We start from the raw sequence: 72,089 nt of genomic DNA on the forward strand, positions 1-72,089 counted from the left end.
TCTATCTGTGCCAATAATGTAAATTATGGTACCAAATGTGATGTCACTGCCCTTAAACATCTAGGCCATAAGATGCATATGACTCCGTGAGATTTCTACAGAAACACGGCCAATGAAGTGACTTGAAGTATCTGCAATGAATCCACTGAACCTGGATTAGCCATCCGCCAGGCTTGTGAGTTACGTGGAGATACATAGTATCTCCATCTTATTTGGGTATTCGACATGCACAAAACACTGTCCATAGGTTTAAATAACATGAGCGACAACTCGTCCTAGCATATGTAGCGCTTCCAATTTTCAATAAACAGCAAATTCGCAATTTTGTTCACAGTAATTTGATATATCACATACTTTGAAGATATAATTATGACCACAATCCCAGTAGTAAGATTCTTTGAATGTGCATTGCACCGTCCGTCTCACTTACGGTAATACTATTGTATTATTCAAACCAACAATATATGAATATTAAGTTTTTTTTTTTACATACAAAAATGTATATACGAAAAGACTAATTATTACATAATATACATTTTAAGCCAGCAATAATCTATACACTGAAATGCTAGGTTTATATGTTTGTCTCAAAAGAATAATTTATATATTTGTCTGTAATCATTTTTCACAATGAGATCTCAGAATCTAAAAGTGCTAGAAACGTGCCGTTTTCACTGGTCGCTTCCAAATTTTGTGTAGATTGTATAGTTATAATAGAATACATCAAAACATGGCCGTTATTTCTTAGTACATAAATTAGGGATGCACTGGAAGTCTAAAAATTTTAAAAAGGCATCATATCCTACGATTTATACATTCCAAAACCACATAGCTGTATACAGGTGTTGCATTTCTCATGCGTTTGTTTCATGGGCAAATGATAATGTTAGAAGCTAGTGCTAGAAACGTGCCGTTTTCGCAAGTCAATTCCAAATTTTTTGTACATTGTCCAGTTCCCACCGAGTATTTAAAAAACATGGCCGATATTTCTTTATTACATTTTTAGGAATATGCTCTAAGTGTTGATTTTTTTTTTTTGAAAGTTAAATATCATATCCTAAGTTATACATTCCAGCACCACATGTTTGTATGGTCGGTTGTATATATCTCAGGAGTTTTGTTTTACGTCTAAATCCTAATGAAAAACAAAGGACAACAATTTCTCTAGTATAAGTTGAACTTTATTGTTTACAGTATTTTCCAATGAAAACATATATTACTGATAATGATTAATTGTGTATATAATGTGTTTACTTCTTATATACTGCCAGCAGGAAACAAAGTAAACACTAATCATACATGAATTAGAAACTTCAACCGGAAGTATTCTTAAATCTTTCAAATGGTGCAAGATATTGAAAAAAATATAAAAACATCTATCATTTATGGTTCCACCGGCCGATTTTTATGAAGACGTCCTTCCCTTGTGCCTGTAAAGGGACATGTACAGATGTTGTGACGAATGACAAGAAGATTCACGCTCATATGTGAATGATGGGCTGTGAAGAAAGCGCAGGTTCAGCTAGTACTTTCCATAAAATGTTTAAGTTAATAACGAAGGTAATAAGCTGTATATCCATTCGGTGTAATTCCACACGCAATATTTTCACTGTGATATATTTCACTTAAGAAACAATGTACTGAAGTTTGACATAAGAATTGCTGTGCTCTGCGTTTTACATCCTTGAATCATTGGCATATATTATTTTAAGTTCACTATATCCATCTTATAAGAGGACCAGACAGATCAAGAATAGCTGCACAAAATTGCAAGAGAAATACAGGTGGCCCAAAAAGTAGGTATACACCCCTGCATTGATGAAATATAACTTTCCAGTTTTTGGGTTTATTGGCTTCGGCTCTTCCGAACTTAACATATAAATAAAAACACATTAAGAACGAATAATTAAGAATTGCCTTTGTTGCCATTGTACGTATTCGGAAATAAAATCAAATGAAAAATGAAAATGAAGTGAAATATTTATGGTTTGTGTCCTACGCCTATGTCAGCTAGGCTGAAGGAGAGTGAAAATCTACAAAGAAATGAAAAAGTGTGTCCCAGGATAAGAAAGAAAATCTACAAAAGAAAGTTTGTCCCAGGATAGAAAAGGGCATGTACAAACAAGAATTTACGAACGATTCCATAATTCTGCATGACTTTTTTCTTTAACCAAAAAAAAAAAAAAATCAGTATTGGAAATCCTCATATGGGAACTTGAAAAATGCATTGAAACTTGAATTTTAGATTTTTCACTTAATTCCGATGAGAAATAAACAAGTGCTACTGTTAAAACTCACAGAGAACATGCCAGATGACACCAAAATATCTTATTCATACACGTAAATATCTCACACAGCAGACAAAACAGTCATTTGATGCCTTTGATAAATCACAAAAAAGCTAAAGTGGAAACGGGTATGTGCATATATGGCATGGCATGCGTTAAGGTGTTAAATTTGTTTCTGGCAATGCTTTTCGACCATTGTTATGCGTTTTGTTTAAAACTTTTATCTGCTTCAAAATGGCAGATTTGAAGATGGCCGCCATCAAGGCAACTCTTACCATAGACCTAATATTTATCCACCTGCTTTTTATTTAATTATTATCATTAAAACAAAATTTACAAGGTGGGGTAAAGGACTAATACATATGCTGCAACAATATTTAATTTCCCTGTAACTTTTTGCCAATTGTGTGTAACTCAAAATTAACGTGACCATTGTTCTTCTGATTAAATTTGCGCCTTAAATCATGTATCATATGACCCTATTCCTATTTTAAAAACTTAAACTTAATTCAAAATGGCGGATTTCAAAATGGCCGCCATCAGGTATACCCTTACTATATGACTTCCCCCTAGTCCTAATATATACCCATATATTTGTTATTCACCTTTTGTCGTTACAAGAGGTCTTACAGAGCTTTTACCTCCAACTGTATGAAAACTATTCTGTACTTCCATGTGATGTTCTGGTAGCTGTATCTCCTAAACCCCTGGAGCTTCGCACCTACAACTTCACTGAAATACTGACCACATTTAGTACTACTTTCTCATTTGTGTCTCAGTCAGCAACTCGATTCACCCAAACGTAAGGTTTACTTGTCAGTTTAACTAAGTGGTGTAATGCGAGTATGAGGCTTGATACTATTATAACATTAGATTATGTACTTAACAAAAAGGAAAAAGAAAAAAAAAACTAGCAACATATGGCAAATCACGAGCATTCTCACCTTTTATTGTATTCAATTCCTGTTCTGCTCATGGGCGCGAAACCTTAGGAGTCGGGATCCCTCTCCCCTGAAATATGCTTCTTCATTAGTATTCATATTAAATTCTTTATTTATGTCTTCATATCGAATGAGATTATATTTCTACGATTATGAATCGAGGCTAAAGGAGAAGGCTATTATGATAATGAATGAAATGATGGAATGTAGAGAGTTGGAGAATCGGAAGGACCTCGAGGAAACTCAAACACACGCTGTTTGCTTAACACAAAATTCACTTGGTGCGAAGTGAGTTCGAACCAGGGATCACACACAACAGAGGTTAGTGCTCCGGCACCGAGCCACCACTGTCCCACGTCATTGAGGTTATTATCGATTGTATCCGTAAAATCCGAATAAGTCCAACAAAAGTTACACATAAAGCGACGCCACTGGCGCTTGCCGCTTTTGTATAACACGACTAATGTATAACGTTTCTGTGACACGTTGGCCTCACTTAATGTTAGTTTATTATAATTCCAATAATTTCAAATACATTAAGATTGATATGAGAAAATAATCATAAAAGATGAAAAACCACATTTCTACCGTTCGCGGTGTAATTACAAATGCGTCTCTTCCCCATCTCGTGAATCACAACCAGTGGCATTTTTAGGATAATGTTCCCTGGACTATGCACAACAGGGGGAGCAGGGAGGGCAATTTCCCAACTGAGTGTGAAAATTATATATTTTTATCAATTAATTAATTATATTTTTATCAATTGTCTATTAATATACTACGAAAAATCTTAAACTCGTATGTCGGCGAAGGATCTTACCTCCCCCCAGGCAAATCTTATACGATACTCCAGCAAACACACGTTGAATCTTTGCAATCTCATTTCAACTTAACTGGTTTCATTTTTTTAAAGAATGGAAATATTCAGTCTTGTCTGTGCACTGTGCACGTTTTTCTTTTTCTTTTTTTTTTTTTTTTTAAAGAAAGTGTTGAGGCAAGTTGAAATTGAAATACTGATTGCAATTTTAATGGAAAGAATTGAAGATTGATGATTCTTACGTGATATGATACACGCACAAATTTAGCAGGGAATTCAAACTTTTAGTATATTCATAGGAGAAAAATGAAAAAAAATCCTCTTTGCCTACCTAGTTTCTTGGCTATTTATCCCCCTTGTTCAATTTCTTTTATTCAAATATGTATTTTCTTTAAAACTAAACGATGTAGATATCTCTTTGCTATAATAACTAAAGTCTCATTATGTTGATAGCCATGAAACTTGGTGTGGAATACCAGTTTCGCTTATCAGATCCTCTTATTTTTTGTATTACTGACGACGGAAGATTAGAATCACAACGAACAATGGTAAAAAGTATGATAGGAGAAACGAAAGAAACTGACAAATAAGAAAAAGAAACAGAAAAGTAGAATGGATGAAAGAAAAGAAAAAAAAAGAAAGTAGCTCTAACATGGAAATAAATTTGACAAATACGGAATTATTTTTGAACAAATTGGATAAGAAAATGGAAAGTGTATGAAATTCTTAGAAATAGTAAGAAGGACTATTGTTGTACATGAAATGCGAAAAACTAACAAATTTATTTCGGGCAGGGAGCTTGAGCCCGATAGCCCGCTAAATACGCCACTGGTCACCAGTAACGTCCACTTACATGCTTTTAACGCAACACTCAAATACAACACTTTGGAACTCATTCTGTTCTGGTTTGTGCCAAGTCTTCGCAAAACTAGTGTCTTACCCGGGATGTACTTGAAACTGAACCACAAAGTGGGGATGATGTATATATTTCCTGAAAGCTTCGTTCATGGTAAGATCAAAACCGGTTATCAAAATTGGGGAGGTTTCATGCATTCCGCTTAGGGGCAGCACTTTACTCATTGCTATTAAAATCTTTAAGCGTGTCCATAAAGTCCGTTGCATTTTTTTAAATGGAAAGGGGGGTCAACTTGCATATCGTATGAAAATTGGTGTTAAATGACAGAAGATAAATCAAATCTCGACTCTCTAAGGTAAGCCTGTGCAAAATAGTTGTGGGTCAAAATATCAACACAATCTTCATTGCAAAGTCTTTGGTCACTCGTATAAGTCTGAAACGGTGGAATCGGTGTAAAAACAAAAACATGGATATGTCATTATTTCAAACGTATAATGAATTAAAGTAAAACAAAAATATTTCAGCGTCCCTCGCGGGGTCCCAGACGGGGTCCAACACAAAATGTTTTAATGGGAAAGGTGTTTAAGTTGAGCTTTTACATTATGTGCTTATTTGCCCCCTTGGCATTTGAGCTTTTGAGTTGGACCCAGTCTGTGATCCTGCTGGTGACTCTAGGATATTTATTTTCTTTACTCTTATATATTATAGATTTTTTCACATGTCTCACCGCTTCAGATTCATACGAGTGGCCAAAGTCTTTGCAGTGAAGAGTGTGTTAATATTTTGACCCACAACTATCTTGCACAGGCTTATCATAGAGAGTCGAGACTTGATTTATCTTCTTTCATCTTACAACAAAGTTTATACGATATGCAAGTTGACCCCTCTTTCCATTTAAAAATGTTGAGTTGGACTCCGTCTGGAACCCTGCAGGGGACCCTGGGACAATTTATTTTACTTTGATACGTTGTACTTTTAAGATTTTCTCAAGATTTTCGGGGCCGCAACCGACATTATTGACATGCTTAAAGATTTTAATAACAATGAGTAAAGTGCTACCACTCAAGGGAACGCATGAGACCTCCACAATTTTGGTAACCAATTTTGATCTTACCCTGACCCAAGCTTTCAGGAAATATATACATCACCCCATTTCGTAGGTTCAGGCACAAGTACATCCCTAGTTATTTTTCAATAATAATTTTAATTCATTTATTAATATTTGGTTCCCTTTGCAGTTCACAAATCGTGCGAAGACTTACTGAAACGAGGCCCCATGTGCTGGTTGGACTCCACCTTTTGACTTACGAAGTAGTCACTAGGGGTCGCTACATTAGAGCACTACAAACGTAATCAATATATAATTAGTGATAGGCTTTTGGATTATACTCTAATGAAGAACGTGATGTAACATATCGTGAATAAACACATATATCATAAATATTCCTAAATAATTTTATATTATGGAAAATCATGTGTGACTGGTAAAATTCTGCTGTCTTTCCTTATTGTGTCCTCTTTTAAAAGACGTATCCAATATTTTCAAGCATAGACTTGGAGTTATGACATATTCTTCAACGTCGGAACGGAATTAGGAATTTGGAATTCGATTTTTGAATGGGTACACAGTTGTACCCCAAATTACACAAAATAAATTAGTGTTTGAACATGCTTTGGAGATATTTTAGAAACTACTTTTGATAATATTATTGACAATTTTATGTAAAAACGGTTTGTCAAGTGTATCAAAGTGTATGCGGAGGGAAACGACATTTAAATACACACTGTAAAAAATAAAACACCATTTAAAGACATATTGTACAGATGTTCAGGGGAAATTGATTAAATTGGGCTTACAAAGTGTGCTTAGGGTGTATAATACCGTTCATTCTTAGAAACAAACTCCAGTATGACACATTTAAAACACTTTTTCTCGGCAAACATTTCGAAAACAAAGTGATGGCACATTTTGCAAATGCATCTTGGACATAATTTGTAAAACGCAATATCTAAAAGTGGTGAATCTGGAGCTGTTCAAAGACTGTCACTAATGTGTAAAGCGAGGGGTATTGTAAAGTTTTAATTATCATAGTGAAAGATCATTATACAGGGATTGTTGTAATATATGGTTGTTACGCCTCTCTATCTAGTTACAACCCAGATTTATACAATTTTCCCGGCGTTCCCTCACTTCACAAATACCGTCATTGTAGAAGTCTGAACATTGTACTTTAACCACTCTTTCACCTCCTGAATGACGTCACCTGTGTTGTAAGAATGGTTAGCACGCAACTAATTATTAGGGAAAGAAGAAATAATCAATGAGAGCGAGGTCTGGAGAATAAGACGAATGCTGCAATACCTGGAAACCGCACGATCTTGGTTTAAGGACAGTAACTTTAGATGAGTGAGATGGTGCATCTGAAAAGGTGTCAGCTAACGAGGAACACAGTGCGCAGTTACCTTAGACATGCGAATTTCGTCTTGAATAATTTTCCACACACTACCATGACTAATACCATTTTCATTCATTATGATTTTGATGGTTACAGATCTGTCTTCGAGGATTAAACACTCCACTTTCTTCACAGTGGACGCATCGTCAGTCAGGGAATGTGTTTCAGATCTTATGTCTTCTCTTAGGAACATATGATCAGTTTGGAATTTCATTTTCCACTTTACAATTATGTCATAAGATGGGCAATCAACGCTGTACTCTGCCTTTACCTCGTCATGATTTTTTCTGGCATTATTACCCTTCAAATGCAAGAAATTTTTCACACTAAGAGCCTCAATCTTATTCATGTTGCACTTTGGTCACTTTTGGTACACCCTGTAAAGATAACTTTCATTATTAATTTATTTATTTTACATCATGCACATAAGAATCAAATAAAACACAGCAAAATTTCATCAGTATAATTTAATTACTTCCTTGGGAAAATTAAAACTTTAAGATACCCCTCTTATTTAGTGTTGGATATTACTAATTTCGCTTCAAATTTCGTGATTTATTTAATGTTAGTCTTTTTAATTTCATGAATTAGTATATAAAAGAGGTGGTGTAACCGGCTGGAATAAATTATAAATCGAAAATAATGATCACTGTCTTTACGAAATATACAGTGTCCACAAAAAATCATTTTATAACCTGGTAGTGGTTATAGTGGGACTTGATAAAGAGGTGGAAATAGAGCAAAATAATGCGTATCATGCAGGGTCGCACCCAGAAATTTCCGAAATTTCTGTTTGAGGGATTCTAAATGCAGGAAAGGGAGAACTACGAGACACTACATCGATGTCTTGTTAACCCTGTGTTACTGTAAACTCGAAATGGCGATTAGTAGTTTCTAAGTACTGCCACTCATATTCCAATAAAAATAATTTGTAACTAGATTAATTTTACAATATTACAGATGAAGTATATGATCAATATCTTTAGGTTATGTCAATCATTTCATTGGTAAACAAGTATAGTTGTGTTTAAAAAATATACAAATTTATTTTGAATTGCGAATTTTTTTATCTGTGTGGACCCGCTAGACCCCTTGCGTTCGTGAGCCAATGATGTCATGTTCTTATGAGCAGTATTCGAATGAAAAAGGTTCACATATTCGATAAATAATAGACCATATAAAAAGCACGGTATATGGAAGCCAAAACTGCAAATTAATCAGTTTCAACTCTATTCAGGCTATATATAAAAGAAATGTAATTTAAAATGTATTCAGGAGTCTTTTAACACTGTTCGATACAAAAAAGGGCTTTAAGAGTCCCCATCATAGTGAAATTAAAATACCGCTAATTTTACACTAATTATGTAATATCTTCAAATGGATAAAGAGATAGAGTCAAGTCCTCAAAACTGAATCTCGTTATAAAAACTGCATTTATGGCCTAGATGTTTAAGGGCAGTGACATCACATTTGGTACCATAATTTACATTATTGGCACAGACACAGTGGTTATGGCGTGGATTAGGGGCACGATGAATGAAGTTAAATGCCACTTTTGACACTCTGAACCCTCGGACTTGAACATAATTCAACAACATTTCTGATCTGTTGTTTTGGAAACGAATCGATCAGGTTTCTGGGACCACCCTCTCTCGCGGAACTCAGTGATGCACTATTCCCCTTGTGACGTCTAGGGTGCTATTACACTACGCATCAGAGCTGTTTTGATAGCTCCTTTTAAGTACTCTTCTATGAAACTGAGTACTGCAGAGCACGGAAAATCATCGAGTATTGCACTCTAAACTATTATGCTTTTGTCTCAATCCTGTGGTAAAAATTAGCTGATGAAGGTAATCCAACTTCTTATTTTTCTCTTGTAGGCTTATATTGCATTTTGTGATGGTAGTTCCCTTAATTTTACAGCTAGTGATTAATCTGCTTAGTAATGGCAGAAATATGGTTATGCATGCATTTGGTTCTAGTATGTATAAGGATTACTAAGTGTGCTAAGAAGAATGCTCTCACATGAGAAATGAGTGACATTCGTCAAAACACACCTTCCAAAAAGCAATTACAAAGAAATGGTTAAAACATTCATTGACGTCGAGCGGCAGTTATAAGGTATATCTACAGAGTAACTATAAATATTTTTACAAGATTTCAAACGGAATGGCACTTATCCATTTTCCGTGATAGAGTCATAAGAAAGCAATGAAACTACGATATCAATATCATTTACTTGCTGTAAAGTCTGAAAATAGTAATGTGGTTTTTAGTGTTGCGTATTTGAATGTTTAGCGTCGCGACGTTACATATGTGCTACCATCTAGCATGAACGCTTGTAACCGCTCATGTCTTATAACCCTACAGAAAGAGAAAGAGAAAGAGAGTGTTGTTACATAATCTGAAATAGACCTAATAACAATTTCCATTTCTTTTTTCGCTTGTAAAAAGTTGTATTCAGTAGCAAGGGTTCTGACATAATATTGTGGCCCGGACATTTCTACTCCTATGTAGACATCTTGTACCAGGTGTGGATCCAGGAATTTCTGTATAGTACTGAACGGGAGTTATTCTGCACGTGAAAAGGCAGTTAGTAATTTAAAATACTTCCTCCTATATTTTCAGGGAAAAAAGGTAGAACTAGATTGTTTTTACAAAACAAAGAGCACAGATGAAATGTAAAATCACATTTTAATGCTACCTCAATCATTTCCCTGTTAAACAACCATAGTTTTATTGGAACATTCAAAAATGATGTTGAGTTTGAAAGTTTTCGGGGGGTCTGTGTCCTGTACCCTGTAGACACCCTCCGTGGGTGCACCTTTGACTTGCACATCAATTGCTTCAGGGCTAAAAAACAAATCTATTGAAACCATTCGCGACTACTACGCGCATTCTCATAACACACTTAACCATTTAATTTTTATGTAGAGCGGTAAATGTGTTAAGATGCATAGTTATGATTGTAGAAAAAAATAGATATATCATATCAAGTAATTACCCAAACTGGTACTGTGGCCTTACGTCAAAATCAATAAAAACTGTCATATTGAATTTAGAAGTTAGGTTATGAGATGACTGAATTTGGTAACAAAGTTGAATAATAGAAGTATGTTATCAATTTGCAACCAGCATGTACTCACCCAGATTTTGATCAGTGAAGATTTCAGAGGTTGATCCTTCTTGTCTGATGGTCAGTTCAAAACTCTCTCGAGTTCACTCCTCTTTTTGTCCACCTACCTTTTCTTCCTAGTTTTTGGTAGCGTCATTTCTTCCGCTTAATTACATTTTTAGAATTACCTCATAACTTGAAGTAAGAAGTGTTTGTTATTGCCTTGACACATTGCCACATAACATAAGTTATATTTCCTATTAAAAGAATGTTTTATCTAGACATAATTTTGAATTGTTACGAGACTTCCTTAATTTCTTTACACGTGTGAACGACTTTACAGCACCAGATTGGGAATTAAGTTTTATTTCCATTTAAAATATGAAAGTATATAAAATATTAATGTCGAAATTAATAAAATATTATTTGCTCTCTACCAAATCGCTTCAGTCATATCCTAATATACTCTTCGGGTTCTTGACGTTTCTATTTCCACTTTATTTATAATATACGCGTCAGAAAATTTAGGGTAACTAAATAAATTATTTGTCAAAGCTTTGACCACTTCTGCAAATTTAGTTCCAGTTTAGACTCTCAAGTTACTTTTCGGGGACCGGGCGTTTCTATTTACCGTGTATATACAACATGCACATCAATAGAAAGAGCAAAGAAAGAGATAGATTGGAATCAATCTTGCTCAATTTCAAATAGACACATCCAGTTTAGAGAAACAATTTGCTTTCCGAGGTTTGGACATTTTTAATGATATAGATCTACATATACTAAGTATACACCAATAGATTGAAGAAAAAGAAACAAATCGATTGATGAGAAATTTGAGTCACTGCGTTGAAGTCGCTTCCGGTTTGAAGTTAAAATTTACTTTCCGAGGGCTGGGCAGTTTTAGGGGCCCTACACACAGAATGTGTATTTCAATAGAGTCAGTATGACTAAACAAAGAGATTGATAATACCCGTAGGCACTTGTATAAGTCGCATTCGACCACACTTACATATTTCTTTCCGTACCGTGATTATTTCTAGAGATCCTGTACAAACAAAGTCAGCATCAGTCTATAAGTAATGAATAGAATAATACCACTATTGGCTAGTTCTGGTATACTGTCACAATTTAATTCTCGGTTTTCTGAAATGTCTAATTTCTCTACTCAAGCAACAATTATATACATCATTCTATAAACGGCAGTGGATCGCTGTGGCTCAGTGGGAGAGCGTTCATCTCAAGTGCGTAGAATCCCTGGTTTGATCCCAGCTCGCGCCAAGTGAACATTGTGGAGGAAAAAGACCGGGTGCATGGGTTTCCTCGGGATTCCCCCGTCTCGTCTAGCTTATTGGGCATAACCGTAGGACGTAAAACTCATTTTTTTTCTATAAAGGGCCTGATGAATTATCTCTCTAAATGGACAAGCATTGCACTATACAAAATACGAAATATAGACCTGAACAATGAACTTTTGAGCGTTGGAACAAAGTTCATTTGTAAATATTGTACCTGACTGAATATGATTATAGAATAACATATAGGAATTGCTATAGTGTGTAGAAATACTCAGGTCTCGGTAAATAAATTGTAGCCTCAAACCGGAAGTAGCCAAAGTTTGTGACAATCAATTTTTTTATTTTTTCTCTGTTTCGTTTGTTATGCTTATTATATATAGAACTACTGGAAATAACCAGGTCCCGGAAAGAAAATTATTCCCATGATATTACTAGTTTTAAATAAATTTCTAATTCTATAATGATTTTACGTTCCGATTTATATATTTTATTGAAAATCAAATCTTTCAATTTAACATCCCATTTTATGTACTTTATCCTAGAGGAAAATGAAGATTAAGGCAACTGAATGATAATGGAAGAACTGGTAGATTGAGAACATAGGACGAAATAGGAAACCCACTTATACGATGTTGTCTAGCAAAACCTTACTTGACGGGAATCGAACCAGGGACTTTACGCACTAGAAGTAAGCACTCTACCACTGGGCTACCGTGCCGCTGATTACAGATCAAACCTACGAAATGAAACGAAGATTTATTTCATTTGAATTGAAGGATCATAACATTATTGTTATTGTTTTTATTATTATTATTATTATTATTATTATTATTATTATTATTATTATTATTATTATTATTATTATTATTATTATTATTATTATTATTATTATTATTATAATTAGTGTGTTTCACTGTTAATAGAGGAAAACCAACAACATATAAAATTTGCTGGTTAACACCGAACTGTATATATTGTCTTTCTTACTTATGCACTAAATAAACGGATAATCTGTTCCACACGAACAATGAACTCAGGTAAGACAGTACAAATGATGACGGGAAATCTTTCGTGGATGAAATATAGATAGCCAAAGTTGCCCGTTTAGCTATTAGCGGACTGAATCTATCAGAGAACTCGGCAGATAAAATCATTCTAGCTATATGTTACAAAATAAAATTGCTTACATTCATGAGATATGGGTTATACCTAGGTAAATAACAACCTATAATCACCGAATTAGCCGTTAGTATATAAGCGTATTGCATCCATTAACGAACTCTGTTGAGATATTGCAACATCAGAATTTAAAATTTCGTGTCCGTTCAAATAGTGGAAACTAATGGATTGACATATTAATGACACAATCTTTTAAATGTTGCTGTGTAATCCTAATAACTATGAATTTTTAGGATCACACTGTGAGACGTATAAAATGTGTTGTTAATATGTTAGTCCGCCTTCTGTTCTTCCGTCTTGACGTTCGCTACTACGCATAACTTTGGAACGCATGCCATATTAAAAAAAATACTGTTTCTTGCAAGAAATGCAATGACAAGAGTGATTATTTCCATCGAGTTCATTAACGAAGTCAATGCGCTAATGCATTAATCGATATCAGCAATTTTAACGGTGATAATATGTAGTCCATTTCGCATACATGTAAACGTATTTGTTAAATTCTTTTAGTGATACTAGATAACTAGAGCGATCATCTCGGCCGATTTCCTTAATGGAGTCAATCCGTTTAGCATCCTCATAGGTAACAAAGGCTCTCAATTTCCCATTTAAAATCAGTCATATTCCCTCGTCTGTATGCAACCTGCACAATAGCAAAGAACTGTTGGTTGCGTATGGTAAAGGATATGTAGGTTTTCTTACTGTAGCTGTCTTGGCCGAGTTCGTTAATGGAGCCAGTGAGTTAACCTAACGGATGAAAGTGATTTAAAGGTGGAAATCTATATACCGAAATTACATTTCGTGTGATTCTCTTTAATATCTTCACCAGAGCTTCTTTGGTACACACAGTAGTTTCATAAGATGCCAACATTTTCGCTTCCCTAACGTTCTTATTTTTTTAAATCTCTCATTTAAATTACGTTAAATACAATTAATCGATTCTAGTTTCAGAAAGGCTGTTCTGAATGTATTTAAATATATTTTTAGTGCTTTCTTGTACTGAAGGATGTGGAATGGAAACAACATCACATTTTTACAAGTCTAAAATATAACACCTAATTTTCAAAGTAGGTTTATTATCGAAATATATACACACATCTCCTTAACTTCCCAAGACTACGCACGGAGGCAAAGGGAGACGGTGATAATCAAGTGAATAACAGTGGTATAATAACGAAAGTGTCCGAAAATGAGAGAACTCGAGGAAAACCCACACACGCTGTGGTTCTTCACCACAACTTTCACTTGGCCAGAGCTAGGATGGAACCAGAAACTCCAGACTGCATTAATAATTTCAGCAGATACCTTCACAATTGTGAGTGGAGATCACACTACTGATAAACGGTGTGATTTCCAATATATTCAAATGATGGCAATTCAGTACCTGACAACTTCTCATTCAGACACTCGGAAATGTGCTTGTAGCTAATTTGCGTACTTCATTCCTTTGATCGGCATTTTTCACAACTGAAAGTAGCCTTCACAATTGTGAGAGTATCTTCTGAAAGGGTTAAACACTCTACCATTGAACCATCACGGATATATATGTAAATTGAAGGAAATTATTGACGAAATTAAGCCCAAGAAACTCACTTGACAGATTTATTACTGAAAATGCCATAATACTGATCATTCAGTTAAGGTCGATCAGTAGAAATGCAACCTGACTATGGTAATCAACCAATCAGATTGCATGAAAGATAGTGATCAGCAAATCAAATTGTATCAGCAATAACTTTGCTAGTGATTAACGAATCAAATTATGTCACCTTGTGATTAAATTTTCACAGTGTTGTAGCATGTATTGCCTTTCGTCTATGAGTCATAAGATTCAATAAGGTTACCTACCAGATTTCTGAAAACTCAAGGTAAAATCAACCACCACCAATGATCTTAGACTATGAGCTATGACTAAAGTTCGAAGTATTGTTTCAAATTTCGCACCTCATACTAAAATTTTGTTTATCACAATTCCCAAGTTTAAAGAACGGTCCTATGTACCTCTCTCGATGTACCTAAGTCTTAGAATTAATCATATAATTACATGCTGTAGTTAGGTTTCAATTAGGACAATCGTTTATCTTAGCAGAACCAACTGTTGTCTAGAAACGTGTTATTTGATAACTTCCACGAATTTTGAAAAGGAAATGAATCCCTGTACACTACCTCATCAAGGTCAATCACATGGTACATCGTGTTGCTTACGTTTATATTTGGCCCATAACCGGGAAAAATCAAAACAAATGACGTAATTTCATTTTGACAATTCTGAAATTATCCTACAAAGTTTAAGTTTGCCAATGTCCTGGACACCTAATCCCATCATAGGTCAATAACTGATCACGTGACCATACTCATATTTGACAATGATTTACCCAAAGAATGAGATACCACCCAATTCTAAGAACTATTACAAATTATTGATTTAACATTAAGAAATGTATCCCTCCCAAAATTTAAGATTCGTACACAAATACACCTGTGTCTAATGCAAAAGTAATAAATCCTTTACTTATTCAATAATAAAGCCGTATCAAAAAAGATAAAATAGGTCAATAACCTTTAAAATTTGAATATTTGGCCCGCGGTGGCTCAGTGGTAGAGCGCTCACCTCTGGTGCTTGGGGTCCCGGGTTCGATCCCAGCCCCCGCCAAGTGAACTTTGTGGTGGACAAACACTGTGTGCGTGGGTTTTCTCGGGGTTCTCCCGTTTCCTCCCACTTTCTTCATTGCACCATTTCATTCATTACTCATCATCACCGTCTCCTTTAGCCTAACCGGCATAACCGTGGGACGTAAAACTTAAAGATTTCATTTCATTTCATTTGAGTATTTGGCCATAAGAGACATTTACCGAGTTTTGTATTTTGATAATTCCGAAATTTAAAAGGCATCATAAACATATAAAGGTAATAAACCTCTGTACATTCCAATATAATGTGCTAAATCCTTATCAAAGTGGGTCAATAACCTACGAAATTTAATTTTTGGTAGTTCTTTACCCATGAAAGGGAACGAGGTGTACCATCCAAGTTTATAGTGGTACATATTGAAGTCCTGTACTATGATACCAAATGCTTATATTAAATAATTTCTAAAACCGAGTGGATGAGCCAAGATACCCCTTCCAAATTTTTAAAGGTGCATCAATGTACCCTTGTCTTATGATAGGAAAATGACCCCTATACATGACCATATAGACTTATAAAGTAATAGGACCTCATCAAAGGGCCAAAAACCAAACACGTAGAACAACATATTGCTTATGTTTATATTTTGGCAATTTTTACCTATGAAAGGAAATAAGCTTGACCACCCAAATTTATCATAATACATATTAAGGTCCTATACTATTATACCAAATGTTTAAATTAGGCAATTTCAAAAATTGAAGGTCGGCCAGGGAACCCCTCCAAAAAATTTAAAGGAGTTCATCAATATACCCATGTCTTATGAAAGGGAATGGACCCCTGTATATGTCTATATCATCATAGAAGGTAATAGAACCTTATCAAAGGGGGTTAAGTTAGGTCAAAAACCCCGAAATTTAACTTTTGGCAATTTTTTATCCATGAAAGGGAACGAGATAAACCCCCAATACCAATCGAGGTGTACACTATGGTCCTAGGCTACCATACCAAGTTTTTAGATTTGGCAATTTCCAAAATTAAAGGGGGGTGGTCCAAGGTACTCCTGCCAAAATTTGTGGGGTGGGCCAAGGATCCCCTCCCAAACTCTAGACGTGTTGGTCCTAAGTACCCCTCGGTCATTGACCCCGGGCCAAGGTCATTGACTTTTGACCTATGACGTCACAAATGTTGGGGGTCAAAGTCCAAAGTTAGATCAGGTGTCCTCATTACTATTTCGTTCTTTATTGCTATCGCGACACCATTCTCGGCCTTAACGCCACTCGAATAGAATAATTTTCCCATAGTGTCTTAGCTTTTCCTGGCAATTCCACTTCACTTAAGCCCACTATATTCAGTTTGCATTTGTCAATTACAACTTTTAACTCTTTACCGCATGCCGTGCCATATACGGCACATAGGCCTACTCTTTTTTTTCATTTTAGCTTTTTCGTGATTTATCAAAGGCATCAAATAACTGCTTTATTTGCCGTGTGAGATACTGACGTGTATGAATAAGAGATTTTGGTGTCATCAGGCATGCTCTTTGTGAGTTGTAAGTGTGCCATGTATGACACTTACTTATTTCTCGTCGGAATTAAGTGAAAAATTTAAAATTCAAGTTTTAATTCATTTTTCAAGTTCCCATATGAGGATTTCCAATACCCACTATCTTCTTTTTTCGCTAAAAGAAAAAAAAATCATGCAGAATGGGTTTAAATTTCAAGATTCTCCACACGTCGTAAAGTCCGTACGTTCCGGGGTCATATGCTGAAATGAAATGTATAATAATAATAATAATAATAATAATAATAATAATAATAATAATAATAATAATAATAATAATAATAATTATTATTATTATTATTATTATTATTATTATTATTATTATTATTATTATTATTATTATTATTATTATTATTATTATTATTATTATTATTTCTTCCTCTGATAATTCTTCCCGGAGTAGTCCCCACCCGGAGATCCGAATAGAGGATTATTTCAGCTTCGGTCTTTTTTTTTTTTTACCTCAGGAAGAACCATCATTATATTTTATTTTGTTCTCCTCCTTCGTCTCTTTGGGGAAAAAGTTAATGTGGTAGTATTCCCATTTCCTTTCCGCATCCCCATGCCGTTGACCACCTGATAGTTCATCCGCCGTTTTACGATAGTTTTCGCTCCTAAGAGCAAGAATGTGCCCTGACCTCCGCCAGCTCAATCCGCCCTCCGAAAGGGCCGTCGTCACTTGGTAGAGGCTGACTCCTTATAACTTTTTTTTGTCAATAGCGACCCAATTTGGATCAAGGGCCGATTTCACTGTCTTACTAGGAAAGACCCTTTGAATTCTGTATAACAAAATTCATCAAATCCATATCCTCTCGTCCAGGGTACAAAACTTTTATTTGTGGCTGTGTAATTGTTAATTACTGACACCTAATATCTCAAAAAAATGGTAGAAATATATTATTATTATTATTATTATTATTACGAGAAAAGATAGAGTGCAGATAAGGTGTAAAACCACATCTTATGGGTACACCAATCATTTCTCTGTAAAAGAAAAAAAAAACGAACAGTTGTGTTAAGAAAGTGTACAAATGTTGGTCGAGCTACGAAAACATTTTTTTGGGGGCGGGGGTGATCCATACCCTATTCGCCACTCATATGTATGTGCCGCTGACTGAAGATAACTTGTAACGTGCGACTAAGGAAAAATAAAATCAATTACATCGACACTGTTATGATGTCCATTTTACATTCTATAATTTCTCTTTCTCAAATTGGTTATAAAATTCGACACTAGATTACACCACCTACGGAGCGTCGCGACGCATAAGGTTCAAGTACTCGAAGCTAAAATCAACAATATCATCTTAAGACTCTACAAGAAGTAAATTATGTTCGTATCCTAACTTCATTGTTTTATCATAAGCCTGTCAGAGGAAAATTTATGTGCCATTCCCTTTGAAAACTCGTAAAAAAATAAATAGGCACTCTATAGATATAAGAGATTAATCGTTCGACAAGGTATGAAATAATTCTCTTTTACTCTTTTTTTTTCTTTTTGGAGGGCGTGCTTTTGGAGAATGCAACTCATTTCACTGTGAGAGTGTTCTTCGTAGCACGCTCAATAATCGTTATACATATTAAAACCAAATGCATGCATAATCATAATTGTATCCATGTTCTGCTGGTTATCCAATAGTTATCACAGAGAAGCGCATTTACAAAATGCAAAGTAGCCGTACATGAATAATACGAAAGTGAGCTACCTTCTCCATCTTACACTGAAACATTTGGGAGCTGATCCCTGACACCACGATAAGGCAAAAGTATGGACCAATGTGGGTCCACAAATGCTTACTTTTGAAGTTAGAGGCTGCCGGAAAGATGAAAAAGTGAACTTTAATGGGCCATAGCCCCGAAACTATGGGACCTACCTTAGTCGCGTCAAGACTTTACTTAGCAACAATTATGTGCGCTATCCAAAAATACATGTTTCAGAATCTTAAGGTACTCACTCAACATTTTTCATAGAGAGAATCTGTCAGTTTGTAGATGTAAGCCTAATTCCGGTTTGTACTTACAGTATGTTACTAAAATGTTAATTCATGATTCATGAAGTCAGGGTGATTCACTTAACTATAACTATTTAAAAAAATCTCCAAAGTGTAATGTAGTTGAAATAACGTCATGAATGTGCCAAATTTTAACACCACTAAACTAACATGGATTCATTGTGTTGAATTAACACAATCATTTTTACTGTGGAGAAAGACACATTTGAAATGATAGAAATGAACCGCATATCCCACTTAGGGTCTTAATTTTCCTAAACTCTGACACATGTGTTGAATTATTGTTTTCTTTGGAGCCGTGACAGGAGAGAAGAAAGATGGTAATCATGAGAAAATCGAAATAGAAATTTTAACAGACTTAGACGTTTTAAGTACCTTTCATGTAATTATAGCTGTCTTTGTATCCGTCCGTCCATTCGAATGATGCAAATATGTTAGGTCTCCTAGAGACCACACCGTCCAACAAATCAATACCAAGTTTAAAAAGTAAGATTTTGTAGATGGAGGGTTCGAATTTGCTCACTACCGTCAAAATTAAGGTAGTTTACAGGAGGATGAAAATAATGCATGTAGATTTTCTCGAAAAATAATTTATTTATTTTGTCTATTAAATGTTGGGGTCATTTTTCTGCCACAGTTTAGAACTAGGTGGTCATGTCATCCAGTGACGGATATTTTTTTTCTACATCCCAGTCTTTTTTAAGACTGGGAAACTTGCTAAATCATACGTACTCATATAGGTACGATTCTGCAAATTCTCCCAGTTCGCCGTCCTATATTACAGTTTACAACCCAATATGCTTCTATACACTAGGTACATGTTCACCTGTCTTTAGGGTTTACGAAATATAAACTGTGGTTAACACTATCGTGCTGGTATCCTAAACGAGTCAACCAGCTATTCCTTATCCAGCAATCAGATTTTTCTTGTAGTACGTAGAAAGACATTGTCGTCAATTACATTCTCAAAAGTTCCAGCATACCTTCTTTCAACTAATACCGTAAAAATTTACTGTGTGTCCCTGTCAATACCCCCAACTACCCGTATGAGTTATTTGAACTCTAATATATTTTCGGTTTCCAAAACAGTCTCGTCAATTTCAACAGTGTCCTATGCCTCCAATATTTTAGGTATTTTCCACAAACCACATAGAAAGAAGCTGTCTGAATTCACTCAGCAGTTTGGATAGAGTACTTTGTCCAGTTCTATCTCACTTGTAATCACAGTGTCTAATGACTGCCTACTTACAAGATTAAAATAAAAGTTTCATTATCAGGGTGACCAAATACGGATTTTCTTCTTTAAAACAATCCACTTCAAACATTGATGCAAATATAATGTTTCAAACCCAGGGATCCAGACGTTCCGGTTCATCCGGGGCAATCTCGGATTCAATAATTTGTCCGCCAGGTTGTTGTTAACTCCAAATTTCCCATTTTTTTCCTAAATATAAGTTAATATCATTCATGAGATTTAAAAAAACTCTTTTATTAATCATCAATACTTAACTAATAAAAATAATCTACTTTCTATGACTCATTTTGGTGAGAGTTGATCTTTATTCAATACATTTGAATAACAAAAAGTGCATGACTATGAATATGCTGTAAATATTCAAAAAGTGTACCGTTTTTTTAGTCTTGAAATTTGGGGAGCCTATTCAAAACAATTAAAAAAAATATACTGAGAAATTTAAGTGTCTTGACAAAAATGAGCTGTGAGACTAGGAATTCATCGATGTTTTCTTTTAAAGCCTACATTGGGAATAATCGTCTCCTATCATAAGTACAAGGAAATGAAAAGATCGGGGGCCTCATTCCGCATTGGTTTTCTCAAAATTTGTGGATTACAATGCAGCGCACATAATGTAATAAGCAATTATAATCGCTGTGCGAATTATCACGAACTAAAACGGACATTTTACGTTTTGTCCAAGCAAACCACTACAAAATGAGGGCCTAGGCTTTGATAGAACTTTAAACGGCTTGCTGTTTCCATCAGATGCGAACGTTTGTAGGATATAAATTAACAAATATACTATTACGATTACGTGTGCTGACTTTTTTTTATCATTTTGATTTACAGATATACTTGACAGATATTAAGAAGAACGGTGTCCCCTTTAAATCCTATTTACCGTGTTTTTTAACAAGCTTAAGGATAGGTTAGTTTCCCGAAGCCCAAGTCTATCTCCGCCAATAAATGTTGGCCATTCAATCAGGAAGTTTGCTATTACATCTTCAGCAACCAATAAGGGTGTTTACACTTAAAGCATGTGGAGTCTCTTCCTAGTTCTTTCAAATGTGTTTGCATACATGCTTACTACCGCTCAACCCTGATAATTGCTATACCCCTTAAGATACAAAAAATACTTAAGGGCCAGGTAAGTTAAAAATAGGATACTACTCCGTAATCTGAGAATGTGAAATATGTTTCATAGGATAGACTTGGCGAAACATTTAATAAAAATGTGGGCTGCGGTGGCCCAGTGGTAGAGGTTCACCTCTGGTGCTTGGGATCCCGGGTTCCCAGCCCCCGCCAAGTGAACTTTGTGGTGGACAAACACCGTGTGCATGGGTTTCCTCGTGGTTCTCCCGTTTTCTCCAACCTTCTTCATTCCACTATTTCATTCATTTTTCATCATCGCTGTCTCCTTTAGCTTAACCGGCATAACCGTGGGACATAAAACTCAAAGATTTCATTTCATTTTATTAAAAAAATGGTGAAAAAATCGTATCACAGCTTGTAAGTAGGGTTAAATAGAGAAGTCAGCTGTGGTTGAACATTAAATCAAACAAGAACATATAATTCTGTTTGAGGAGATGGAAGTAGTAAAGGCAGAAGGAAAGATGAAAAAAATAATAATGGAAACAATGAAAATTAAAATAAACAACATTAATAATAATAATGAAAGGAGAGGATATATTTCTAGTGACATTTGGCCTCCAATCACGAAAATTGTAAAATAAGAAGAAACGCATTAAAATGAATGAACATAAAGGCAATATCGATATAACGGGATATAAATATAAAAGGTAGAGGAGAACTAATTGTATAATTTTAATTTAACATTTCCCTATTTGTTAAAAAATTCAGATGTCGCTTCATAAAATTTAACAACTACTTAGACCTAGATTCCACTGTTTCTTTTGATAACATTTTAGAAAATATCAGTCAGACAATAAAAAACCTCTAAGATTCTATCCAATTTTCCCTAAATTTATAATGAGAAAAGGGACCGTGATGGTTCGATGGTAGAGCGTTCATTTCTGGTGCTTGGAATCCCCGTTCAATCCCAGCTTTGCGCCAAATAGACTTTGTGCTGGAGAAACACTGTGTTCTTTGGTTGTTGCTTGAGGTTATCCCGTTTCCTACCACGTTCCTAATTCCACAATTTCACTCATTCTTACCACCACCGTCTCCTTTAGCCAATACCACACAATCGTGTTACGAAAACTGAAAGATTGCATTGTATTATATATAGTAAAATAAATAAATAAAATAGAAAAATTAAATAGTTCAAATTTATCAGAAAGACTCTTGAACCTATTGTGAAGTGAATATTATACGAAAATCTAATGTTCCCGGAATGTTCGATCTAAATATGCAGTGAACAACCTTGATTCTCTTACGTCGAAGGAAAGTAGTTTTTGGGTCTTCAATTATTTGTATGTTAATTTACTGTCATGGATTACTTGTTTATAAATTTGAATGACTATGTACATTATTATTATTATTATTATTATTATTATTATTATTATTATTATTATTATTATTAGTAGTAGTAGTAGTAGTAGTAGTAGTAGTAGTAGTAGTAGTAGTAGTAGTAGTAGTAGTAGAAGTAGTAGTAGTAGTAGTAATAGTAGTAGTAGTAGTAGTAGTAATAGTAGTAGTAGTGGTAGTAGTAGTAGTTGTTGTTGTAATTGTAGTAGCAGTAGTAGTAGTAGTAGTAGTAGTAGTAGTAGTAGTAGTAGTAGTAGTAGTAGAAGTAAATATAATACTAATAAATTCAAAACTTCTTCCGTGGATGTCGTTACAAGTATTATAACTGTTGTTTCTTTTCATCATCTTACATTTTAACCTTAATCTGTATATTAAAAGGTGAAAGGCATAGGTACCAAAACTCCCTCTAATTTAAACTGTTTTATGGAAAGTTATGGGCATCCACCTGGCGTACAATTAACAGAGTGGTGCATGGTTGTCATATTTGCTTCTACGCAACGTTAAAATTCACATTGCAGATCAGAATCTACAATATATACGTAAATGTGAACTGACCAAGAGAAATGAAACTATTTCCGTAGTTGGCCTTGGGAAGTCCAGCACTAGAGTACATAGTTGGAGCGGGAAATGAGTAATGACAGTTAAATTTCTTACAAAGTACAGTAATTGAAACGTTCTGGTCTTGCATTACGTGTTTGCTGCAGTGCACAGAGAAAAAACCAAGTCTAAAATGTTGATCATTGTCTTCAGCACGATGTGGCAATATGTTCTGTAATGACATATCAAACACGTCGTACGTATGTTTCGTATGTATTCAGGAAGCTACAACGCAAGTATACTCTTGTATCATCCAGAATACGTAAGGAACATATTCTATCAGTGACAAACTGTAAATGTTATAGAAGAAACGATATATAATAATAATAATAATAATAATAATAATAATAATAATAATAATAATAATAATAATAATAATAATAATAATAATAATAACTAACTAACTAACTAACTCTATGGCCTATGGAACCCGGAGGTTCAATGCCGCGTTCACAAAAGCTCTCCACTGACATCTATCCTTAGCTAACTGCATCCAGTTTCTACTCTGTATTCCAATCTCTGCGAGATCCATCTTAATATTGTCCTCCCATCTGCGCCTAGGTCTTCCTAATGGTCGTTTTCCGATTGGTCTTCCAGTCAAGACTTTGAAAGCGTCTCTACTTTCTTCCATTCTAGCTACATGACCCGCCCATCTAAGCCTCCTAGACTTGACGACCCTAACAATGTTGGGTAAACCGTGTAAATTATGTAGTTCCTCGTTATGAAGTTTCCGCCATTCCCCATTCCCGTTCCTCTTGGGTCCGAATATTCGTCTCAGGATCTTGTTCTCAAATACTTTCAGTCTATGTTCTTCCCTCAGAGTAAGTGACTATGTTTCGCAGCCATACAGAACAACAGGCATGATTATCGTTTTGTATATTTTAAATTTCAAATTCCTCGACAGAATTCGCGACGACAAGAGATTTTGAACCGAATAATAACCCCAATTCCCTGCTTTTAGTCGACATTTAATTTCTCCGTGAATATGATTTTCCTCTGTTAATATTGATCCTAGATATTTGAAAGTATCCACTTTATCAAAAGTATTATTTAGTATTTTAACGCATCCATAATTTGCTGTATTCCGGTCCCGACGCACTTCCATGTATTTTGTTTTCTCTGCAGTTACTTCTAAACCCATGTCCCTGCAAGCGTTTAATAAGATCTCTACATTTCTTTCTATTGTTCTCCTATCATCTCTTGTTAAATTTACATCATCAGCATATGCCATAACCTGGTGAATACTGTTCAACTGTAAGCCCTGGTTGCTATCTTTGATTTTCCTTATAGCGTATTCCAAGACGAAGTTAAATAATAATGGCGACAACGCATCTCCTTGTTTCAGGCCATTTTCGACGTGAAAGCTCGTGGACAAAAATTTTCCTACCCGGACTTTACTTTGGGATTCATTTAAACATATCTTAATTAATCTAATTAGCTTTCTCGGTATTCCAAGTTCTGCAAGAACGTTGTATAATGTTTCTCTCCTAACCGAGTCGTACACCTTTCTAAAATCAATAAATAGTTGATGTACCGGCGTATTGTATACCCACTTTTTTTCGAGTATTTGACGAATGGTAAATATTTGGTCGATAGTTGATCGATTTCGTCTAAATGCGCACTGATAATCTCCAATAATTTCATCTGCGTATGGGATCAGTCTTGCTAACAGAATATTTGAAAGGATTTTATAGGATGTTGACAGAAGAGAAATGCCTCGATAATTATTACAGTCAGTTTTGTCGCTTTTCTTGTGGATTGGAACAATGATTGATTCTTTCCACTCTTGTGGCAATTCTTCCTTGTTCCAGATAAGGAGAATGAGTTTGTGTATCTTGTTCCACAATTTTTCGCCTCCAGCTAAAATTAACTCAGCCGGAATTTCATCTACACCCGGAGATTTGTGTTTCTTTCATTTCTTTATAGCGATTTCTACTTCTATTCAGTTGGGTTCTGGAATATACGGTTCTGCAGTGTGTATCTCCTTTTCTCCACGAACACTAGTTTTTGGTGTCGTGTTAAGCAAATCGTCAAAGAAATCTTTCCATCTATTTAAGATGCTATCCGTGTCAGTGAGAACTGTACCGTCAAATTTCTTTAATATATAAGCACGAGGTTGATAGCCTTTCTTAAATTCGTTGATTCCCTTATACATGTCCCGTATGTTTTTATTTTTACTATTATCTTCAAGTTCCTTAATTTTTAGCTTTCAGAAAATCGCGTTTCTTTGTTCTAAAAGTTTTGGAAGTTTCCCGCCTGATATCTGCTAAATTTTGTGTAGTCATTTCATTCGGATTTTGTAGCCTGCGTAATTTCGCCTGTTTTCTCTTCTCTGCTAGTTTTATGCATTCCTGGTTGAACCACGGTTTGTTCCTACGTATTTCCGCGTGTCCCAATTTTTCTTTTGCTGAAATTTTAATGCTATATCTAATTTCAATCCAGGTATCCTCAACACTAGTGCATTCCGAATCTTCTAAAGCCGAAAATCTATTCGAAACTTCAATCTGGTATTCCTCTCTTACCTGGCTCTCTTCTAATTTCTTTAAATTGAATCTCTCCGTTTTCGGACAATAAATATTACCTTTATTCAACGATAACCTCTCTCGTATTAATGCTGCTACCAGGTAGTGGTCAGTGTCACAATCAGCCCCTCTAAACGACCGGACATCAATTATGCTAGATTGCCTTCTTCTATATACTAAAACGTGATCAATTTGATTATGTGTTTTCCCGTCTGGTGATGTCCAAGTATATTTATGAACGTCGCGATGTGGGAATTTTGTACTCTTCACGATTAGGTTTTTGGATGTTGCAAAGTTCACGAGTCTAACACCGTTGTCATTACTTTCCTTATGCATACTTTCGTTCCCTATAATCGGTTTGAAAATATCCTCTCGTCCTACCTTCGCATTCAAATCCCCTAATAGAATTTTCATATGGTATCGCGGGAGTTGGTCAAATATCCGTTCCACTTCTTCGTAAAAACTGTCTTTAATATCGTCATCCTTATCTTCCGTTGGGGCATGTACATTTAAAACAATAATATCACACCACCGTCCCTTAAGAGTAATAAAAGAAAGTCTATCAGTAACAAATTCAACCCGTTTAATTGCTGGTAATATACGTTTATGAAAGAAAAACCCTGTTCCTAACTGGTGATTTTTATTTCATTCCCCGTAAAAGAACGTAAAATTTCCTGAATTCTCAGATCCATTTCCTTCCCACCTAACTTCCTGAACTCCTACTAGGTACGTCTTGTATTTCTCTAACTCCCTCGTTACGGATTTTAACGCGCCTGCCCTATAAAGACTCCTAATATTCCATGTTCCAAATCTCATGTCCATTTTCTTTTACTGACGTCCTGCCAAGTTATAATAATAATAATAATAATAATAATAATAATAATAATAATAATAATAATAATAATAATAATAATAATAATAATAATAATAATAACAATAATAATAATAATAATAATAATAATAAGTATTCGTAAATATGGAAATGAAATATTGTTGACCAAGCACTCAAAAAATTATCTCTTTCATCCACTACTATTTAGCATTATGATTATCTTGTCACTTACCATTATTCGTATTCATGTTGTGTCTCGTATATTCATTATGCATATCAATCGACTGATGTAACCAAAAAAATCGATTGACACCAATCTTGACCTCTTCCGATGAGCCACTTTCGTGTTAAAATCACAATTTACTTTCCGGGACGACATTTTTCTTTACCCTGCATTTAGAATATGAGCATCAGTTGATTTAGGGTAACTAAAGAAATCATATGACACAAGTGAAAATTCCACTTTCACTAAATTCGCTTCCGTTGTAAACTATGAACTTACTTTCCGGGACCTGGATGTCTGCATTCACCTTGTATATATAACATGCACATCAATAGATTCAAGTTACCAAAAATAAATGGATTGACATCAATCTTGATCAATTCCAAATATCCACATTCGGTTTAGATTAGCAATTTACTTTCCGGGGTCTGGATATTTTTAGTGGCCCTTCACACATAATATGTACTTCAATCGAGTCAGTATGACCAAACAAAGCGATTGATAATATCTGTAGGCACTTGCAGCAGTTACTTACAAGTGCCTCCGTTCATACTTACATATTTTTTGGGGGGGTGCTGATTGTTTCTAGAGACCCTGCATAGACAAGATCAGCAACAATCTATACGAAACGAATAGGATAATACCACTCTTGGCAAGTTCTAGTATGCTGTCACAAGTTAATTCTCCGTTTTCAGAAATGTCTAATTTCTATACTCAATCAACAATTATATACATCATTTGATAAACGGCAGTGGCTCAATCTATCCCAGCTCAGGCGAAGTGAACTTTGTTGTGGACAAACGCCGTGTACATGGGTTTTCTCGGTGTCCCCCCCTTTCTCTCACTTTCTTCGTTCCACCACTTCATCCACTTCTCATGATCACCGTCTCCTCTAGCCCAGCAAGTAGGACGTAAAACTCAAAGATTTTTTTTCTATAAAGGGCCAGATCAAATATATCTCTAAATGGAAAAGTATTACACTTAAAAAATACCAAATATAGATTAGAATAATGAACTTTTTAGCGTCGGAACGAAGTTAATTTTATATTTTGAACCCAATTTAATATTTATTTACTTATTTGTTTATTTATTTGTTTATTTATTTAACAATCACCAGATACGGCTCAGAGGACATTTTACACTGGATATCTAACAACCACAACAATAACAATGGAAAGGGTTTGGGAAGGTATCGGCCAAGGCCTGTTTAGTAGGTACCATCCCGGCATTTGCCTGGTAGGACTGAGGAAAACCCTGGAAAACCCCTGTCAGAATGGTCGGCAGCGGGAATTGAACCCACTACCTCCCGAATGCGAAGCCAACGCTCTAACACTTCAGCTACTTCGCTCGGTAAAATAACATAATGATTACCAAATAACATACTCGAAATGCTACAGCTTCTAGAACTACTCAGGCCTCGGGAATTAAATTGTAACCATAAACCGGAAGTAGCCAAAGTTTGTGTCAACCATTTTTTTTAGTTGCTCTGAATGGATTGGTGTGCATCTTATATATAGAACTACTGGAAATAACCAGATCAAGGAAAGATAATTATTCCGATGATATTATTAGTTTTAAATGAATTTCTAATTCTACAATGATTTTCCGTTCCGATTTAAATCCTGCATGAAAAATCAAATCTTTCAATTTAACATCCCATGTTATGTCCTTTAGGCTAAGGGAGAATAAGGAGTAAGGCAACTGAATGATGATAGAAGAACAGGTAGAATAGGGAGGAAATACATGAGAATATAGAAGGAAATAGGGATATCCCGAGAAATCCCACAGAACGATGTTGCCTAGCACAAACTTAATTGCCGGGTATCGAACCACGTACTCCACGCACCAGAGGAAAGCGCTCTACCACTGAGCCACCGTGCCACTGATCATAGATCAAACTCGACAAATGAAACGAAGGTTTCTTTCATTTGAATAGAAGGAATATAACATTATTACTACTATTATCTCAAACACTATTATTAGTGCTAACGATTATTACTATTATTAGCGTATGTCACCGTTAATAGAGGAAAATCAACTACAGATAAAATTTGCTAGTTAACAATGAATTGTATACATATTATCTTCCTTACTTATGTAGTAAATAAACGAATAATATGCTTCACTAGAACAATGAACTCTGGCAAGACAGTACAGATCACGCGAAATCTTCCATGGATGAGATTACCAAGGTTACCCGCTTAGCTGTTAGCGGACTGAATCCATCAAGTAACTGAGCAGAGAAAATCGTTCTTACTATTCTTTACAGAAGAAAATCGCTTACATTCGTGAGATATGGGCTATAACTAGCCACCTTTTATATCCCAATTATTCCTTAGTATATAACCTTATTGACTGTATTAACGAACTGTTCTGAGATATTGCGACAACAGAATTTAAGAACTCGTATCCGTTCAAGAGTTATCGTGGAGATTAATAGATTGGCGTATTAACGACACAATATTTCCATTTCGCATAAATGTAAACGCATTTGTTAAATTTTTTAAATGGCAGTAGATAAGTAGAGCGATCATCTCGGCAAAATGCGTTAATGGATTCAATCAGTTAATATATTGATAGATATATGTGACATTAGCAAATGCTACCTATACGTTAGAGCGATTACCACAACCGAGTCCGTTAACAACTTAATGGGTAACGACTGCGTTATCATTGCATATCTACAGCCTTTATCAATACGTGTAAGAGAATTTTCGATTGTTTTCTATTTTGCAATAGAATGCTTAAACAATTATCCTGCCGAGTTCGTTAATGAAGTAAATCAATTTAACATCCTCACAGGTAACAATGACACTCTCCACTTCCCTTTTTAAATCTACAGCGTCAGCCTGCACAGTGACAATGAAATGTTGGTTGCCTATGATAAAGGATATATAGCTTTTTCTTGTTATGATTATCGAGTTCGTTAATGGAGTCTATCCATTAACATGTTCACAGGTAACGATGACTATACATATCCCATTTAAAATCAACAATATTCCCTAGGTTGCATGCAAAATGCACACTACCAAATAAATCTTGGTTGCCTACAATAAAGGATATGTAGGTTTTCTTACCGCAATTATCTTGCCCGAGATTGTTAATCGAGTGAATCCGTTGACATCTTGGCGAGTAAAAGTGCATTTAACAATGGCTATCTATATCAGAAACCTGCACGGCCCGGGCGCTCCGGTTTGGCCAGAAGGATTACCCGGTCTGGCCAGATTCAAATATATCATAGTAGACCAAGCCGAAACTGCCCGGGCACATTCTAGGTCGGACACAAATGCTATAGGACCGAACCGGGCACATGTACTTTCGGGCCGAGCCGCGAAGGCCGGACCCGGCCCGGACACTCTAAAAGAGGAAGCAGAATTTAATACTGTCAGCCTATGTTGTTTATAATGTGTTTGGGAAACTGACTCTATTCAAAACTGTAAAGTACTGTATTATTATTATTATTATTAGTATTAGTATTATTATTAGTAGTATTATTACTTCTACTATTACTACTACTATTACTATTAGTAGTCCCGTTTCCTTTCACTGTTTTCATTCCACCAATTCATCCAATCATCATCCATATTGCATGAGTCGTAGTTACATAAAGAACGTATGGTAAAGTCAAATTCTCGACCTACTAAGTAGAATTTTGTACGCTACCATTACACCACGGCGGACGAAACCTTGAACTTGCGTTTTCATAAGAACAGCGCAATTTATAGTAATGTTCAATTAGCAAGGCAGATGCCAAATTGTGTTACATGTTCCTATAATTGTTTATGCGACTAGTATGATACCACAAATATGATAACAAAATATAATGATCAAACAAATCACCAAGACGTCAGGGTCGATTAGGTGTTCCTGGAACGGTTGTAACACAATGACAAATATAACAAGAAAGTAGAAGAGCTCTATAGCGGAATGTGAGGAAGTAAATCAAACAAAATTAACACATAACATTGTTGAACGAAATATACCACAAAAGTCCCCTGAGAGATGCATGTATACATACCAGCTTAACGTCACATATAATAGAAGGGATAGTTGATAGTAACAGAATAAAAACTTCAAGTTCTCCTACGAAACTAATACTACAGACTGGACATCGCTTTACTGTATCGTTGTACTCATCGAATAGCACGGAAATAGAGTCAACAGTCTCAGGCTTTAGAGCATTTCTCCATTGCTGAACTACGTATATTGCCTGTGATCAGGGGTAAAGGTGCATCCGGAAAGGTGGGTAGCGGCATGACGCCACACCGTTCCCCCTGCCTATCTTTGCCCATTGTATTTTTTGTAGAAACTGGGGGACACCTCACATATTTTTTCGAAGTAGAGGGACGGCGTCCCAACAGATTTCTCCGCACTTTTACCCCCGCCTGTAGTACGTAAAGCTCTTTCAGTAGACGCACTAGAATCAGGAATGACCAGATACTGATGCACCAATTTGCATAATTTTGGTAATGTTTCCTGTTGTTGCTTCTACCGTTGTAGTATATTATCTTGGACATGATGGCATGTTGAGTTAGATATCTACTTCATCGTCAAATTGCACCAGAAATTGAAGATCAATCTTCCTATTCCATTAATTTATTTTTCGTGGTAAGTGGCTCTAAACCGTGTCTGATTGAGCTACTATCCTTAGCAAGGGAATCAAAGAAGACAACTGCAAAGATGACTCTGACGAAATGAAACGACGTACTTCTGAGTGGACAGATAATCCCCCATGTACAGACATTGCTAGGAGAAGATTATAGTTGAGTCTGAAGGTCTCCACTTTATGAACCATACCAGTGGCGCAGGGAAGGGGTAGGCCCAGGGGGAATGGGCCCCCCAAAAGTTGCATCAATGTACTTTGCTACTTTCATATTTGTAACTTTTCTCGCAAGAAACAACAATTCTCTTTCATGTACTCTATTTTAAAACAAAATATGTCACTAAATAGTTCCTAGATAGCTAAGTTCGCTAAGTCTTTTATATTCTTTAAAAATGTCTGCATTTTAGGGAGTATGGAAATCGGGTTTTCTAGGAATCCCTGAAATTCAAAGGAGAGAAAGGCAGGAGAATGGACGAAATATATTCTTATGGTGACCTTGAAGTTATTCGTCTACTGTTTCACATAGCAATTACCACAGTTTTCACAAAGCCTCTTCTTTGACACAAAGCCTTTGCAAACTGAGACAGGCAATCCTGAAAAGAATTAGTTTCTTTCTGGAAATAAAAGGAAAAATTCTTAAAAAAAAAAAAAAAAAAAACTTATGAGACGAAATGGACATGTTTGAACCAAGGAAACCATTGACAACGAGAAAAATAGCAAAACGCGACCTATCATCGTCTATTTTGAATCACTTACCACCGTTCTCAATAGAATTAACTACAAGAAACCTTGGTTTCATACCATTCAATTCTAGCCGAATTGGCATCAAAGAGAGCGGCGATCTATGAATTTGGGTAAATGTTCAGAAGCTAATTTAGTTTCCTGAACTAACAAGAAAGAAAAAGAAAGAAAGTAAGAAAGGAATTCCAAAAAAATAAAAATATGTTTTTATTGTTTTGGTTTCATTACGATGAAAAATAATTGAGGAAAAATTGTTAACAGGAAAGCGTCGAAAACAATAGTAAAGACCTGCAGCGTGTGACTATATCTCAGCAATCTCTGATGTTTGATCACTTAGAGCAGTTAAGAACAATTGTTGAATTAGACGTGTTTAGAGTGACGAAATAAGAACTTAGTTTGCAATTGCAAAATGTCAGAAAACGTTTTACAGAAGTTGTTAAAGTGGAAAAAACTTAGCTATGTTAATTTCGGTGAGAAAAATATACAAACAAAGAAAGCCCCCCCCCCAAAAAAAAAAAACAACGGAGATAAATCTAAACAAAGTATTAATTCAGAGAAAGACTCAAAAAATGCTGTATGAAAGTGGCTAGAACGGAAAAAAGACAATAGTGGTGTTAATTTTTCGAAGAAAAAGTCCAAAATCAGCAATCAAAAAACAGCGAAGAAATATCTGAAGAAACCGGCACCTCAAAGAAAGACTAAGTATTATTATTATTAATAATAATAATAATAATAATAATAATAATAATAATAATAATAATAATAATAATAATAATAATATAAGTATACATTATAACTAAACAAAAGAATACATACATACATACACACACACACACATACACACACACACACACACACACACACAGTAAGCCCCACAAACAAAAATTCCGGCTACGCTACTGATCCATACTAATGTTATTGCGAAACTGTTCCACCCGAACCTTAAAGCTGCGAAGTATCATTAGAATCAATTCCACTGTTACCTTTACAAAGTTTGTTTAGTCTTTCAAACCAAGGCAGTATCAAATGGATTATTACAGTTTTCTTTGCCTCCAGTAGTTTAGTGGCATCGTAGAAATCTTCTAAAATGCAGTGATTTCTTACATTAAGGATACATCAATGCAATCTAAGCACTGATCTTGTTTGTGCTCTTCTAGATTCCGCCGAATGTCTACGACCGGTGAATCCACAGATTTCAACATGATGAGTTTAATGTTCCATCCTACCGCAGTATCTTGGTTAACAGTGTGTGACAATCGGGTTATCAATCCAGATCTCTTGAGATATGTAACTACCTTACTAACGCAATCAAAAATGTCTTTTAGTGATGGCAGTTCATCTCGAAGGAAGTTATATTAAAATGCGTAGTAATAGTAGAAACAGTGTCAGTGATAGTATTTTCCACGGTAGTTTAGTAGTAGCAGTATTAGTACTAGTAGAAGTAATGTTAATATTAGTAGTAATAGTATTAGTAGTAGAAGCAATAATAATATTAATAGTAATATTAATTGTAGAAGTAGTAACAGTAGTAGTAGTATTCGTAGTGTTAGTAACAACAGTACTAATAGTAGCAGTAGTAGTACTACTACCGGCCTTCCTTAAATTTACAATAGGAGTAGACTTTAACTTAATACGTATGTAAAATGTGATCATGTAGATATTTTGGATTTCTGTGTTATGAACCATCGGATGTGAGGCTTGGAATTATTACAATTGTTGCAAAAAATACTCAAGTTGATATTTAGAACAACCCAGTTGAGAATGCTCCAAGAGCATTGGCATAACGAACTTAAAAACAAAGGAGAGATGGAGCGGGAAGGATAACTATCATTGTTCCTACATGTAAAAGTAAATATTTTTTATCTGCATCTTCTTTCTCGCAAAAATTAGCGAAATATAATCTCTCTATGACTCATGGTTCTCGAGAGATGGATGCTTAAATATCTAGAAATTCGAACTTTTTAGTCTTTATCTGGGGAACGTGGCCAGTTGTCCATTAGACAGGTAATCAGTGGCCACCGGTTACTACTTGGTACCAAGATGTTTACCAGCCTTTTAGGTATTGATCATCACCAATATGATCTCTGTATCATTTACGGTTCCCGAGATTTGGCTCTTTAAATCTCCCGAACGATCTTTGACCAATATCACGGGAACGGCAAATCATAGAGAGATTATATTGGTGTTAGATAATATCAAGTTATATGGTAAACATTTTGGTACCGATAATAATAGGTGGCCACTTGAAAAACCAGTGGACAGTTGGACAGTGGCCACCGGCTACTATTTGGTACCAAAATATCTACCATCCTTTTAGACATTGATCAACACCAATGTGATCTCTCCATAACTTACGGTTCCCGAGATATGGCTCCTTAAATCACTGGAAATCGGTCAATTTTTGGCCAATATCTGTAACGGTAAGAGTGATGAAAAAAAAGAATATTTTTTTTCTGATACTTTTTGATGCTCTATCGAATGCAGGGTTCAAATTTGAAAAAAAATCGGAAATAACAGACAGACATGTACAGCGGGGGACACTTCTAAATGGTACAGCCATATGGAGATTTACGGCTAAGGTGTACCATTTAGAAGTGTCCCCCGCTGTACATACACATACATAAATAATTCAGTAACGAACTTTTTAAGTTCGTTGCAAATATATTACATAAATATGAATAAACGTAAATTTTTCTCATCAGAAAGTGTCATGAGACTTTTTATTATCTATGCTCTAATGCCAGGTATTCTTAAAGACTTTCTGAAATCATTGGATTACATTTGTTTTCGCAGTAGTGAAGCTTACTTCTATATAAGCCAGAATGTCCTTCTCTTCATGAGTGATAATGCAGTTCTTTTACATTAGGATATGGTTGCTTACCACCCGTTCAATTTGTCTGCCTCTTTAAAATAGTAAATTAGGTAATCGATGTTCTCGAAATTTAGATCTTTATTAGCGAATACAATCTGAATTATGTACATTATGAGTCGTTAATAGCAACTAAGCTTTAGTGGGGTTTTACGTAACTTTGGCCATGTAAAATGCAAATCTGGGCTACTGATATAGTTCACCTTATGTACTCATTCAAAAAGAACAATCCAAGATAACATTGTGACATGTAGACACAAAGCTAGCCATGAATGCACCATTTGGAAGAGCGCATGATGACAAATGTTAGTAGAAGTTTACATACGAACCACGGCTCTTGACAACATAACATTTATGAATTGTTTTGGCTTTGTATGTATTTTTTCGGAATATAAGAGATGTAATTCTACATGAAAACATAATTCTAACATCTGCCACCTTTTTGCACATAAATTAAATATTCAAAGTTTAACTCTGGTGACACCTATCAACTATTTTGTAAGTCAAATGTACGAGTTGAAAAACGATACATATTTAACTGATCTTTTCATACTGATTTTGAGCAGAAAGGTGTTTCGATTTTTATGTAGTTTTATTACTACTAAATAAAAATAACCCGAGTATACTAGTGCTCGCAATGGATCCTATATTACCTACTGCGAAACTTGTGAAAACAAGCTACAAAATGCATTTGAATAATCAAAATAAACATGAAACACAAGAAGAAAGCCGTCAAGAAACACGGAATAAACCGAAGTCGCCACCATTTACTTATCACAACCACTATCGCAAAAAAAGCAAACTGGAATGTTAAATGAAGGAGATTGCGGTTGCATCTACAGGAAAGAAATGTAAGCAACTTCAACAACACTTTCTGGCGGAAACATACAGAAACATAAAAGAATGAGTATAATCATTGTTTAAAACATGTATTAAAACAAGTACTAGAAACGTACAGTTTTCACTGGTCGATTTCAAATTTTGTGTAGATTTTCAAATTCTCATACAAATTTTCAGAATCCGGGTCATTATCGTTCTACTTGACATTATAGGGACCATTTTGAGCCCGTAATATTAACATTGTTGGAGGCCGAAACTACGGTGTTAGGCAACCAGCAGAGAAGTTACGTATGGCAGGTTGACGGACGTTATAGGCGCTTTGATTAAATCTGAATGGCAAAACCTATTGCATGATGGCAACTGCAAAGGCCTCAAGAGACGCAATGAGGCATACTCGGACGGATATGGATTTAGTAGAAAACAAATATTCCCACTTCTCGTGTTACTTCTACAAATTTGCTACAAATTCACTCGATAATCTATACATAACAATTCACTTAGTTTGTGAATCTCCTATCCTTAACTTGTGTCAGTAACGAGACATGCACAGTGGGAAGGAGATGCATGGTCAACCCAGAACAATGAGACGAGTAGACAGCGCAGGATCAGCTAGTCTTTATATTAAAACGCAAGGTTTATGTGTTTGTAGACAATTTTTCGACAATCAGATCTCGAAAACCACAAGTGCTAGAAACGTGCCGTTTTCGCTGGTCGATTCCAAAGTTTCTGTAGATTGTCAAGTTAAAATAAAATATTTAAAAAAGGTGACCATTTATTTCTTTATTTCAGTTTTTAGGGGTACACTCAAAGTATTGAATTTTTAAATAAGTAAAGCATCATATCCTATGAGTTATACATCACAACATCGTTGTATACTGGGGTTGTGTATCTCTTAAGTGATTATTTTATGGCCAAATGATAATGAAAATCGAAGGATGAGCAGTTCTCCAGTCTAACAGTAAGATGAATATTTATTTTTTGGAGTGTTTTGCCCAATGCGCACCATATATCACTAACGTTATAACTAATTGTGTGTGTAATGTATTTGCTTATACATACTACATGCAAGAAGAAGGAAAACACTGATCATACATGAATTAGAAGCTCCAAACAGAAGAAGGCTCAAATCTTGCAAAAGGTTCGATATATTGAAAAAATAATCGAAAAAATCTTCCCTTTATGATACTTCTTGCCGGTTTTTATCAAGACGTCTTTCATTTGTGTCTGTAAAGGGACACGTACAGATGTTGAGAGGAATGATAGGAAGATTCATGCTCATATCTGAATGATGTGCTGCGTAAAGATAGCAGATTCAGCTAGTACTAATCAATTTTCTGGCCATAGGTGAGAGGGACTCCAAATTACATCAGAGTAAGTAGAAATGTCTTTGTTGTCATATGGTTATTTTCTTATAACACTCTTCCATAATGGCAATACCGCGCTTGGTTTGAGTCCACGTAATCCTGTGTTTGATACCCGGTAGGAGAGGGTTGAACGTATAACGGTGTTGAAATTTCACCTTAAACTGTAGGTATACGTCTCATAATTCATGAATGCTGGAAACAAGTAATAATGTCGTTATAATGTCACGTGTACATCATGTGAAGTAGTTTGGTATATATGGCGTGATGCTTTGTTAATTATACAACTATGAATTCAGTTTTGAATAGGACAGCGAGACCAACAATGAACTTTGATAGCATATGCCAACTACGAATATTGTAAATAATTATTCACAAAGTTATTTATAAATACTATGTAACAGATAATTTTGTAAATAATATTGCTTGAAAAAATCAACCCTTGTGTTGCTTTATTTATGTGCCTTGTGGTAAACTGTTACAATGAACAAGAAATAAACAAGAAGCTAGAGGAGATAGAGCAGAAATAGAATCTATATATTAAAATACTGGGTTTTACTAGTATACTAGCTGAACCTGTGCTCTTTACACAGCGCATCATTCACATATGAGCATAAATCTCTTTCTCATTCTTCACAACATAGTACATGTCCCTTTACAGACACAAGTGAAAGACGCCTTGATTAAAAAAAAAAGTCGGCAAGGGGTATCATAAAGGGGAGATTTTTTCGATTATTTTTTCTCAATATCTCGCACCTTTTGCAAGATTTGAGCCTACTTCCGGTTGGAGTTTCTAATTCATGTATGACCAGTGTTTTATTTCTTCTTGCATGCAGTATGTAAAGCAAATACATTACATATACAATTAATTATAATGTCAGTTAGATATGGTGTTCATTGGGCAAAACACTCAAAAAAATAAAGATTTATCTTAGACTCGAGAAATGGTTATCCTTCCTTTTTCACTACTATTTGGCCATGGAACAAACGCCTGAGACATATACAACCACAATATATAACATTGTGGTGTTGGAATGTATAACGCATAGGATATGATGTTTTAGTTTTTTTTTTTTTTTAATTTCAAGGCTTCCAGTGTACCCTTAAAAAATGTAATAAAGAAGTAATGGCCGTGTTTTTTTTTAAATATTCAATCAAAACTGGACAATCTACGCAAAATTTCCAATCGATCAGTGAAAACGTCATCTTTCTAGAGCCTGTAGTTTCCGAGATCTCATTGTCGAAAGGATTGGCCTGAAACATATAAACATAGTTTAATAGAACTCGGAAGATGGCAGCACAAATCACTTACATTTATTTCGGAGAAAACTTATAAAAATGCAAAGGCTTTGAACAAAATTTAAAAAGATAAACTTTGTGAAAAATCTCTCTTTAAGTAATTTATTTAAAGTACACATTTTAAAAAAATGTTTGTCTTTGTTATAAATGTGAAATCACAAATAAATGAAAGATATGAAAGCTAAAGTTATAAGCTGGAGCTCGGTCGCTCGTAATTCGCCAAGGATACCCACTCATAATTCCGAATCGTTCATCGATTTACAGGTCTGAGTTCGATTTCTAACGCTCTACGAGCATTTACTACTATTTTTGATCATTTAGGGAGGATTGTTCCGATACAGACAGTCGACATCCCTTGCAGTCCGTATTGCTGACTCAAGTGGGAGCCCGTGGCCATCATCATCATTTTGGTCTCCTCATCTCTTGTGGAGGGCCAGTGCTCGCACTGACCGACATCTCCGCGAGGACGTATTGGTGCCTCAAGTGAGAGCCACAGTGGGCTTCCTCGATCATCCTCTTCGCCGAAGTTTCTTGCGCCCATTTGGATGGCGTCAGGTGGCCATCTGGGACTACCACCGCAACCTCCTGGGCCGTCTCTGAACCCCACGTCAGTGGGCCAGGGGACTGACCGAAGGCATCCATCTGCTTCCCAAGGCAAAAATTCAGGTAGATCCCGATCACGCACACCGGACAAACATCACACTTCTTCAACTCAGCCACCGTCTAAGCGTCATCATACTGTTAGTGAATCCGAGCAGTCTGTTTCATCCATGAATCTCGACGACGCTAATGAATTTCCGACAATACTGGATTCTTCCAAACCTCGTCTTCATTCATTCCTGCTTACTAACTTTGATCCCAAATTTGAGAATACCAAGCTGGCTTTCCCACAACTCATAAAATATCTACCACGCGCCTTCGTCGCTCAAATTGTTCATACACGCAATGGGATAATCTTCAAGTCATACGATTCATCATTCTTAACCACGGTACGAAACAAATGCAGTTTCGAAATTTTTGGCAAACATGCTGAAATGAAGCGACTTGAATCAAAGGCGTTTAAACAGGCACCACCTCCACGAAGACCCCCGGCTCTTTCAGTTGTCATTAGGGGGGTGGATCCTTCCCTGACAGACTATGAGATTCAGGAAGAACTCACTCAAGAGGGGCACTCTATACTTAAGTGCATACGTATTAAAAACGACCATGGAGCCACATACATGGTACGAGTCCTTACTAATTCCGAAACCACCATCGACGACTTGCTAACTTATGGCGCTTTCATTTATAAAAGAAAGCATCGCGTCGAGCCATCAAAATCACCTCCACCTTTACCATTGCGATGCGAGCGCTGTCAAGCGTACAATTCCCACCCGACTTCAAAATGTACGCAACCTAGCAAATGTGGATACTGTAGCGGTGCCCACGATACTAAGGCATGCACCAACTTAGCTAAACCACCTAAATGCTCCACATGTCCAGAGCAGCATCCGACGTATAGTTATCGATGCAAAGCGAAACCTACAGCTGAGCCTCTCAGCCCGGAACTCACGGTTCCTTTGCGACCTGTTTTACCGCCAACTCAGCAAGCGTTACCACCACCAGCTATCGACGAACCTATTACTCTCCAACAATTACTATCTTTTTTCACTATCGCAATGCAAAACATTCATCCTTTTCTTCGACAACACATTCTCGGGGTGGTCAATCACTCTGCTCGCCTGATCTTTAAATGTTAGTTTCAAGCTACCTACTCTGGTCCACACGTGTATTTTCATGTCACTCCATTCGAAGAACATGCCTCCGCAGAAACTTCCAACCCTTCTACTGCACCTTAATCATGGGTATTTCGCTCTTATTTGTTAATATTCGATCCCTCGCTACTCATTATACTCTTTTCGAACAGCTTCTCTTAGAAGAATCTATTCAAGCCTTCCTCATTAACGAAACTCACCTCACACCAGCTATGTCTTTTAAAATACCTAGATATGCATTACTACGTTGTGATTCTACGGTAGCTGCACGCCGAGCAAATGGGGGAGTGGCTGTTGGCTTTCATTCTTCCATTAGTCATCGCCAACACCACTCTGCCTTATATAACATACCGGAGCACCTCATTATCACCCTCTATTTTCTCTCCCTTTATGTCACTATAGCCACCATATATGTGCGCCCTGGACACCCAATCCCCCTCTCCTTTTTTCAGTATATCTCTATTATACTGGCAGATCATTATGGCAGATATTAATATTCATAGAAGTTCAGATAACAAGAAACAACGTTTCCTTAACTTCATCACCAGTCATACCACAGGCCATATCTTTGACATACCAAAACCTACCTGACCTATCACTGAAACCATACCAGACGTAGTGATTTCATCTGTCAGCCTTTCCCAACGATGTACTCTCGAGGTACTAGATTCCATTGGTAGCGATCATCTACCCATCAAACTTCACATTGATCAACCACAGCCTCATAGTCCTTGAATCTTACCAGAATCTCGGCGTGTCCCACGTTTTGACCAAGCAAAATGGGAACATTATCGCTCAACAATCACTGCCGATTTAGCCAATCTTGAGCCGCCTACCACAGAAGATGCTCTGTATAATTGCATTTCTGATATCACCTACTCTATCCGTCATGCGTCCGAACTTCATATACCAACCACTGAAATCTCCCGGTTCCAACCACGCCTACCACCAAGTTATCTACCTCTTATACACCGCTCCCGCGCATCTTTCCGAGAGTTTCAGCGCACTGGGAACTTGGAAGCACTGCAGCAGCATCGCAAACTCCAGCGCACAGTCCGAAACTATGTTAAGGCATATAAACTCCGGACCTGGGTCAAGACTTGCAACACCTTGGCAGAAACTTCGCACCCAACTAAGTACTGGAAACGCTTTAATCTGCTGACGGGCAAGCTTACCAGGACGCCTTATCCATTGCTTATTAATGACTGTCCACTACAAACAGATGAAGATAAAGCCAACGCTTTTGCCGACCACCTGCAAACTACATTCACTCCTTTTTCACCAGACTTTCCCCGGAGGCATCCCACGGACATCTTGAACCTATCAGCACCTTACTTACAACCGAGTGAAACTCATAGTCTTCCCGACAATAATCCTCTCACCGCTCCTATCTCTACTGACGATATTTCGTCTGTCGTGAATCGCAAGCGTAATACAGCTCCTGGTTTGGATCGGATAACTTATCGCCACATCAAAGAAGCACCATACTGTCTTCTTCTTCTTCTTTCTTATGTCTATACATTTATACTTCGTACCGGCTACTTCCCCTCAGACTGGAAAACATCCTCTACTTTAATGTTTCTGAAACCTAACAAACATCCAGATTCTGTTGCATCTTACCGTCCAATACAGCTAACCTCCGTATTTAGCAAGATTCTCGAGCGCATCATCGTCGCCAGACTTCATCTCCATCTCTCTACCCATAATTTGCTTCCTGTGCATCAGGCTGGATTTAGACCTAATTTTAGCATCAACGATCAACTGCTCAGACTCTTAAATCTCATTACCAATCATTATAATACTGATCGTCCGTCTTGTCTCATCCTTTTCGATCTCGAAAAAGCTTTTGATAAAGTTTGGCATTTAGCTCTTCTGTTCAAACTACACCGCTTCCGACTTCCGCTTTCTTATCTCCGCTTCATCTTTCACTTTCTTTCTAACCGCCTCTCTTATGTAACCATCAATAGCTCCTTCTCTCATCCGATTTTTATTCACTCTGGTGTACCCCAAGGCTCTGCTCTCTCACCCCTACTATATCTTCTGTTTGTAGCTGACATGCCGGTACTTCCTCTCAATGTGCACACTTTCCAATATGCTGATGACACTGCTTTTCTCTGTACAGCCCGAACCATTCAACAGATTAACTCCTCTCTCAGCATAGCAATTGACTCCTTCTTTCGATGGTGCAATAAGTGGCGACTTCACATAAACTCCACTAAGACGCAGGCAATTGTCTTTATTCCACCTCGCAAGCGCTCTCGAGTACAGAAAAATCCGAATCTCCTTAACATCAGTGTCGACGGTACACGAATTCAACCCACTAAACAGGTCACTTACCTCGGTCTCACTATCGACCATCACTCGCAAGGCCTATAATCGTTTAAACCTTCTTAAACGTCTTATAGGTACCACATGGGGATTACAGCCTTCTACAGTACTCAATACCTACAAGGTATTTTTGCGCCCCGTCTTAACATATGGACATCCCGCCTGGGTTAGTGCATTATCTTACTTCTACAACAAATTAAAAGTGCTCGAACGACATGCTTTTCGTCTAGCATACCGAATCAAGCTTCCGAGTCCAACGCAGGAGTTGTATGACCGCATAACGTTTCCTACCCTCCTTCATCACATCGAAAAATTAAGGCTCAGGTTCATAACTACCCGCTTTCAGCAACGGCACCCTCTACTTGTGGACACGATGGATATCGATCGCAACTACGATCTGGGTTATAATTTCATCACCTGTCCTTTATCTCTGCTCTTCTCCCTTTATCTCAAAACTCTTCCACCTGATCACCCCGACCATTTTGTCGCATCTGCCTATTCTTCCGATCATCTTCCCCATCATGTTTCATCCACATTTACTGCACTGTGAATCCATTATACTAACAGGGCTTCACATGTCTTCATCACTGTCCAGAGTAGCCCCTGGACAAGCAGATAACCAGCATTCGTCTTTTTAACAAATTGTTTGTGTTTGTCCTGTGAAGTGCACCTCACCATCATCTTTTCCTGCCCTTATGATTATGATCACAAGATCATAATGTCTGATGGATACTATAATAAAATGAAATAAAGTTGAAATATAATAAAGTGTTACTTAAATACATGATGTTCCAGTTCTCCTACATCCCATAGACCAGCTCCAATCTCCTTACTACCCCAATACTTTCAGCACTCACCCCGGATAGAGGGCGTAACCCTCGCAAGGGAGCTAGCCTTCGGCTAGCAATTAAAAAAATAAAAATAATTCGCCAATTTTGAAATTAAAATAGATGAATAAAGCTTACACTACCAATCCCTAACCTTGTAACCTTAAAAAAAAAAAAAAAATAGTAATTCGTATCGTAGCATTTTAATAGATAGATAAGTTTGACTACAATTCTTTCGACAATGAGATCTCAAAAAATCACAAGTGCTAGGAACGTGCTGTTTCCGCTGGTTGATTCCAAATTTTGTATAGATTTCCAGTTCAAATCGAATATTAAAAAAAAAAAAAACATGGTTGTTTTTCCTTTATTACTTTTTAGGGGTACACTGGAAATGTTAAAATTAAAAAAAAAAAAAAAACAAAGCAGCATATCCTATGAGTTATATATTCCAACACATTATAGTTGCTTACAGGGGTTGTTTGTCTCTCAGGGGCTTGTTTCATTGAGAAATGAAAAACGAAGGATAAAACTTTCTCCAGGCTAAGATGAATATATTACTGTACATGAATTCGAAACTCCAACCGGAAGTAGGTTTAATTCATACAAATAGTGGAAGATATTGAAAAACTAATAGAAAAAATGTCCCTTTTATGATATCCCTTGCCGATTGTTATTAAGATGTCTTTCACTTCTGTATGTAAAAGGACATGTACATATGTTCTGAGGACTAACAAAGAGATTCACGCTCATATGTGAATTATGAACTGTACAGAGAGCGCATTTTCAGCTAGTATATTATCAAGACACTTATTAAGGTGAGTTTTGTTTGGAAAGTGTAGACATAGAGAGTCAATACAGTGATAAAATTTTGAAGGAGGAAGTCGTTTTCCAAATTTCGCAGTTCTTTATAACTTGTTGATATGATTGGTTGATTGATTTTTTTGAGTTTAACGTCCCTTTTCAGCAGCGAGGCTATATGAGAAGTGGACCTTCTGATTAACGTGGAATCCGAACCACATGAGCTGCCGCCGAGAATCGAACGCGGGCCTTCCACGTTAATGGCGCGTATGCTAACCGCTTAGCCACGATGGAGCTCTAAGTTGTTGATATGTTAACATTTTAAACGACGAAAGTACCATACTTTGAAAAGTATTTACGATTGTTTCGTATGCTCCGTTCTTGGCTGTTGAAATTTTAAGACCAGCACTACATATACCTTCCACTGAGCGACAATTGAGCAGAGAAGGATGCATATTTACCGCCGTAAACATTTTTCAAAAATAGCGTTTTTAGCTTTTCTAGTCCAGCATATCTATAAAGTATTTATAACTGCAAAATTCAAAAATAACTGATTTTTCTTTCAAATTTCTGTCATTGCAGTTTTCCACTATATTTGCATCGTTCAACAGAACTAATTTGTTCCCTCGCCTTCCACCGTTTTGTTTATTCTTTGTAATATCTATATGAATTATTTTTCACCTTAGTTTGAGAATTAAAATTCGAGATATCATCTGCAGTACCTCTCAGACCTCCTTTCAACTATCATCAAATTCTATGCTTTAGGCAGTTGTACATGTGACGCATGGTGTTCAAGTTTTTCGGTGAAAATAATAAAATCCGGGCTTTTCGAAAACTTGTCTCTCATCTCTGTGTGTCCACGTATCTCTGATCTCTTCATCACAACCCCTGAAGATGAATAAAGTAATGCAATGTCTGCATTCGAAAGGTCGGATGCTAATATCTTCATCTGGCTAACAGCACAACCATTTTGACGTATATTAATTTGTTTCTATTTTTTTTCTTGGTCGTTGAAGAAGTATTGTGCATTATTTCTTCCTCGGTGTTCCCTATTTAAATATACATTAATGTCGATACTCATATAAGTAATATTACATATTTCGTAAAATATTAATGTCGGATGGTTAAGGAGGTCTGCTTCCTCTTAAGTGTACAATTTTCTTTGTGTTGTTCAGTATTTTTTTTTAATTTTCAACATTACAGGGTCTTGCAGTGTGCAAAAGTAACTCTACTCAATTTCTCTCAGCAAAAACTAGAAATTACAGTGTACTGGTTACTCAAAATGCATCGTTACTATGTTTAACTCAATGGGATTTATCTTTTAAAAATCTTTAATATGCCTGATTTATCTATCAAAACTACAAGTTGTACATTTCTTTACGGTGGGCACATGTAAAGTATTTGGAGATTTTAGGATCTTACAGCATCTACCACCATGTGCTGGTGCTGTACCATCATTTGTAGCTCAGAATAGTTATTATTTGAACGCAACTAATTGGGGATGAAGCTGATGCACAACACGGTAATTAACTGTGAAATTATGTGTGAATTTAAATGAAATTCAAATGTTTTAATTTGGAAAAATAACTAGTTGGGGAAATAGGTGAAAGAGAGAGAAAGGTTTTAACTAAGAAAAAGGAATGAGCTGAGTAGGAGCCTGATATCTCCAACGAGGCTGGCATCGTCCTGGTCATCTGGAACGATAAATGTCTTTGTCTTTAGGAGTCTGCATGAACTGAAGAAGTCAACATCCGGATCTCTATCCTTTTGATCTGCAAGGGGCGTCGAGTTTTTCTTGAAAATGCGTCTTGTTTTCCTACACGATGATGTTCTCCTACACTTTCATTCCACTAGGTTCAACTTAAGCTCTATGTATCTGCGGTGACAAACCCAACAGAATGGTAGTCTTGAGTTAAGGAGACGGTTGTTCTCCAATGGTGCGACTCGCTTCTCTCGTCGATCCTGCACCTATTCTAATCGTGTGTCGAATTCCCCCTGTCTATGTATCGCCCGTGGTTTTGTCCGGCTGTAAAGTAATGACTAGCATTCAATGAACGGGGATGTATCAGGCTGTGCGTAAATATATGTGGAAAGGCAAGAAGGAAACTAGTCGTGTTTATTGACAATTTCGAAAGTGACAATTAACAAATGCATGCTTATTCAAACTGTCTGGCAATGCACGGTACAACATTAATAAAAGATTTGTTCCGTTGGATTTTAAAGAGTTCATGATTCTGTAGAAAATAGTCGCAATTTAATAAAATAATTGAATTTGGCGAAGTAAGTTAAAAGTTTACACAATTATTACATGGTCACTTCACATCTAATACTCAGCTACTTCACAATAGAAAGTAATGTCACTGCTTAAGCATAGCATCTTAAGCTGCAATTTATAACACCCCTTGTAAAGTCCAAATAACGAGGCAACCGATGATATCCTTAAATTAACTAAATCGAACTTATATTAATGTAACTGTAAGTGTGATTTTCCAGCTAAGAAACTGTCATTACAACTTGTAACGTCTAAAGAAACATCTATGTATTCCTCTTCACATTTGACTGGAAACAGCTATGTACCAGACGTGTCTTATCAATACTGCAAAAACACAGAAACTTCTTTTAGACACAGTAGGGCACTTTACACATTACCGACACACTTTGTACACCTCCAGGTGACACATATGCACCCCTTGTAGATACTGTGTTGTCCAGGTAAGACCCGAATGTATGTAGAAAATGTGTAAAATGTACGTCATCACTTTGTTTTCGAACTGTTTGCCGGAAAGAAGTGTTTCAAATATGCCATATTGGGTACTTTTCTTAGAGAAGTAACGCTTTTGGCACGCGGAGCACAATTCATAAACAATATTTCGTCAATTTTCCCCTCAAGATTTCTACTAGAAGTGTTTGAATGATAATTCATTTCTCAAAGTGTATAATAGAAATGATAAGATCTATGTATCCTCGTCGCCATAAGTGCCTTTACACCGCAGTGACGGGTATGTGACCGCGCAGTACTCCAAGGAAGGGGTGGTTGTATAAGAATTTTTTTTATTAATTTTGAAGAGTTTTTATTTTGACTAGGGAATTAACATAGGTATAGGGAGTAAAGACACAGATTTGAAGCATCAGTGCACGAAAAGATTCATATTCTCAGTTTTTCTATTTATTGTTTTATATGTTAAGTTAAACACCACAATATGTATCACTGATATCGCAGATCGTATTATTTTGTAAAATCGTGTCTGTAACCTATTGTTAAAACATTCATCTCAAGACATGATGTAGAGAAAAGAGAAAGAGATAAGACATCTGTAATATATGTATAATTACTCAATAAGTAATTATAAGTAAATTAGACTCAATAAGTAATTGTAGAAATTAGTTAAAGGACACGTAAGAGAGCAAAAAGGAGGTCTAGAAGTCTGAACTTTTTAGAAACGTCCTAGATAGGTGAAAATATAGTTAAAAATTGCAAAAGGTATCATGTAATTTATCTTTCTTTTCTTATATCCTAGTATACTTTTTTCTTTCACATCCAAACATCTCTATTCAGAATTACGAGATAAAGATGAAGAGAGAAACATTTCAATCTCAAGAATTATATCAGAAAAAAATCTTTTGACTTAGGCTAGATTCGAACTCGTAACCCTTGAATCCATAAGTCTACGCTCTACCGATTGAGCCAACAATTGCTGTTGCAAAAGCCTGATTTCTACAACTACCGGTTGGTGAATGGTGTGTATTAACGAAATTGGCCGAGATAATTGCTTCATATAGCTATTGCAATAATAATAATAATAATAATAATAATAATAATAATAATAATAATAATAATAATAATAATAATAATAATAATAATAATAATAATAATAATAATAATAATAAAGATGATGAACAGAATTTAAAAAGTCGCATTGTTAAAAGTTTGGTGTGCGAAGTTAGTCTTAATATGAGATTTTATTAATTATATATAATAAATGTAAGCGTGGTTTATTCGTGCGTGCTACTCAAACTGCGCAACTCATAAGGGTTGTACGCGTATGGTACAGTAGCCTTGCGTCCTCCAACCGTGAAGAAAGATTCGGTTTGAACCTATGCGTGTCCTAAGAGGAAGGAGGAGATTCAAAGAAAGAGGAGTGGTTTAGAAATTATGCAAAAATAGAATATCTCACGAGGTGAGGTGATATAGAGTTCAGCGTGTCTTTCAGCTGTGACTCTATACAAGATATGCATCTACGACGTAACGTGGAACCTGAACCACACGACTCCTGCCGGGAATCGAAACCCATATCACCTCTAGCTCTATCATGGGAGACACAGGGACATGTAAAAATAATCGAAAATAAACGATATTAATGTTAAATCCATAGCTTTCCTGGTCCTAAAAGTTCCTAATTGAAAGATATGAGTGTCTATTCAATAGTTTTCGGGGTCGCTGAAGTGAATAATGACTCTCCCGATACCATAAAAGCCCAAGTTTTTATTCTTCGTTAGCGGCAAGTTAATTCATTTGCTCCTGCTGGAAATGGATTCGTACTATTTCATTCCGATTCAAATATGTATTCTACTGGGAAAACTAATCTCAAATATATCTTTGAAATATAAACCTATTCTTCCCGTGCAACGCCGGGTATTTCAATTAGTAAATAAATAATTTAAGAAACAATGAGTATATTTAATGGAAACAGACATATGTATTTTTGAATGTTGTATATGAATTGCTAATTCATACTTTATCTAGTAGAAAATGGTGCATCCATTATATATTCTGAAGCAATAGGGAGAACTATTGGAGGTGTATTTTATTTATCTACTGTCGAATTTAGTGTGGAATAATTTCAAATAATTTATTTCGAAACTATCGAGACGAGACTGAGACCGCTATTTGTCGGTTGAAAGGAGACTAATACTGTAAATAGTCTCGTATTGTCTCGTTTTGATAGCAGTCCTACTTCGGGGTTTGTTCTCTAGTAACTGGTTGCGTAGTGCACCTACAGTATATAAGACGTCGTATATTTAAATGTTTGAGAACTTACCCCACCTCCACTTGACGGATCGTTCTAACTAAAACTACCAGACCGTTTATGTAATTTTGCGTTTAAGTACAGGTCCTATCCTTATGTCAATTATTTTCTTGCAACAGAGAATGAAAAATGTAACAGTTATAATGTTGATCGCGCATAATCCTGTATAGATAAAAGGAAAAAAGAAAAGTCTATTTGGACAAGTTTCCCCACAACTCTAGAGGTATTGTCTTGGGTGCGCTTTTCTTTTCTCTTCCTTTAGGGCCGCGGTGGCTCAGTGGCAGAGCTTTCACCTCTAGTGCTTGGGGCCTCGGGTTCGATCCCAACCCCCGCCAATTGAACTTTGTGGCGGACGAACACCGTGTGCGTCGGTTTCCTCGGGGTTCTCCTATTTCCTCCCACTCTCTTCATTTAATTCATTACTCATCATCACCGTCTCCTTTAGCCTAACCGGCACAACCGTGGGACATAAAACTTAAAGATTTCATTTCATTTCTTTAACACAAATGCAATTAAAACCTGACTGAGAGTGAACAATGTTATCTTGTTCGAAGGGTCAGTGATTTTGTGTCGAAGGTAATGTCACGCGAAGAGACAGGCTGCGCGTGGGCTTACATTGTATTACGTTTGGCAACATTGCTCTTGGTCAAGTGGCCTATTGCTTATGCCTTTAGGTATTTGCCCTAAAGCCATACAGCGAGCTGTGTGCGTTCTGTTACTCCCTCCCTGCCCCTCGCGGTGTTTGCGAAAATATTATTTGCTTTTCATGCATTGGGATAAGGGGTAAGGCATACCTTCGGACAATGGAAAGGAGTAACATATAAAATGATCGAAAACGACAACCGGTGTTAATGTAGAGTTCATAGTTTCGAGGTCGCTGAGATGATTAGGCGTAAAGCTATCAGCTATTTTCTGTTAGTGGTTTCTTCATATACGTCTACCAAGTTAACAAACCTAGACTTATCCGCGTACAATAGTTGGTTAGTGTGTCCTCGATGGCTATTTTTACTTTTTCCATGATCATCCCATACCATACAGTATTTTTTTATGTTTTGAAAAAGCTTGATTTTATCAATTCGTTAAACAACAATGTTTCTTTTTTTCTAACCATGTTTCTTAGTATTATCCTCTTCATTCTAACTAATTTAAATATTTTCAATAATTCAGAATTTTGACTAAAAATGTTACAATGATCAAGATTTGTATAAGAAGAGGAGCCTTCATTTCTAATCATTGTCATAAACGGAAGGGAAAACTTATAAAAAATTGAAATAACTTAGTAGACGTAGATAATCGATAGAAATAATGAACATCAACTTTTAGTTGACTGTTAGAAGTATAGTAGATATAGTTCTCAACCCAAGTAGAAGATGCACTCTTTGCTTCATGAAAATAATAAACATTTTTTAAAAATAATTACAGAAAAGTAATTAGAATACATTTACTGGGCGAACGAAGGTTACTGGTTAGTTTTGACGCTTCGTAATTGAGAGTCTCCCGGTTCAAATTTCGATACGAGGCATCCTGACTAGTGATTTTGCAGTACCATTGGGCGAATACCAGGATAGCTTTAATACATAAGCTTTGGCAAATTTTCTTGAAATCTTTGTTCTTATGTTGTTAATGTTTCAGTGTGAAATGGCATTTTGCTGCATGGAAAATATTTTTAGTAAACAAAATATAGTAGATGAATGGTTAGTGTAAGGAACTCCTACACTACCTACCTGGCCCCACCTGGCTTACGACAAGTATAATATATATGTATAATTTCTTAAGATTTTCTTAATACAAATAAAAATACCAAACGTAATATACCATCCAGGAAGATGACCCCTCTAAAAATTTCTTCGGGCCCCCATGCAAGCAAGTAGGCTTTTCTTGTCCATTCGCCCAGGGAGTGGAGCGAATACTGGTTAACCTGTGCCGACTGTCGCAAAGTCGGCGGTACAAATGGATTTTTTTAAAATCATTTCTGAGGGAAATTTTAACTTAAGTTCCTAATGGCTCAAATCGCTGTCCACTGCTTAATGCTCCCTTTGTTTAATATCTATTAGTTCATTTGTCGTTCGTCAAGATTTTTATTTCTATCCTAAGAAGTCATTTCGTTTTTGTTTTATTTTTTAAATTTATAATGATGTGTGCTTTCACTTTTTTAATAGTACTTGGTTTTTCATGTAATAATAATGAGCAACGATATAAAACCAAGTGAGCATTTTATCAAAAAAAAGCTACAAAACATGAAAGAAGATAAGAGGCAACCGAAGGCTCTAAAAGGTTTCTTTCGCGTTCTGGACAAAATCATACAAATGTTGAGGTGGGGAGTTGTCAATACCAGTCACTGTTAACGAAGCATTTGCAGGTCGACATTCTTTTGAAACTGTAAGGTTATTTTACCTGATTGCAGTAATTTAATTGTTGAATTAAAGTGGGACGATACGGTCATTTCTGTTACGGGTCTGAATTAAATTTCATGTATTTCAAAATATTTTTGATTACAATTAGTTTTCACGTGGCATATAAGTATAGAACTTGAAAGGATATAATCGAAAGCGATGAAAGGTCATTTGGATGACAAGTAGTTTTTTTGTACTCTCACTTTCAATCATAGCAGCATATACAGATGCTTGTTTTATTATAACAGTATAACAATAATTATTAATCCATTCTCTGTTATTAAATTTAGATGGAGCGATATTTTAAATTAGTAATAATTCTAATGCAAAGTAGAGTTTTTTGATTATTAGTTACTTGTGTTCAGGGATGAACCGACATAGGTGCTAGGGATGCGCACGAGACGAATCGAGACAGGATTTTCCAGACAAAATTCGAGTCGAGACACGGTTCTTCCAATAGAGAAATATATATTTTTCGAGTCGAGACATCACTTTTACAACACATTTTCGAGACGAGACAGCTACACATCTTGTCTCGTGGGCATCCCTAATAGGTGCAGTGTTCCTTTCAGAAAAAATCTTCCGGGGGGGTACACTTAGTATTCAGAGGGCCACTGCTGCTACTCTTTTATTTATTATTATATTACAGACGTATTATTTTGATCTCCTCCCGGGGGAAAATGTCCCCCTAAAATATGTGTGGACGAAACACTGCACAGGTAGTCTGAGAGTCTGGATTCTTCAATTAGCACAATTTCAGGGGCAGATACACAAAATTATTTGCATTTGTAAGCTATTCCGAAAAATCTTCGAACCCGAAAGAAAAATCTTGGGTGCATCTTTGCTTGTGTTTACATTGTGTTACTGCCTGATTTCGTACGTTTATGTTGGAAAGAAACATGAAAGAATTGAATTGTTCTATAGGCCTAAAGGGCCCTGAAAAGAATTTTTGCGAAGGAACCTGATTTTAAAGTGCTGCCACGGGATCGAGGACGAATTAAATATCAATTAAGACACACACTTTTGTCATTTGTTGTGTATTGAACTAGTTTAACTAAAATTAATAAAGAATTATTTGAAATCAAGTATATCTCAAGAACGATTAAATGGATTAGCTTTGATGGCCATTGAAAATTACATTCTGAATGAAATTGATATTGATGCAATAATAAGAGATTTTGCCAAATTGAAAGCCAGAAAAGTGTCTTTATAACATGAACTTTACAGTAACAAGAAAACGAGAAATTAAGCTAACTATCATATTTGTATCACTGGAAAACACTACTTAAATATGCTTTTAATGAAGTGTAAGAGCATATCTCTTTGCCAAAATCAAACCTGTGATAATGTTAAACTTAAAGCTCATTAGTTTTATTCTGTTTCGACTTTTATGTTTCAACTGTATTTGTCAAAATACATCTTAGGTATACATTTTAGTTGTTTCCTGTGCTTATTTAATAAAAAAATATATAAATTATTAAAACTGGAACTTTGGTCATGATTCATCCACAGTTAATTAGGTTTAATTTCGCCATTTTCCTTTAATACTCACAGGAAGACTGAATTATTATATATTGAAGAAATTTGTAATTGTAACAATTATCTGAAGAATTTTTGTCCATTACAGCATTCTATTCTTTTATTATCATTTAGGCGGGGGCGACTAAATATTGTTTATTTACACTTACAAAATGTCTACAACCGATCCTGTTAACTGTTTTATATATATATATATATATATATATATATATATATATATATATATATAGAGAGAGAGAGAGAGAGAGAGAGAAAGTTTTGATTCAGAAAAAAGTACAGTTGAACGTACGATGCAACATGGGCTCCTGGAAGGATTTCAAACGAATTTAGTATACGTATACATTACCATCTGAACAATTTTACCTTAAAAATGCTTTCGATCACTGAAATAAATTCCTGCCTACGCTCCTGTAAAGCAGTAAGAATTTTAGGGACTGATCATGGGGTAATGCCTCCCTGGAGCAAAGACAGTTCCCCAGAAATCATACCTCTGATAGGTCCGGATGTGACACCAGTATTTGTGTATTACCACTCCTCACTCTAAGTGTATTGAAACTTAAGTCAAAGGAACTGTTCTGAAATCTTCACCGGTTCTCTCCTCTGAAACCGCATGCGAATGGGGCCAACCTTGGTCATATACCACATCTGGAATATTACCGTTTATGGCAGAGATCCCGAAAAATATATATTTGACACAAATAAAGGATGTTTTCGATTTTATTTTATTTTATTTATTTATTTATTTGCCTGTCACCCTCCCACTCTGACCTCCATACCAACCAAGCTTTAACTTGAACTTAAGCAACATCGACAGCGTCATTATTCATCTGCGACCACGAAAACTAATACCATAACGATTTCGATATTAATATTGTTCATATTGAGTACTTTTACATGCCACTTCCCCCCTTTTTACGGATGGCTTCAGTGTCTCGCCCCCACAACTATGGAGCAATTTCAACAAACTTACGTATAGCTATAAACCACCATCTGTAAAATAAATGTGCGGGTGACCTTTTTCGGGGAGGAATTCATTAGCTACTTTTCCAATATCAATGTGGTGGCTTTTTTCTCTTTCCATGCTAAAGATTGCCGAAGAGCTCAACTGCATTTGCACCACTGTCCTATGAATATAGATTTTAATGGCATTTGCTTTACTAAGTACTTGTTTAGGTGTTACAGGAAAAGTGAGATTCTGTTATAAATGAGTAGGGGTCTAAACAAATACGGAAAACTATTAGCAATGACACTACTCGAAATGAGTTTTCGCAATATAATGGAACAGTATTTTATTCGAATGTGAAGGAAATCATTGCATAAATTGGCCCTTCTCCTCCTTAGAAGTCTAAGCTACAATACGTATCTAATAATTTTCAATTAGAAATATATGCATCGAGTTTCATATCCTTAACTTTAAGGTCTCCTGAGTTAAGTAAATGAATAACCTTCCTGCTAACGAAAGAGTAAAGCTTTGGGCTTTAATGGTATCTAGAGTGTAATTATTAATTTCAGCAACCCCGAAAACTATTGAATAGACACTCATATCTTTCAACTAAGAATTATTAAATTTTCACCCCTCCCATTAAACCTCCATGCCGATAATGCTAAACTTTGATGTGAACGATATAGAAGGTTTCATAATTCATGTACTCAAAAGCTATGGATTTAACATTAATATTGTTTATTTTCGATTATTTTTGCATGTCCCTGTGTTTCCAGGGGTACCCATTAAGGGAGTAAGACGGGGCGATTGCCCCCTCTAGAGGAAATTATACTTTGCAAGATCGAAAACCCAAAAATTGTTTGAATATTTACCCCAAAATTTGGAACTATATTTGAAATGTCGCTTATACTTACCCCTTTGAAAACCACAATATGGGCGCCCTTGTGTCGGCAGGAGTCGTGTGGTTCGGGTTCCACGTTAAGTCGTAGATGCATATCTTGTATAGAGTCACAGCTGAAAGACACGCTGAACTCTATATCACCTCACCTCGTGAGATATTCTATTTTTGCATAATTTCTAAACCACTTCTCTTTCTTTGAATCTCCTCCTTCCTCTTAGGACACGCATAGGTTCAAACCGAATCTTTCTTCACGGTTGGAGGACGCAAGGCTACTGTACCATACGCGTACAACCCTTATGAGTTGCGCAGTTTGAGTAGCACGCACGAATAAACCACGCTTACATTTATTATATATAATTAATAAAATCTCATATTAGGACTAACTTCGCACACCAAACTTTTAACAATGCGACTTTTTAAATTCTGTTCATCATCTTTATTATTAATATTATTATTATTATTATTATTATTATTATTATTATTATTATTATTATTATTATTATTATTATTGCAATAGCTATGTGAAGCAATTATCTCGGCCAATTTCGTTAATACACACCATTCACCAACCGGTAGTTGTAGAAATCAGGCTTTTACAACAGAAATTATTAGCTCAATCGGTAGAGCGCAGACTTATGGATTCAAGGGTTACGAGTTCGAGTCTAGCCTAAGTCAAAAGATTTTTTTCTGATATAATTCTTGAGATTGAAATGTTTCTCTCTTCATCTTTATCTCGCAATTCTGAATAGAGATGTTTGGATGTGAAAGAAAAAAGTATACTAGGATATAAGAAAAGAAAGATAAATTACATGATACCTTTTGCAATTTTTAACTATATTTTCACCTATCTAGGACGTTTCTAAAAAGTTCAGACTTCTAGACCTCCTTTTCGCTCTCTTACGTGTCCTTTAACTAATTTCTACAATTACTTATTGAGTCTAATTTACTTATAATTACTTATTGAGTAATTATACATATATTACAGATGTCTTATCTCTTTCTCTTTTCTCTACATCATGTCTTGAGATGAATGTTTTGACAATAGGTTACAAACACGATTTTACAAAATAATACGATCTGCGATATCAGTGATACATATTGTGGTTTTTAACTTAACATATAAAACAATAAATAGAAAAACTGAGAATATGAATCTTTTCGTGCACTGATGCTTCAAATCTGTGTCTTTACTCCCTATACCTATGTTAATTCCCTAGTCAAAATAAAAACTCTTCAAAATTAATAAAAAAATTCTTATACAACCATCCCTTCCTTGGAGTACTGCGCGGTCACATACCCGTCACTGCGATGTAAAGGCACTTATGGCGACGAGGATACATGGCATTTTTTTGCAGTTCCGACCAGTTCTGAATGGTATCTACGATTCATTTTGACCCATTTGTTGATATTATTATTAATAGTATTAGTATTATTAAATAAAAAAGGCATGCAAACAGTATTTTTATTTATGTCAACTCAGCACTAAAGTTATAAAATGACTTGCATACCGTTTCAATGCAGTATTTAAACATACCATGAATAGGATTTTCAAGGACTTATAAGTCTTTGGATATTTGCTACCAGGGACACAGGTATACTTCGCCTATAAGTGCCCTTCAAAAAATAAAAACTGGAATAAAATTCGTGAAATAAAACACTAGACTGTATTAATGTACATAGCAAATTAATTAATGAAATGATTCTCAAGAAACTAGAGCAATATTTTTTTGTAACTTACCTGTTTCATCTTACAAGAAAACCTAAAACATATTCCGCATTAAAAAGTAATGTCTCTAAAAATATAAAATTTTAACTTCCAAATGCAGCAAAGTGCAAGTATTAACCAGAAGATGCAGTCATAGTTAATTATGAAATTTTCAAACTTAGCGCCCTCTGTTGACTTTCATTTAAGTTCAGTCCACCTGAGAAAAATGGTACTCATCCGTCCCTAGAGTATGCAGAACGTAAAGTTCTGGCGTAAACCACGTGACCTGATTACGTCACTTTTCATTTCTCAATGCAATAATCAGTCAATATTCCTTCTCAAAACACATAATTCTGCAGTGGCGTTGCCTTGTGCTGTTCTCAAGAGCACTGAACCTCCAAATATCGTGCGCTGTTTGTTGCTTCTTAAGATATTTAATAATATTTAGAATATCATTATATTGACGTTTCATTTCTACTCTTCGCTTGCTATATCCCTTGCGTATATGCATTCCATCATCACGCCATGTTCACAACCCAGTAGCGAGCGTGATAGACTGCTGTGTGTGTACTACAGAAGGGAAACCCGGGCAGCTGAGAGAAGGAACTGAGGTCTCCTGACGTACAAATCAGGATTTGCACGAGCAGCCTTGTTGTAAGCAGCAAGCAGTATTGTTGACTTATTTCCCGCGATGTGGCGCTTTAAACGGAATCAAAGAATGAACTTCTACCTTGGCAACAGTTGTTGACTAATTTCCAGTAATGTGGCGCTTTAAACAGAATGAAAGAATGAACTTTTGCGTTGACAGCTGTTGTTGACTAATTTCCAGTAAGGTTGAGATTCATACAAAATCAAAGAATTAACTGTAATTTAAAATAGAAGAACATAGTAGTAGTATGTAACTCATTCTTTTAATCAGTTATGTACATTTCTTTTGAAAATATATTAATGGAACAAACAAACTTACGGCTTTCCTAGGTCGTGCCTAGGGAAATGGGAGCTTTAGAACTCCTCCCCAGAGATTCATGAGTTAACGAAGAACAAAATTAAATTTTACTTTATTTTCAAAACTTTTTTAAAAAATACTTATAATCTCTAATTTTTCTTTACGTTACCGTTTTCCTGCTTAAATAAACTAAATATTTGTAAAAAAAAAAAAAAAAAAGATAGATTATCAAAGCACACCGTACTGTAACATTGCTACTATGGTAAAATCTTATCTTCTGCATTGTGGAACCTGAAAGAAATTTTGGAACTGATTTTTTCAACATTCATCTTTAACACATGCAAAATAGAAAAAAAGACAAGTATTGGTATCTGCAGTAGCGTACTTTCAGCTGTAATACTTCTAAAAACAGCTGAAAGGTTTTTCATTGGAGGGGGCGGAACTTACTTCGTAGATCGTACTTTATGCCCAGAAACATTATTCTCTCAGTGTATTCCAAAGTGGCAAAAGTGAAAACGTGTCATGTGGTGGTATACAGATGCATTTATAAATGTGTTTGCCTGTATTTATTATTTCTTGTCCATAATTTCCATCAGCTATGTACTGCTACAATTTTTGACAGATACATTCTCGACCATAATCAAAACTATAGCTTATATTTATCCTTATACCTCGACTACATTTCTCAATTAAAATAAATATAGGCTGAACTAGCTCTCGTATACCTTCCTCGATCGGCTTGTGGTTCCAGTTTTCGACAATATCTTCTCAATGCTAGTGCATCTAACAATTGAAGAGAGGGAGATTATATATCGAAGTGGAAGATGGATTATATACTAATCGAAAGCACTATGACACTTATTACAAAACTGTAATAAACATTTTCCGAATGCATATACTGTGCGAGTTATATGAATATACAGGGTGTCCAGAAAATCCGTTTCTACCCCTAGAAATCGCAAACGATGAGACAGATGACGAAAAAGGAAAACTCGTCTATGATCGTTTTAAAAGTACAACGTATCAAATCAAAAAGTGTTGTTCCAGGGCCACCCGCAGGGTCCGAAGTGGGGTCCAACTCAAAAATTGCAAAAGGTAAGGGTGTTAAGTAGCATATCGTTGGAAACCTGTTGGGAAATGAAAAAAGAGGGAACAAGTCTCGACTCTGTAAAATGACCCTGTTCAAAATGGCGGTAAGTCAAACTGTCAGGAAAAAACGTCACTGTAAAGTCTATGGCCACCAAAAAAAAAAAAAAATGAAACGGTGTAACAGATGGCAAAACAGGAAAGCATGTGTGCGATTTTTTCAAAAGTACAATGACCGTAAGTAAAAATATTTGTCGTAGGTTCCTCCACAGAGTTCCAGACGGGATCCTACTCAAAATTTTCAAATGGCGAAGGAGGTCAAGTAGCATGTCGTTGGAAAGTTGTTGGTAAATGAAAGGTGACGGAACAAGTCTCGACTCTCAAAAATTACCTGCATAAAATGGTGGTATTATCACGAAACCGAAAGTGGTTGATTTACAAGTACTTTTGGTTTCAATGCTTGTCTGTATAGAACAAAAAAAAAATTCTGTAAGGCAGATCGAGAAGTGGTCCTTCGCAGTGGATTCACCGTTCTAAGAATAGGTTATATCTCTCCACTTAACGCTGTATTCAAACCACCAGTATGAATTAACGGCTTTTGGTTTCAACCTTTATCGCCATAGAGCAAAAACTGTATCAAATAGCAATTATGGCCTTTCGACATGCATTCAGTGTCCATGGAACATATTCTATCTTTGACCTTATTTCTCTGTTGGAACCAAGTAATTGTACGAAATACTACTTGCAGTTTGTTTATTGAATTCTCATAGTTTGAAAGTCCACCGTAATTTTAGCTGCGAAATAAAAGTGTTTATTCCTTCAAAATAATAAATTTTATTCTTTCGTATCATTATAGAAGCTATTAAGAAGAAGCAGGCGTGGATCCAGAAATTTTAGTTGGGAGTGGTCCAAGCTTGAGGGGTTGGAGTCCAACATTACAAGCCTCTACGTCTGTGTAGTATTCTACAACTATTATTCTTCACACGAAAAGACGATAAGTAATTGTAAAGTACTTCCACTTACATTTAAAAAATGATAGAATTAAATTGTTTTTCTAAGAGAAAGAGTATATATAAAGTACAAAATCAACTTTAATGTTCATCAATCAATTCTGTGTTAAATATTTATAGTTTTATTGAGATAGGTTTACAAATTTATGTGGAGTTATGAAGGCTTTGGGGATCCAGACCCTATACACTCCTCCTCGTGGATGTGCCGCTGAAGTGGAGCAACACTAGGGTATCCTGCTGTGAAAGTTGTTTCACACTTTCACGAAACAAGCACAAATGAACCAATACAGTATCCATCTGCAGTTAGCAAATATTAATAACAGGTGGCTTTTCAGTATTGTTTACTTCAGAGTTTTGCCACCAATGTACTTTGTCTGTACTAAACAGCTGAAACGCATATCGTCATTATTACGTCTACGACGTAACTATAACATTTTAACCCTATAAATTGTTTATGTCCTTATACATAAGTTAATTTGCAAAACTGGATGATAACTAGGAATGTTGCGGAGTACAAAGAATACGGGAAGCAGCAGTGTGTGTTTCGAAAAGGAATATTGAATAATTATGGCGTTGAGAACAGACAAGTGACGTGATCAGGTCACGTGATTTACGCCAGAACTTTACGCCCTGGATATTCTAGGGACGAATGAGTACCATTTTTCTCAAGTGGACTTAACTTAGATGGAAGTCAACAGAGGGCGCTAAGTTTGAAAATTTCATAATTAATTATGACTGCATCTTCTGGTAAATACTTGCACGTTGCTGTATTTGGAAGTTTAAAGTTTATATTTTTAGAGACATTACTTTGTAAACTGGAATATGTTTCATGTTTTCTAGTAATATGAAACAGGTAAGTAACAAAAATTATTGCTCTAGTTTCTTGAAAATAATTTCATTAATAAATCTACAAGGTGCATTAATACACTCTCGGGAGCACAATTGCACAAGATATCACAGTTATTTTTATTTTTTGAAGGGCAGTTATAGGCGAAGTATGCCTGTGTCCCTGCTAACAAATATGCTGCTAAGAGTAATACTTTCTGGAAAATCCTATTCATGTTATACTTAAATACTGCAGTGGAACGACACACAAGTTATTTTCTAACTTTAGTCTGAGTTTACATAAATAAAATAAAATACTCAATAATTGTATAACTTTTTCTCTACCCTAACAGCGCAAGATGTGCTAGGCATGTGCCATTTAGGTGTCCCAGCTACTTTTTAGGTACCCGACACTTGGTACTTATGATATTCATGTTCTAAGTATGTACTTGAGCTACCTACAGTTTTAGGTACTTGTTACACCTAATTGATGTTTGCAACTATGTACCAGAAATGTAGCATTTATATACCTGGCTCAGTTTCGCACTCTAACAGTCATTTTTTTATTTTGTCACTTAGAACATATATCTGTCATGTTCTAGCTACGTCCTTTAGGTACATACTCTTTCAGATACCCTAACAGCACAAGATGTGTTAGGCATGCGCCATTTACATGTTCTAAATTTATCTTCCACATTTGATGAATTTGTTGGTTCGTTTTCTAAGCGATTGTGTACTACTAGAAACAACAAAGGCATTAACTTTATTAGATTGCAACAGTCGCCGATCAGTTGAAAATGAATATCGAAGAACCATAAAATAAAGTAACTAGACTCTCGTCATTTTATTATAAAATTACATAGCGAGTAGTACATTATCTGATCCCTAACGGTTATCGTCGAATATACGCGGTTAATGGAGCACTCTGATTAGCCAAATTCAAAAAAGCTCAGCAATTTATCCCTCTACAAGCGACCTTATTTTCATCCCCTCAGTGTCCAAGTCGGAAGAGCACGCGGCTAGTAATCCAATGTTTGGTGGTTGTCGCTCAACCTAGGGTAATTTCTGTTTTTCTTTTTTTTTTCACTTGTTTAAAGAATTTCTAGACTCACCTTAATGTAAAAACATTATGCATATAGGCTATTTAACTTATTTTGGGGGAATAATTGCGTGGTTCATTGACACTTAAGGCATAGAGAACACACCTAGAACATACCAGGCTTTTTCCCCAGGTACATGTCAGGCATGTGCCTAGGGGCGGACATAGAATGTGACTATCGCTTGCCATCCATGCGATTTCTCTCTCAGAGGTACACAAGACACATACTGGACACATTCCCATGTACACTCATGTCCAAAGTTATTGTCGCATGTCCATAAATATGTTGTTGTAGGAATATAATTTGATAATGAATTGGCCAGATATTTCCTATAATGTTATTATGTGTGTAAACGGCAAAGGCGTGTATGTCACAAATTTCATGTCAAAAGAGCAGTAAATAAGAACAACAAAACGAAAATAAAAATTTCTTGTCCATTTAGCAACATTTTGTTTTACCAATTCTAATTTCCGTATTTATAAGCCTTTTCCTATGAAATTTACCACAAATATACATTTCCTGATTATACACATAGTATCAGTATTAAAGGTACCCTGCTAAATCATTATCAAATTATATTCTTACAAGAAGACAGTTATAGATATGCGACAATCACTTTACACATGTGTGTACCTGAGGAAAGATGACAGTGATATGCTTGCTATGTAATTGTCCAGTTAGCCTAATAATAATAATAATAAAAATAATAGTAATAATAATAATAATAATAATAATAATAATAATAATAATAATAATAATAATAAGAAGAAGAAGAAGAAGAAGAAGAAGAAGGAGGAGGAGGAGGAGTTGAAAAATAAGAATAAGAATATCAACAAATTAATCAAAATAAATCGTAGATAACACCAGGGATGATCCGAACTCCAAAAAAATTGTAATGTAAATAGATCTCTCCTAATGTACTCGGTAAGAAATGAGTCATCCTTCTAACACTTTTAGTACAGATGTTGAGGTAAGAGATATTTTTTATAAAGTATGCTTCGCGTGTCCAAAATAGTTACTTATCTAAAACCAGTACCCAGTATGACATATTTGAAATACTTCTTAGGAAACAGCTCAAAAACGGGTTGATAACTTACATTTTGCACATACATCCGAGTCATACTTGAACAACATAGTATCTACAAGGAATGAACATGTGTCATCTAGAGGTGTTCAAAGAAATCCGTTAATTTGTACAGTGTACTACTTTGTCTAAAGACACTTTATATTTTTTTGCAGTGTATATGTAACACATACGGTACATAGCTGTTTCCAGTGAAAAGTTAGAAGGAAGTACATTGGTGTTTTTTTTAATATATATATATAGACGCCACTAGTTTTAGTCACAGTTTCATAGCTGGAAAACCACACTTATATTAACACTAGCATGAATTACCCGCTTCAACTGGGTTAGATTAAGAAACAATAGTAATATGTTTCGTTAGTCAGTCACTTTTTACAATTACTGAAGCGGTAGTTGATATTGGTTATTTTCGATGATTTTTATAGATCCACTCTCTTCCACATGTTGCGGGCCACGTCATCGGATGTGTCATTGTTCATCTCAGCGACCCCGAAAAGTACGAATTCGACACTGATATTTCTCATTGTAATTATATATATTATATATACAAGCCTTTCGCTTTCTGGGGGCTTCGCCCTTACAGCCCCAAGTCTGCTCGGCCTACCATCTCGTATTTCTTATCTATCGGCCTTTCCATCAAGAGTGAAGTTCGTGAATTTGCTCATCACATTTCCTGAATCTGCCCATCCAGGGGCATCGCCCCACACTCTGTCTTTGCAGAGCCTACGGCCTCGCACCTCTTGAACTCACAATTCTATCGTTTCTTTTATTATTTCAACTGTCTAAAAGATAAGATTTTGTATTCCATGAAAACGCCTATTTAAACAGCATGGTGATTTCTTTATCTCCTTTTAGAACCCTAAAAAATTAAAAGTATTCATTTTTGGCAAATTTCCTGTCGGTTGGTCCTGGAAGGTTACAATCGTGACAAATTTCATCATTTTAATCCTGCCGGAAGTTCCTAAACATTTTGGGGTGTAGAAAACATCCCATATAAATAACATGGGAAAGATTTTTCAGTTCCCCATAAAACCACTCTACGTTTGGATTTTTTTTTTATTTCTGGTGATTAACTTAGGTAACGCTAACAAAAATGTAGAAGCATACCTAACTTCAAGTTTTTATTCCAACTCTAAGTATCTAAAACATGAGATTATAAGTAAAAAAAAGCCCATTTAAATAACATAGAGAAATTCTTCATCCCCTCTTTAGTCCACCTGAAAACTAAATAAATTCAATTTTGGCAATTTACCTGTGAGTTAGTTCCGGAAAGCTACAATCATGCTAAAGTTAATCATTGTAGTCCTACAGGAAGTGCTCTATAATTTATGTCAGCTCATGTAGTTTTAAATCCCTAGTTATAGTTATATATATATATATATATATATATATATATATATGTATATATATATATATATATATATATATATATATATATATATATATGTGTGTGTGTGTGTGTGTGTGTGTGTGTGTGTGAGAGAGAGAGAGAGAGAGAGAGAGAGAGAGAGAGAGAAAGAGAGAGGGAGAGTTTGGGTGTGTATGCGTGTATCCCCTTCCCCTCCAAATTTTTTTCGGGGCGGAATTTAGATTTAAATTGCATCAGAAGTGTCACTGTTCATCTTAGCGACTTTAAAAACTATAGATTCCACACTAATATCGGTCATTTTCGACCATTTGCTAATGTCTTTCCTCTCCTTTAAGTTACATCCTCAAAGCGATATGGCAAAAGTCAACTCATGTTTGAACTTCATCTAGGTTGAAAATTTGATCGAGATCGGTTGGGTGGTTGAAGAGTTATTAAGTTTTATTTAATTATATCTATCTTCCCCCTCCCCTCCCCCTCTTCTAAATTCAACAGTTAAAGTGATATGATAAAAGCCACCTCAGGTCCGAACTTTATCTATGTTGATTTTCTTTTTAAAATCCGTTAGATGGTTTAAGCGTGATGAAGTAACCAAAAGGGTCACATTTATTTATTTTTTTTTTACATATATCACCCCATTTCCCTCCCCTTCGTTGCACTATAAAAGTAAAATGAAGAATCATCCTAATGTCAACCAAATTTTCAACGTAGATGCGGTTCTGGCCTGGGAGTGTTCTTATTTATTTACTTTGACTTCACAACTTATAGTGCGGCAGTTTAGCTAGAATATTTCAACATATTGTGCACTTTTTGATAAAAGCACCAAATTTGGCACAGATGTATACAGATGTAAGATGAACAAATTTGGATGTGGAGCCATCGGCCAACTGACTCCTGGCGACCGTGGTGGCCATTTTCCAAAATGGCCGCCAGTGGACACCCGAAAGAGAACAGAAGTTAGATAAATTTTGTTGCTGAAGGTTTTAGTGAATGCTTTGAAGAGATGTATGCCAGATAATTTGTAAGTTATATATATATAGTTAATAATTTTACAATTCAGAGCACTTTCCGTAGGAAACACACAGTGGTGTGTATTCCAGACCGGCCTTCCTGCTCTTGCACTTTTTCATGCAGTCTTTGCATTTGAAAGAGATGAGTTCCTAGTAGATCTTGGATGTTTCGGGTAGCGTTATCCATAGAGGTTCATACAGGCCGCTGGTCTTGATCCAACTTCATTTGGGGTGATGGCAGTGTTGGTGCAGGAACCAGGGCCTGACCCCAGACATGTCCTCCCTGCTATACTGCTCTTCGGAAGTGCTGCTCCAGGGCTGCTCTTGTCGGTGGGATCAGCTGGACGTTGCTTTTCTTTGGAAACAGTTTGCGACGTGCCTTGTCAATGTACGCTTCTGTGCTTGTTCTATCATAAAGCAGCATGATGAATCTTTTAATTATATGCATTGCGTCTTCATTAATACGATCTGGTGCAGTGGAAAAAAGAGTCAGCGTCTGCGTGAGTTTAGGTAACACTGTCCACACTGCCCATGCTGTATTCTTTTCCAGGTCTGGCGAAGCAGAAGACCCTGTCGCAGCCCGTCAAAACATGAAACATCGGTGGTGCCTGAGCATTTTCAGGACCCAGAGAGCGAGCAATCTCATGGGCTACCAAACAACGGAACGTCTTCCCCGAGGCAAAGGATACCCACATTTCAATTCCCCCTCATTCAAGGTGTGTATCAGAGCAACCGCCAAGACAACAACATCAGTGTCTAGTGTGCACATGAGGATCTTCTTGTGGCCATTGTGAGCAGCGTGGGCGACGTGCAACATAATACGGGTATCAGCCTCCTCGTGGTTGCAAGGTGCCAGGGCTGAAGTATCCAGAAGAGGTGGCTTTCTCACGACATCACTGCCTTTAGTGATGAGCAGCTCCTTGTCTGCAAGCTGGAATAAGTCATACAGGATGTCAGATAGGAAGATGAACAGCTCTGTCTTATTTTCTTCGACTCTGATGACACTGGCAGAGTTCCCGGGTATAGTTGAATTACCCACCACTCATTTTCTCATCCCTTTTCCAGCTTGGCTCTTGCTGCACCTTTCAACGAGTTTCTTATGTAGCGGTCCCACACCAGGTCCTGTCGCGTGGCTTGATGAAATTTTGAGAGTATGTGAGGGACAAAAACTTGCTAAACATATTCTTTGAAGGTTTTTGCCGTAGCAGGCTTCAACAACCTGATGATGACTGCTCCATCTAGGAAGCAGAACTTGTTGGAGGAACCTCAGACCTAGGCTGACTGAAGTCTTCTAGACAACTGAGAAAATCACTCTTGCACCAAACCGGATGCCACCGCCGTCTGATAGTTCTGGAGGGAAAGCTTGGTTTTCAAGTTTGAAGAATTCGTCTAGATTTCCATCGCGGTTATGGCATCCGATATACAGACAAAAGAAGAGATTCACGTTGCTTCTAAGGGGTTCATTTGCTGCTTGCCCTTTGCTTGAGGTTTTGTAGTGTGTTGACCAAATAGTTTGAGATTGTTTCGTTTGATAGGATCTTGTATGGGTTTCGTTCTCTCCACCAAACTTTCTCTGACAAATTTATCAAACTGCACCTGTCCCACTTTATATGTACGTCGGAGGTCGTCTACAGCTCGAGATGGCGCGATCTCCTTGGTGTCAAGTACTAACAGATCTTGGTTATCTTCTTCAAATGAATTCCCAAAGTCTTCCATCACTTTTATCATTGACTGTACATTTTTTTGAAAAGTAGTTTGCACACTCGATGTCTGGGTACGATGCTTTGTGTCTTGTAATCGTTCTTGGTTAGAGTCCTGAAACTCTTCGATGAGCCTGGCAACCTCTGGTCCTGCCACCATCCACCATCTCAGTGCGCTGGGATTGTCAGTCAGACCTACTGCACCTCCGTCTCCTTTTTTGACCGCAATGTTCTGTTCGTGGGCTTCATCAGTAGGGACGGCGGAGAACGTTTTAGTCGTTTTGTGGACTGTGAAATTCCCTGCGAAGAATTCATCGGCGATTTCAGAGTGTTTAGTTGGCAGTTCTATCACCATGTCTCGCAGATGCACAGGAATCCAGCGCGCGTAGTTGAGACATCCAGGGCATGGAACCACACTGCTATTTCTTTGAGGGCATCGACGTACATCGCAAACGACGCTTGCCGCGGAGAGCGCACTATACCAATATCGTCAATTCCAATTTCAGTACAGTTGCCCAGTAGTGGAACTGGGGGGCAAGTCTCCGCCTTTTTCTGGCACCACTCCACAAACCCCAGCTCCTCGGTACCGGCGTCACGAAACTGGTCAATGTGGTGGTTGTATGTGTTCTGCTGCAGGGTGAAAAGGGCTGCTGCTGTTACTTGATGCGCTCTCCTGGTTCGAGTAACATGTGATGCCCGCAGGAAGGAATGCGGCACTGGTGATCTCTGCCTTAACCAGTGCTTGCACCTATCCGCTCTCTCGCAAGAAGTCACCAATGATCTTCAGCACTACCATCTTGATATGAAGACATCCGAAGAGGATGACGAACCTGTGGCCACTTCCATTGGATTTGCTTCGCCAGTGCAAAAAGCGATTGGTCGAATGTGAGCACTGGAATCTGGCCAGGATTAAGATATTCCACTGCGTTCCTGACGACACCCATGGATCTCAGTTCCGTTCGTACTCTGTCGTGGAAATTGATAATACTTCTACCCGATTTCTGCAACTTCTCATCGACAATCTACTTGTCAGACTTAAGTCTGATAACGATTTTTCTTGGTCAGGTTTGAAATACTCAGCACGAAGTACCATCTCTCTATCACCATACAACATCTTTTCCATATCGACCATGTCAGTTGGCAATGTCGACCCATGTAGAACAGAAACTTCATCTACCACGCCTTCGATAGGGAAACTTGTGAATAAATTATCAATTAAAGCCTGATAAACTGATGATTTCTTATTTGTTTATAAATTTATTTTTTGTATTTACACATGAGGGTTTGATACCATTACCAAGTTCCCTCCCCCGTCTAGAAAGCGAAAGCGAACGAGGTTTCTGGGAAGTATTCAGAGGTGAATGGGAATTTCCCTCCTTCTTCAACTTCAATTACCACAATGATGTTTCCAATGTGACAAATTATGATGAATTTCATTTAAATTATCATAGTATAATTATTTCCTTGTTGAATTATCAATATTTTTCAATGGAAAAAAGGATGAAATTTCAAAGTTCCAAATCAAAGTAAGTAGATCAACGTAAAGTGAAAAAAGTGTAAAATTTTCCATACAATTACGCGTACAATCCAAACTTCAAATTTCCGTGTAATTAAGCTTGCAGTACAAATTTTATGCCTATCTTTCTCACAACTTTATGGGTTGATTGCCCTGTGCTGTGAGCGCTCCATATAATAAACATAGCTTCAGCAATTATTATAGCAGAAAGCAATGGATATATGGAGCCAAGCACTGTATTTTTTTGTTTCTGATTTTTTTTCTTAAATAACATCGATCGTTTTCGATCATTTTTACAAACAAACTCACTACCAATTTTCCATATATAAAAAGTCCCCCCCCCCCCACATAAAGGAGAATTTTAAAAAAATGCTAGGACACATTCTGTTTATTATTTTCAATAAAGATTTAATACACTGAATTTCAGCTCCGTAAGTTTAAAGCTTGCGAGATACTCATTTTTTTCGCAAAAATTCGGACTCTCACTACCTCCTTAGGATATTATGCATTATAATAAAAGCAATGTAACATCCCAATTTGGATTAAGGCCTAACTATATACCAAAAGTAATTTCATTTGACTATGACCGTGGTGATCAGGCACACATAGTTACATTCATTATTTTTATAAATAATTTATACATTACAGTGATTCAAAAATGTATTTTTTCCAGTAGTTAGCTCTAAAAACCCACAGTTCTCGAAAGCCAAGTTGTAGTGTAAGTCCTATTGCTATTATTACCATTAAAAATATCAATATCCAAAAGTGTCTGAAGTTATTTTTTCACTTGGTTAGATATACTCACCTCAGGTAAGTAGACAGAAACAAGTGGAAAAGAAAGGGAAATGAAGGTCTTGAAGTAAAACGGTGATAAATTTACCAGTCTTCAGAAGATACTCTCTACAATGCAGTGAGCACAGAGGGTCGGTAGATCATACTGAGTCGGTGGATCGCAGTGGGTCACGGTGTGTGGTGGGTCCCAGTGGGTCACATGCTGTTGACCCACGACCAACTGACCCACTCAGAAAACTTGACCCACTGACCCACCGACCCACCGACCCAATGACCCACTCCATCTCTGGTCAACTCAGCACTAAAGTTAGAAAATAACTTGCGTACCGTTTCATTGCAGTATTTAAACATACCATAAATAGGATTTTCCTGGACTTATAACTCTTTGGATATTTGCTACCAGGGACACAGGCATACTTCGCCTATAAGTGCCCTTCAAAAAATAAAAACTGGAATAACATTCGAGAAGTGCAACAATAGACTGTGCACATAGTAAATTAAATAATGAAATGATTCTCAAGAAACTAGAGCAATATTTTTTGTAACTTACCTGTTTCATATTACAAGAAAACCTGAAACATATTCCCCTTTAAAAAGTAATGTCTCTAAAAATATAAAATTTTAACTTCCAAATGCAGCAACGTGCAAGTATTTACCAGAAGATGCAATCATAGTTAATTATGAAATTTTCAAACTTAGCGCCCTCTGTTGACTTTAATTTAAGTTCAGTTCACCTGAGAAAAATGGTACTCATTCGTCCCTAGAATATACAGAGGGTAAAGTTCTGGCGTAAACCACGTGACCTGATTACGTCACTTGTCAGTTATCAATGCTATAATCAGTCAATATTCCTTCTGAAAACACATATTTCTGCAGTGGCGTCGGCTTGTGCTTTTCTCAAGAGCACTGAACCTCCAAATATCGTGCGCTGTTTGTTGCTTCTTAAGATATTTAATAATATTTAGAATATTATTATATTGACGTTTCATTTCTACTCTTCGCTTGCTTTGCCCCTTGCGTATATGCATTCCTTCATCACACCACGATCACAACATAGTAGCGAGCGTGATAGACTGCTGTGTGTGTGCTATAGAAGGGAAACGCGGGCAGCTGAGGGAAGGAACTGAGGTCTCCTGACGTACAAATCAAGATTTGCACTAGCAGCCTTGTAAGCAGCAAGCAGTATTGTTGACTTATTTCCCGCGACGTGGCGCTTTAAATAGAATCAAAGAATGAACTTCTGCCTTTTCAACTGTTGTTGACTAATTTCCAGTAATGTGGTGCTTTAAACAGAATCAAAGAATGAACTTTTGCGTTGACAGCTATTGTTGACTAATATCCAGTAAAGTGGCGATTTAATCAAAATCAATGAATTAACTGTAATTTAAAATATAACATAGTAGTAGTATATAACTCATTCTTTTAATTAGTTATGTACATTTCTTTTTATTTCAATTTCTTGTAATGAAAATACATTAATGGAACAAAGTTACGGCTTTCCGCGGACGTACCAAGGGAAATGGGAGGTTTAGAACTCCTCTCCAGAGATTCATCAGTTAACGCAAAACAAAATTAAATTTTACTTTATTTTCAAGACTTGTTTAAAAAAAATACTTACAATCTCTCATTTCTCTTTGGTTACGGTTTTCCTACCTAAATAAACTAAATATTTGTAAAAAAAAAAAAAATGCTTATCAAAGCATACCGTACTGTAACATTCCTACTATGGTAAAATCTTACCTTCTGCATTGTGGAACCTGAAGGAAATTTGGAACTGATTTCTTTTAACACTCATCTTTAACACAAACAAAATGGAAAAAGACAAGTATTAGTATTTGCAGTAGCGTATGTTGAACTGTAGCACTTGTAAAAACCGCGGAAAGGTTTTTCTTTGGAGGGGGGCGGAACTTATTTCATAGATCGTACTTTTAGCGCAGAAGCACTATTCTCTCAGTGTATTTCAAAGTGGCAAAAGTGAAAACGTGTCGTGTGGTGGTATACGGATTGATTTATAAATGTGTTTGCTAGTATTTATTATTTTTTGTCGATAATTTCCATCAGCTATGTACTGCTACATTTTTTGGTAGATATACTCTCGACAGTTTTCAAAACTATAGCTCATGTTCATCCTTATACTTCCATTACATCTCTCAATTAAAATAAATATAGGCTGAACTAATTCTCGGATACCCTCCTCGATCGGTTTGAAGTCCCAGTTTTCTAAAATATCTTCTCAATACTAGTGAGTCTAGGCCTGTTCGGTACGGAAGGATTTTTCGGAAGATTTATTGAAAGAAAAAACCTTTCGTTACCCTATTTTGTAGAGGATTCTATTGAGTTTTGTCTTTTTTGTTTATTTTTTAAGGCAATGATTTATTTTCTAACAAACTCGCTCAAATTACTGTTGCTTCTTACTCGTTCGTAATTTTGTTTTCAAGCACTAATTAACTATTTTTCCCATGAATAAAGTTTAAACTGGTACTGATACATATCAAGGGATGCTTTGGTATTTCTATCGTTATTGTTTGTAAAATACAACAATCCTAATTTCAAAGAAAAAATAAAATAATCACCAATGCATTTTATATATTATCTATCAGCAATTTCTTGAACTTGGTGAGAGGAGGGTGATTACAGAAGGAAGATTTCGTCCAATGCTTTCCCCCGGGAAGGC

The sequence above is a fragment of the Thermobia domestica genome, chromosome 17, assembly GCF_964235325.1.
Source record: "Thermobia domestica chromosome 17, izTheDome1.hap1.1, whole genome shotgun sequence".
In the NCBI taxonomy this organism is placed as follows: Eukaryota; Metazoa; Arthropoda; class Insecta; order Zygentoma; family Lepismatidae; genus Thermobia; species Thermobia domestica.